At 39.7% G+C, this 60,266-nt stretch overlaps 4 protein-coding genes across 4 annotated transcripts; 3 read left to right on the top strand and 1 right to left on the bottom strand.

Moving 5' to 3' along the window:
* Positions 1–2,732: 2,732 nt before the first annotated feature.
* Positions 2,733–9,414, bottom strand: slc22a13b (solute carrier family 22 member 13b). Its single transcript, XM_018751490.1, has 10 exons — positions 9,026–9,414; positions 7,962–8,065; positions 7,475–7,629; positions 6,991–7,159; positions 6,075–6,195; positions 5,741–5,835; positions 5,287–5,501; positions 4,946–5,054; positions 3,716–3,925; positions 2,733–2,842 (listed from the first exon to the last, which is right to left on the bottom strand). The coding sequence occupies exons 1-10, from the start codon at positions 9,395–9,397 to the stop codon at positions 2,773–2,775; spliced, it is 1,620 nt and encodes a 539-aa protein (XP_018607006.1). The 5' UTR covers positions 9,398–9,414; the 3' UTR covers positions 2,733–2,772.
* Positions 9,415–16,071: 6,657 nt separating this feature from the next.
* cry-dash (cryptochrome DASH) lies at positions 16,072–27,963 on the top strand. The gene is made up of 14 exons (XM_018751478.2): positions 16,072–16,395; positions 16,744–16,916; positions 17,341–17,434; positions 17,526–17,656; positions 18,537–18,685; positions 21,434–21,522; positions 22,028–22,101; positions 23,444–23,533; positions 24,521–24,600; positions 25,254–25,313; positions 25,929–26,086; positions 26,742–26,861; positions 27,381–27,557; positions 27,656–27,963. Exons 1-14 carry the CDS (start codon positions 16,330–16,332, stop codon positions 27,764–27,766), a joined length of 1,572 nt encoding a protein of 523 aa, XP_018606994.1. The 5' UTR covers positions 16,072–16,329; the 3' UTR covers positions 27,767–27,963.
* Positions 27,964–32,614: 4,651 nt separating this feature from the next.
* On the top strand, positions 32,615–36,673 carry myd88 (MYD88 innate immune signal transduction adaptor). The gene is made up of 5 exons (XM_018751488.2): positions 32,615–33,376; positions 33,551–33,670; positions 34,000–34,180; positions 35,708–35,799; positions 36,256–36,673. The coding sequence occupies exons 1-5, from the start codon at positions 33,064–33,066 to the stop codon at positions 36,408–36,410; spliced, it is 861 nt and encodes a 286-aa protein (XP_018607004.1). The 5' UTR covers positions 32,615–33,063; the 3' UTR covers positions 36,411–36,673.
* Positions 36,674–41,019: 4,346 nt separating this feature from the next.
* acaa1 (acetyl-CoA acyltransferase 1) lies at positions 41,020–58,916 on the top strand. The gene is made up of 12 exons (XM_018751492.2): positions 41,020–41,319; positions 42,238–42,331; positions 48,048–48,105; positions 48,416–48,495; positions 49,557–49,599; positions 49,879–49,977; positions 50,538–50,618; positions 50,712–50,902; positions 51,218–51,397; positions 51,796–51,851; positions 58,022–58,167; positions 58,411–58,916. Exons 1-12 carry the CDS (start codon positions 41,161–41,163, stop codon positions 58,484–58,486), a joined length of 1,263 nt encoding a protein of 420 aa, XP_018607008.1. The 5' UTR covers positions 41,020–41,160; the 3' UTR covers positions 58,487–58,916.
* Positions 58,917–60,266: the final 1,350 nt, after the last annotated feature.

Here is a 60,266-nt window from a genome sequence, read left to right as displayed (position 1 = left end):
CAGAGTTCCTGAGCCAAGGAGGTGGTCGAGATCCAAGTCACGGGTCAAAGTTCGGGCGCCTGATCAGAAGTGGAAGGTCGTCCTCAAACGAGGAGGGTCGAGATCCAAAAAGCTGCTCTCAATATTCAAAGAGCAGGAGGTTGTAACTTAAAAAGCAAAGCTCAGAGAAAAAGATTGTGAGGAAAGGTGAGCTCTTTTGTTTGACCTGCTGAAGCATTCCCACGTATCTGTTCTCTTCGTTTCTTTGCATTAGCCTCCAATAGCTGCCGGATCAGTTTCAAGACCCTGGTTATGGCCTACAAAAGCGTAACTGGAACTGCTCCCTGATACTGACAAAAGCTGCTCATCTGCTACACCCCAACTAGGCTACTATGCTCCTCCACCTCTGCCCGCTTGGTGGTCCCACACACTAAAGTTCCAAAAGCACAGAGATTCTTGGTTCTGGTTCCAACGTGGTAAAACAACCTCCCTCTCATGCAGAACTGTTGAATGTCTAAATTTAAGAAGTTTCTTAAAATTCACCCCTTCCAGACTCACTTCTCCCAGCATCTCTTACATTCATGTGATGTGCAAATGTTCATGCTGTATAACTTTGTGATCGTAACTTGAATAACAAAACTTTCACATTTTCACATATGTACTTGTGTAATATAAATGTATTAGGAATGTTATTAGGAGTTGTCGATTATTTGGATAAACCTTTATGCAGCTACTTGTCTGTTCTATGGTTGATATGGTAAAAAGTAACTAACTGCTTTAGAATCACGTCTGCATCCAAGTTTCTTTCTGCTGATGTGATGCATACATTGTATTGTCTGAACTATATGTTCTCCAAAGGAACATATAGTTCAGACAATACAATGTATGCATGTATGCAATGTATGCATCACATCTCACTGTTTGGTGAGATTCAGGTGTGTGCAATGTTATTGAAGCTAGTCTGGTGTCTTCTGTGGTCACCTGGAGTATCATTTCTAAAAGGTTATGACACATACCACACTGATCATGTTAGTTTTTTTTTCGTCCAGGTGGTGCCGAAGCATCTTCTGTTAAGACCATAATATCAGTGTAGCACTTGAACCTTCTGAATTACCAAATAATGTAATATTATTATATGGCATGCTATAGTTAACTAGATGCAGAAAGCTCATTTATAAACCTGCTTATGTTAGCAGTAGTAAATCTTGTTTTTTTGGACATCTTTATGCTTATCTATGTTCTTTCTAATAGAACATATTCCCAAAAGATACATAAATGTCCTAGTAAGCAAAACTGAATAACCTGTATCAAGTGATTTTTCAAGTTTCTTGGTTTCATTGTTTTTAATGTGTTAATGGGATGTGAAATAAATAATATATAACTTACATCTAGATACATTAACTTCTGTAGGCGCATGTAAAGACGATATAAATGTAGCTATTTACGTACAGTATATGTGTCATGACCACATCTGCACCTCCACCAGAAGCACCTGGCTGTATAAAGAGCAGCACTCTACTGCTTCCTAGTTGTTGAATCTTGCTCGAGACAACCATCCTCTTTGTGTTCACCACCTTGTGTTTTGCTCACTGTTCCCCTGCCTTGTTCTAAGACTCCCTCTGTACAGACCCACTGCTTCGTCCTCCACGACCATGTCTCTAGATATGTTTGCTGATCGACCTGACTCTTGCCTGTACCTGCCCATGATACTAGCCTTGTTCCTCGTGTTTGCAAGACAGATCCTGTTCTTGGGTCTGTCATCCTGCATGCTGGCTTGCTGCTGTAACAATATGCTGTCTTAAACATAAAGGACTGCATACCATACTGAAGTTTTGATTTGAAATGCTAAACTTAATATTTTGAATTAATCAAAGGGGTGCTTTGGTGTAATTGTTGTATTACAGACAACAAAAAAACAGTACTTGCCATCCAGAATGATTATAGTTTATTTACTCTAATAAACAATGTAAACTAATATCTTAAATATGCCCAACATACTAGTATACAGACTCTCGACCTTCATCATGGAATGCTACAGTGTTTACATTTAATCTTTTACTTTGTGAAAATGAAAACATTGTACAGAGACTAAATTAGTTGTAAACACACTGAAGACCACCAGGATCAGGAATGAGAACCAATCATTAACACAGCAGAGCCAGCACACCTCCACTGAAGATGTTTCCCAGTGCTGACAAAAGTGAAAGAATTGCATAACAACCTGATAAACAGGGTTTATCTGATTTTGCTTTGCTAGGTATATCTGACCTTGCCACTTGCTGAATGCATTATGATCTCCAAGGTTACAGAATTTTGACAGAACAACCATCATGACAAATTCAAGGGATACAATGTGAGTCACTGAGTGCATTAGTTTTCTCTGTAACATAATGTTTGATATTAAATTTAGTGTTCCCTGGCATATATGATTTAAAAATTCAGAAAAGTTCAAATGTTTTGTGGTATATGAAGAACCCAATTTTTACATTTAGTCACAATGGAAAAATGCATTCTTTAATCATACTCATTAGTTCAAGTAAGAGGTGCATAGTTTGTTGACAAATTTTATAAAACATGTGCATTGAGAAATTGCTTGTTTTTTTACATTCTCTAAAATCTGGTATAGAGCTAAAACTGATTTTAAGCAGAGTGACACACAGTGGAAAAAGAAAAACTCTGACTTTTCAAAATAGTGAAAATAAAACCAAATAAAGCAAGTGACAGCAATGAAGACTTCAGTGGTATAAGGAAAAGGAAAAAAAATGCTGAAATGGCAACCTTTAAAATAAATATTTATAATTTTGTAGTCTTTACTTGCAACTTTTTTGAGAGGTGTTGGTTTCCAGTATTGTTTTCAAATGATCTGCAGTCAAAAACATGAAGAACACCCAGAAGACACATTTAGTATGTTCACTTACAAAATGAATTTGCAAATTTGGTATAATTTTGACAGTTTTTTTCCAGTCTCATGAAATATGGAGTATTTCCCTATTAAAAATTCACATTTTTCTTAGTCTTTTTCAGAGTGCTGGCCCACTACATCCTGACATACTGAATGGCAGCTGTGTTAACCTTTAACTTAAGTTCTCTTTTATTGTCTTAGATATTCTACAGAAGTTATTAAAGTTTTACCAACAGCTCAGGACATGAATGTGCTGCAGTCCTGGTCTTCACCCATAAAAATATTTAGTACAATACTAATCATCCTATTCAAGTTTCAGAGTGTATTCGTAATCTGAAATATGGCAAACATGTACTTAGCCAAGTGTTTAAAAGTAAAAGAAAGTTTTTTTTTTTTTTTTTTTGCATTTTAAAGCAAAATGAAAAAGAACCACTCACTATCATTAACCGCTTGTGTAATGGACTGCTGTCCTATCCGGTGTATACTATGCCTAAGACAGTGTCCTGTGCATCTGGCTTAAACTCCAAACCATCGAGATTTTGGCTTAGCGTTAGCAATTATAAACAGTAACTGAAGGAGAGATTGTTTCACTGTTTGGGTTGCCCGTCTTAAAAAAGTACCAAATTATGCAGCTGAGTATTGTTGCTGAATAAATGCTAGCTGACCTGGAAACCTTTGGGTTTGTGCAGTAAACAAATACACTCCTACTTGAACTACAAGCATAGAAAACTGAACTCCTGCATGTCCTCAGCTGCTGCAGTGACTTCTATGCTACATCTCCAGTGGAATCTACCTTGAATACAGTACATGCTAGGATCAGCGAAGGTGACTCACTCTATGTGTTCCACCAGAGGATCAGTGTGGTCCATCAGTTCTGTGTTTAACGTCTCAGGCAGCAAAAAACACAGAGCCCCTCCTGCCAAGGGGAAAACCCCATATATCACCAGGGGTATGGAGTAGTGATAGACCTCCAGAAGTCTGATCAAAGGTGCCAAAATGCCAGCCACCCTGGCTGCCATGGAGTTCATGCCCACACCATTTTGCCTACACCAAAAAAAATCAAAGAAATCTAAACAAACATAAACCTTAACTAACGCCCCTTTCAAAAAATTTCTTGAATAATTGACATGTTTTAATTGCAATTTTATGCAGAAAATATTAATAATTGCACTGGTTTCTCATGTAATGAATTGCTATGTTATGAATTTTCAGAGATAAGAATATTTTCCAGTGTACTTATTTTAGTTGTATTTTCTTGACTGATCTGTACTGTAAAATTTTTGGAGCAATATACAATTCTGCACCCAGCCATTATTTTGCAGTGAAATATGTTGAAACAGAATATGATTTGTGGAGTGCCTTAATTCAGCTCACTTCCACATTATTTACAGCACACGTCTTGTGCTCTCAACCAAAAACAAGATGACCAGTATTGCACATGTTTATGGGATGAAACAGTCAACCAATACACACACACATTTTCAGAACCACTTGTCCCATACGGGGTCACGGGGAACCAGAGCCTACCCGGCAACACAGGGCGTAAGGCCGGAGGGGGAGGGGACACACCCAGGACGGGACGCCAGTCCGCCGCAAGGCACCCCAAGCGAGACTCGAACCCCAGACCCACCGGAGAGCAGGCCTGTGGTCCAACCCACTGCGCCACCGCACCCCCCTACAGTCAACCAATAGTGAATAGAAATTTGTAGACAACAAAAAACATACTTATATTTTAAATAAATTTAAATGTTTTAATTTTAATGTACACTGAAGTTAATAAAAGATGTAAAATGTGTTGCAAAGTATTTTTTTATTTATTGTAACTATAAGATTTTTACAGGACATACGGTGCGGAGAGTCTGTATTATCCAGTTTATACATTGACTGATGTTTGTAGCTTTTATTGACTGTAACTTAGCGGTGTAAGTGACTTTGGATATCCAAACAAATTACAATCACGTTTCAACTTTTTTTTACAATCACGTTTCCTGTTTTTAAGGTGAGAAGTCTGTATAGCACAACATATTCTCAAGGATTTAGCTGAATATTAAACATTTAACTGACCTGACAACTGTTGGATATAGTTCTGCAGAATATATGTAGGCAGTGGAGAAAGAAGCAGCAAGAGTAAACTTTCCAATTACAGCTAAGATTGTCACCACTACAGGCAATCCTGGAGAAGAAAAGTTGGCAAGAGGTCATGTACTGGCTTCAGACATGGTACTGCATATGATACCAAAATGTTGCTGGTTCAGGTCTCAAAGGGGGTTTAAAGTGAGTTAATGTCATTTATTTCCAAAACATGCACACTTACAAGAAGCTGTGTATATGTATATATGAAGTGGAGAAGAAATACAAACAATGAGCAAAGGATTAGGAAAATAAGAAAGACAACTACATATTACCTTCAGGAACAACCAGAAGAAGAAGACATACGATCCCTCCGAAGATTAGCACCATGCTCTGACATATCTTCCTTCCAAAGTGTTCAATAAGTGGTATGGACCCTAAGCGTGCAGGTATTTCGGCAAGGCCAAAGATAAACTGAGTGAGGTAAATGTCAAGGCCAAAGCTGCCAACATTTAGGCTCACTCCATAGTAAACTAAGCTGGTCACAAACCTGTAGAAGGAACAGTGCTAGAAGTCAAGAGGGGTTTGAACACAATTCACTATATTTATTATCATGAAGTAACGTTTTGACAGAAACATAGATTTATCTGGTGTAATACTTTGAAAGATACAGTATCTCAAAAACACAGTGTCTTTTAAGGACTGGACTTGCTCACCCGTGAGTCCTAGAAGACACTTATTCTGAAGCCATTCGTACTTTACATCTGTAAAGCTACAGGTCAAACTTACCAGACAAAGCTCATGATAAATGCACGTTTCCTCAGGTAAGGTATTCGGATAAGATCCAATAAGTTGCTTGTTTTGGTTGTCACATCAGTCTCTACCTTAAGAGAATTTTTTTTTAGTTGGTAGATGAGTAACATGTTAACATGAGATGTCTGATAATTATGTATTACAGTTAATCACAAGAATGAGGGAAAAATTTATCTTAGACAATATGGGTGAACCACAGGAAAAAAATAAATTCATAAATAACTACTGATTTATAACTCTGGTGTGCATTTATCATGTACATTTTATGTACTACCTGTATGAAGTATATTAAGTTTACATAGATTATTACTTTATCAAGAAGTGATTCTTGGATATCCCTCTTGTTAACTTGTGCTGCCTGTAGGATGAGCTTCCTGGCTTCCTCCTTTTTCCCTTGAGTCAAAAGCCACCGTGCAGATTCAGGAAGAACCCTTTCATGAACATTTTGTAGTTATCCGTGTGTTAATGATGTGTGAATCAGCAGCAGGGATTATGATCAAGGAAAATCCAGTAAATTTGAAATACATTGTCAAAATCCATTCAACAAAAATATTTAAACATCTATTCATTTCAGTCAAGTCAACATTAAAACATATAGCACACTAAACTAGTTATTTCTGCACTACGCTCCTTCCACTTTATTAGAAGTTTGTTTTTATTTTGCTTGTCATTATTTTATTCATTTTTTTTTATTTAGTTATTTAATTATTTTGCTTATTGTTGCTATTGAGGGGGTGCGGTGGCGCAGTGGCGCAGTGGGTTGAGCCACAGTCCTCTTCTCCGGTGGGTCTGGGGTTCAAGTCCCGCTTGGGGTGCCTTGCGATGGACTGGCGTCCCGTCCCGGGTGTGTCCCCTCCCCCTCCGGCCTTATGCCCCGAGTTGCCGGGTTAGGCTCCAGTTCCCCGTGACCCCATATGGGATAAGCGGTTCAGAAGGTGTGTGTGTGTGGGGCTATTGTTTTGCTCATTCAGCATAGCTGCCCCTTTTATTCAAAAGCTTTAAAACTATGGTTGTTCATATATCTGGATAACATTTGATCAGAATGCAAAGACAGCTTTCTTTCTGCACCAGTAGCCTTTCTATTACAAGCCCATTTTCCAAATCACTTTGGTAACAATAGAAAGATCAGTTTATGTACTTCTCACAGACTCATGTGATCACTCAAAACTAGATACAGATGCAATAATTTTTTGAGAAGTTGCAGATAAATAGGCCCAGCGGCTCACCAGAAGTAGACTCCAAGTAGCAGTAGAGGGACATTCAAAACTAGCTGCAGAGTTCTCCACTGCCGCACACCATAGGCAATGCCTGCCAGCAGCATGAGCCCGAAGGCATAGCAGCTATGGGTCACAAAAGTGAAAAGGGAACGCTTGGAAGGGCCGCACCACTCAGTACCTGTGGGTATTACAAGGCTTGTGTTAATGTTCCTGACAATCAGCAGGTCTCGCTCTTTCAACAACTATGTACCACACTTTTCTCTGAAATTAACTTCAATAAAGTCTTGAGCTGTTAGTTATTTGCAGACCTATTTTGCAAAAATAAACTGGCCTATCACATTGAACTTGAGTTAAGAAGCATAATGATTTTCAAAATTTAGAAAATAGTTAACAAAAAAGTTGCCAGTCAGATTTTTCCTGATTTTTTTTTCCAGGTTTTGGTTTCTTTTCTTGTCTTCGATTCTGTGATAATACCAAAATAAGGAAAGTATACCTAGGACAAATGTGTTTATTATAATTCCAGAAACTGCTGTCCCAACCACAAATCGTAGAAACGTGTACACATAGATGTTTGGTGAAAAGGATGCCCCCACTCCAAAAAACAGTTGCAAAATCAGGGAGATCAGGATCACTGTCCGACGTCCAAACCTGAGGGTGAAAACATCAACCATAGCTATATGCATGGATGTCTGCAGTTTTTATGTCACAAAATACTATTACTAGACATCGTATGTAAAAACATTGCCTTTGGATGTATTACTAAAAGTGTTACTTGCAATCAAAAATGTGTGAGAACCTGAAGATCAAATGTATTTGAATCAAGAAACAGCTGAAGCCAAACTGCAACTGGTGACATCTGCTGATATGTACTGAAATACTTAGTTAACTTCAAACATGGTCAAATTTTGACTAATTTTAGGTAGTTATTGATTAATTGATTATATTTACATTATCCATGTCAGTACATGCTTGTGCCATACTTGTCTGCCATTGGACCAAAAACCATGGCTCCAATTAAGAGGCCAGCCATGTAGATGGATTGTGAGACCTCATTTAGGACACTGTTGTCACACACCAGGTTAAACTGAAGAAAAGCAGAGGTCAAGTCAGTCATCTGGTTACTACAAAGGTTCAAGTTCAAGTTCAAGGTTTATTGTCATAAGTACAGGTACCGTGTACAAAGTACTATGAAATTCTTGCTTGAATGTTTCTTCATAGACTATAGACAACACAATAGAAAGTATTACACACAAAAAGCAATAAATAATGCCAGCGAGAATAGCGAGAATAGTTAAAAGTGATGATGCAAGTGATGTGTTTGGAGGGACCAGTGCAAATTCTAGCTGCAAAAGGTGGCACATTAGTGCAAGATGAACACTCTTATAGCATTGGGGTAAAAGCTGTTCCTGAACCTAGCGGTGCGGGTTCGAATACACTTAAGCCGCTTTCCAGAGGGTAGAAAAGAGAAGAGAAAGCAAAGGAAAATGAAGTTCACAGCTGAGCAAAGTACCACTGATCTGAGCCTGAGCCAAAGCAAACAGTGATGCAGCTGCTTCCTATCTAACATTAATATACTGTGCTCAGTTGCAATTTATTGTGAATGGTACTAAAAAAACTTGAATTGTGTATATACAATATAATATAAAGCATATAAAAGCATTTTGTCTGTCAGCCACACCCCCTGAAAGAGAAGGAATTATGGTTTTCAGTTTCTGTGCTATAAATACTGAACACTACCTGAGAGAAGCTAACTACAGACAGCCTGCTGTCAACAAGCATAATTATTGTATCAGTTATGTTAAAAATCTAAATTATAATTGTTACATGGTTGATGTAAATAAAAATAAAGATCCTTTTACTGTCTTTGTTATATATAGGCATTGAGATATGTACAACAAAGGCTGTTTTACTAAATATATTAATTCACACTTCACTGCTGTCCACCCAAAGAAGCTTCAGCTTCCAGATTTCTAACCTGCATCTTCAATTCGTCATCAGTAGATACTTGTTTCTCATGGACTATTCAGAGACAAATGCAGTGTACCTCAGATACCATCGTGTTTCTGCCCGGCAGTTCCTCATATACCCATCCTTCCTTGCACTTGGTGGTCTTGTTGATTCCATAGGTTCTAATGGAGTCCAGATCCCAATCCACTGGCACATACATGAGGCAGTTGTCATATTCCCCATTCCGCCATGGTACAGTAAGGTTCCTTTGCTCCTCCTGAGTCAGGTTAGGCCCCTGGACAAGTATCCAGCTAGTGTTGCAATAATGTGGCACATCAAGCATCATGAACACCTGCCCAAACATCTGGAAGGCAGTGAACATATTCGGAATGCACATAGCTACCAGCAGGCGCTTTTGGTAGGGCCCAAACTCCCCAATGGCATCAATAATCTGCCCAAAGCTACTCATCACACCTGAGTGAAGGAGTTGAATGGAAGCAGCAAGTGAGATAAGGGGCTCCAAGTGGGTTTATATCTAGTCAAGTACTCACAATCAAAGTTCAGATTAATGTTTAAACCGATTAACCTTCCAGTAAACAACCAGTCCCTTGCCTTTTGCACTGATTCCTCCACAGCTTTATTAAGAAATAAACAGCTAACGATGTAAGAAGGTATGGCTACATGTCAGTCTGAGTGAAACAAAAGCCAGGCATTAAAGTACTTGTCTGAATTAAAGATTGTCCAGATTTTTCATATAACATTAGCGTTTAACCGTCCTTGAATTTTCCTCAAATTTCAGCACAACACCAAAGCATAAAAACACGTCTGCAAAAAAGGGCAAATACAACCTTTAGACTTTATCCTTTTTCACCTGTTAGCCTGAAAGCAAATCAGATATTAAGGTTACCAATGAATGCACAACCTGTGGTGATCTACATTTGCAGCAGGTGATAGAAATTTTTGAAATTCTGCTCATAAACACAGAGAATACTTGTTTTATTAGATGGCTCAGGAATGCAATTATTTTGAATGTTTGGTGCCAAACCACTACCAATTCCTATTTGCTATGTCCTGGCCATAGTTCTGAGGTATGAGTTCTGAGTTGAATGTCTTTATGACACTCATACTACATATAAAACAAACTCTAGAACTATAAAAGACACCTGTTTTCATTGTTTTCTTATATTTACCATATACTATAACCTCCACAGATTATACCACATTCTTGAAAGTTGTACTGCTGTTTTTTTTGTATTAGACGTATTCACACAGGTCCACTCTCTCCACGGTGGAATGGATTCGTTCTGACTGGGAGCTTTTTGTTTTGCATTCCACTGCCAGGCAGCTTACTCCATTGTTATTTATTCATTTATATTATAGCGAACCATGTTTAGCACTCTAACCTTGTTCAGCACTCTGCATCAGTCTATATCTTTTTAAATCTTACAGATATATGGGTTTGTCAGTGAAATGTCATTTGCTTTTGGTTTTCATTTATTTTATCCATAACCTTTGAAACTGCTCTGAGTCTGCAATGAGGGTGGAGTGCCATAGAAGAATGAAAAAAAGAACAGATGGCACAGTGAGCAGCGCTGCTATCTCACAGCACATCGGTGGTGTGAGAGGCTGTGGGTTTGATCCCTGTTCTATCTGTGTGGAGTTTGCATGTTCTCCCCGTGTGTGTGTGTGTGGGTTTCCTCTGGGTGCTCTGGTTTCCTCCCACAGTCCAAAGACATGTTCAGGTTCACCCATAGTGTCTGAGTGACAGAGAGTGTGTTCCACTGATGTATGGATAAGTGACCCATTGTAAATAGTGTATCTAGCAGTGTAAGTCACCATGGTGAAAAAGGTGTGTGGGCTGATAACACTACATAGGAGCACAACATTGGAAGTTACTTTGGAGAAAAGCATCTGCTAAATAAATATAAAACCTACTGTATTGTAATGGGGGGGATATGGTGGTGCAGCAGGTTTGGCCAGGGCCTGCTGTGTGGTGGGTCTGGGGTTTGAGCCCTGTGTGGAGTGCCTTGTGGCAGAATGGGGTCCCATGCAGGGTATCTCTTGCACCCTGTGTTGCTGGGGTTAAGCTCCAGTTTGCTGCAACCCCACTCAAGGCAAACAGTTGTGTGTGTTGTAATTATATTTTTGCATCTTATAGAGTTGCTATTAAAATATTGAAGCTTTTTGTAGTTTTCATATTTTGTGCTCCCAGTTTTTGATTAATGTAACTTATATTTTGAGGATGTCTCTCTGGTGGGATGACTTCCTCTTCTACAAATTCCTGTTGTGTTGGTTTCCTATGTACTGTCTAACTTGCACAGGGGTTACATTTAAGCTTGTGACAAGTTTTGAGACATTAGTAGCAGGAATATAATAAACACAAGTTGTTATTGTGGCACAGTGGGCAATTCCAATGTCTTATGGCATCTGTGTTGTGATTTCAGATGTGGATTTGAATCTAGCCTGGTCAGCTCAGTCTAACATACGTTTAGCTCAGTTTGTATGTTCTTGCTGAGTTTGCATGGAATTCCTCCCAAAATTTAGACACTTGTGTTTCAGGTTTACTGCTGACTCAAAATTGTGCGTTTGTATGCATGAGTGTTTGTGATTACCCTGCAATGGACTGGTGTCCCATCTGGGGCATATTCTGCCTAACACCCCATGTTTCTGGGAATATGTTCAAGATCACTTAACTTTGCCAGATTCCTTTGTTCAGTGCACTGTGTCATCGTGTGGGAAGAGTGTTCTATAAAAATTTTCTTAAACTGAATTGAGTTTAGTCCCAGCTCTCCACATGTCCAAAACATTTACATTTAGAAGACACTTTTCTGCAATGCAAGTCAATGACTACTATGTAGTACTTAGCTATCTTTGCCCAAGATGATTTACAGTATTGGATACACTCCACTACAACTCCCTACAATTATTCACCTGTCTGTACAGCAAAGCAATATAACACAAACACACAAATTGTAGGTGATTTAGGTTTCAGCTTTTGTGAGAAGGAATTGGAGAATTTCAAAACTTTCTAAGATGTTTATTGCTCTTGACTTTAACTTCATCTCTAATTGTTTATAAAGGAAGATTCATATGAGCTTCATTGGTTGGTTGCTATTCTTTAGCAATTATGGGGAAAAGAAATTAAATAAACTCACCCACCATTGCTCCCTACCTGACACCCCCCGCCAGCAATACGGGATTGAATTACTTTCGGAGCTTTGATTTCATTTTATTTGAGTAAAATGACTTTTTTATTACAGAGAAATGTTCTGAAATCTGGTGGAGATGGACTGCTAATAGATTTGCATTGGATTAGCATATTCCCATGACTTCTCAAAACATTGCAGAGAAGCGCTAGTCTGCTGTTCCACAACTAGGAGGAGATCCTTCTTGTTTTTCTTGAATCTGAAGGTCAGTTTTTGAGTAGAGTCTTTGAAATACCTTTACTTTAATTATAAATCTGGATGTTTGAGTTGCCAGAGAGTGATGTTTGCCTGATAACACTGCAATAACTTACATGGTGTATCGATTTTTTAAGCTACAAGATAGAAGATACAGTTGCTGCTACTTTAGTAGGCAGTCTTGCTTCTTTAGTTATACCATTTAATAGTTGATATAAACATTTACATTTATTGATTTAGCAAATGCTTTTCTCCAAAGTGACATATATCTCACAGAAAATACAATGTGTGCATTACATTAGCAAATAAATCATGGTATATGTTAAACTCCCTAGGACAGGTGTGCTTCCTTGTTTGTGGGGTCCCGTCAATGGAACAGCGCTGAGTATGTATGTACAGTGCCGTGAAAAAGTACTTGCCCTCTTCCTGATTTTTAAATTTTTTTGCATATTTGTCACAGTTAAATGATTGAGATCAAACAAATTTTAATATTACACAAAGATAACCCGAGTAAATACAAAATGCAATTTTTAAATGATGATCTCATTTATTAAGAGAAAAAAGCTGTCCAAACCTACCTGGCCCCATGTGAAAAAGTAATTCCCCCCCCCCAAACCTTATAACTGGTTGTGCCACCCTTGGCAGCAACAACTGCAATCAAGCGTTTGCGATAACTGGCAACGAGTCTTTCACATCACTGTGGCAGAATTTTGGCCCACTCTTCTTTGCAGAATTGCTTTAATTCAGCCACACTGGAGGGGTTTCGAGCATGAACAGCCTGTTAAAGGTCATGCCACAGCATCTCAATCGGATTTAAGTCCCGACTTTGACTAGGCCACTCCAAAACCTTAATTTTGTTTTTTTTTTTTGCCATTCAGAGGTGGACTTGCTGGTGTGTTTTGGATCATTGTCCTGCTGCATAACCCAAGTGCACTTGAGCTCACGAACTGATGGCCGGACATTCTCCTTCAGGATTTTCTGGTAGAGTGCAGAATTCATGGTTCCATCAATTATGGCAAGTCATCCAGGTCCTGAAGCTGCAAAGCAACCCCAGACCATCACGCTACCACCACCATGTTTGACTGTTGGTATAATGTTCTTTTTATGAAATGCTGTGTTAGTTTTACGCCAGATGTAACGAGACACACACCTTCCAAAAAGTTCAACTTTTGTCTCATCAGTCCACAGAATATTTGCTCAACAGTCTTGGGGATAATCAAGATGTTTTTTTGGCAAATGTGAGACGAGCCTTTGTGCTCTTTTTGGTCAGCAGTGGCTTTCGCCTTGGAACTCTCCCATGGATGCCATTTTTGCCCAGTCTTTCTTATTGTTGAATCATGAACACTGACTTTAACTGAGACCTGCAGTTCTTTAGATGTTGTTCTGGGGTCTTTTATGAGCGCCTGGATGAGTCGTCGTTGCGCTTTTAGAGTAATTTTGGTAGGCCGGCCACTCCTGGCAAGGTTCACCACTGTTCCAAGTTTTCTCCATTTGTGGATAATGGGTCTCACCATGGTGCGCTGGAGTCCCAAAGCTTTGCAAATGGTTTAGGGAGGCTTTCCAGACTGATACATGTCAATTACTTTGTTTCTCATCTGTTCTTGAATTTCTTTAGATCACAGCATGATGTGTTGCTTTTTAAAATGTGCTTCACTTTGTCAGACAGGTTCTGTTTAAGTGGTTTCTTGATTCAACAGGTCTGGCAGTAATCAGGCCTGGGTGTGGGAAGTGAAATTTAACTCAGCTTTCCAAAAAATGTGGTTAATCACAGTTCATTCATAATTTAACAAGGAGGGGATTACTTTTTCCACATGGGGCCAGGTAGGTTTGGACAGCTTTTTTCCCTTAATAAATGAAATCATCATTTAAAAACTGCATTTTGTATTTACTTGGGTTATCTTTGTGTAATATTAAAATTTGTTTGATGATCTCAATCATTTAACTGTGACAAATATGCAAAAAAAAAAAAAAAATCAGGGAGGGGGGAAATACTTTTTCATGACACTGTAAATGCAGTTTATGACAGACTTCAGGTAATCATTGTAATTAATGAAGTCTATAAGGCCCTATTGCTGTGATCTCACCAAAGTGCAGTGTCAAGGTTAGTGTGGTGATGGGTCTTTAAACCGTGGGCACACTGAAAATCCAGGGTAATTGGTTAGAAACCATAGCCACTATTTGGCAGCTAAGAGTTATCTGTCACACTAAGTATTTAAGTATTTACCACTGTTCCAAGCTTTTTCCATTTTGGAAACTGAGTATTGGTCTGTCTGTAATTTGATTGAGGTATAGTCCTAGAAGTGTCTCTGTAACCCTGTCCAGTCTAAGCTTCAACAACTTTTCTCTAGAGGTCTTCAGAAACTTCCTTTGATTGTGGCTTCTATAGATTTGTTTTGCCAAATTCCCTTTTTGTGGGAAGGGTTTGATTAAATTATATCAGACAGGGCTGATCCATATCAAACCTGACTATTCAAACTGTCAAATTACTGCCTTAACTAGGGCCAGCTTTAAACACCTGACTGTACATTTCCTTATCTTCCACACAAAAATGTATAAAATGACAGCAGGTCTGTTTTTTTTTTCATCACAGGCTCATTCATATTGTACTAGAACACAAAGATCTAATCAAAATTTTAATGTCAAGAAGCTACAACATTAGAGAGATCTGGAATACTCTTCACAGTTCACCTACCATAGCTACCTGTCAACACCAGGAAACTGGTTTTGCAGAATTTAAGTTAATAGGCTACAGTCCTTCCTGAGGAAGGTGAAATGTATTAAGCACTTAAAATGCTGCATATCATCTTCAAAGAGTCCATCCCTGGATGAGGAGGACCCAATTCTAAGTGCAAATGGTGCTCTCTAGTGTTGGATGCTGGAAGTTTATCTAGTTATAAGAATTTGAATGTTATTCAAAATTATCCCATGATTGTAGGCTCAATTTAAGTTGGTAACTATTTCACATTTTTAATGTTTTAGCATTTCATCCAGCCAAATCTACTCAATAACATGCAGATGATAAATCCCAATACTTAATTTTTTATCAAAGTGCTGTTCAACAGCTATTGTTTCATTAAGGTTACTACTCAAAAAAGTAAATCACAATGAGTGAACTCTTTTACTGTATTCTGTGTAGGTTGAAGTCAGGTATGCAGGGCTGTGACAATAATGCCATACAAGGTGTTTGTGCTGCTGCTTCTCAGAGTGAGTAGTGCCTGGCAAAACTCTGCCATGAACAGCTCCAGGCCTGGCTGAGAAGGAAGGAGGGTCGGGCATGGGGTCGTCTAGCTACCCCACCCCGTAAAAACCTCGCCAGCTACAGAAACGCCAACAAGGAAACTTCAAGGAATCTCAGCTCAAGGCACCTGGAGAGCCCTTGTTGGCAGCCTGTGCCCCAGGAGGGATGGAAGGCATTGAGCATGGAGTGCCTGGCAAATTAACTTTTTGTAAAGACTTCTTAAATCAAGTACACAATCATTTCTACATTTTGTTGGTACATTATTTAGGTGTGTGCAAGTGCCGTAGTGTTGAGTGGCTCACGGTGATGCCTAGAAGAAGGTGCTGCTCGGTACCTTCATCCATGCGGTGTGTTTGTGTGCCATTTGTGAGCGCCCAAGGGTTTGACACATTGCAAGCAGATACAGATACAATAAATACACGCGGACTCTACACACCCTCGAACCCAAGACGAGCACCTGAGGAGTTGCGCACAGCACCGTCGCGGTAACCCGGCTTGAGTAAAGCCTGTGTACTGCGCCCTCTAGCGGTTCTCTTCATATCCGCAATGCAACGTTGCACAACCGAGACCAGAGTTACGAAAGCGGCGCTACGAGGAATTCCGCTCACGCGCTCGTGAACGTGAGCGAACTGTAGAGTAAAGTAGAGTACAGTATAGAGTGTCAGTCAGTGTGTTCAGTTCCCCGTAGAGCTTCTCTGCTGTAGAAAGTGTTCCTGCGGCTCCTTAGCAGTTGCTACGCACTGGACATTGAAGGAAATTGAAATGTGTTCCGCGCCCCACACCGTCATCTGCCTCCTGCGGAATGACTTACGGCTCCACGACAATGAGGTAAACGGAGGTATCGTTCACTGACGCTGCGTTTCTAAATGTCCTTTTATTGGCAAAGTCTACGCTGTTTTCACCATGTTTCTAAATGTCCTTTGCTTTGGCAAAAGTGTAGGACCTCACTGCCAGCGATTGCTTAGCTTAGGAAACACTGCTAAACTTGTTGTATTCAATTGCTCATTCATGATCATGTACAGTAATGTATAATCTTAACATGATTTAATTTACGATTTGAGAGTGTGTGTGTGTGTGTGTATATATATATATATGCCTGCTTGGTTGCGTTCACTTCGGATTAAAACATGAGACGAGGTTGTTTTGAACGATTTAACGTTTCTTTGCGTACTGTAGGTCTTCCATTGGGCTCAGAAGAATGCACGATACATTGTACCGCTGTATTGCTTTGATCCTCGAAACTACCTGGTAACCTTCTGTTATAACCTGCCCAAAACTGGCCCCTTCCGCCTTCGTTTCCTTCTCGACAGCCTGAAGGACCTGAGGGCCACGTTGCAGAAGAAGGGCAGGTGAGCTGTTCCCATGCAACACTTGCAGTGTTTTCATGTGCTTGTGACTCATGTCATTCTCATGCTGTGATTCATCCTTGAACACTGCTACTTTTCCCACACAGGTTATTTTCTGAACGCTTTTGTGTCCTTGGATGTGCAAGGGAATGATTGTTTCAGAAAATGATTTTAGTTGGTACTTATTATTGTATGCCAGCGTTAACTGAGTGGGATGTGTAACAGATTGCTCTGCTAATGTCTGTGATTGCATACTGGATTTATCTTTGATACATATGAAAAATGCATTGACTGAAACAAAATAAAATGATCAGCTTTGGTGCCATTCACAATCAGCTATAAGTCAGTAGGGCAAAAAATTTCTTGTGTATACTTAATGAAAAAACTGTAGTGTGTATAGTTATTTGTCTGTCTGTCTTTGTTGTAGTAATCTTTTTGTGAGACAGGGAAAGCCCGCAGAAGTGATCAGTGAACTCATCAAGCAGCTGGAGTCAGTCAGCACAGTTATTTTCCATGAGGAGGCAAGTGACTGCAGCCTGCTTGCCTTCTCTTGTCTTCACTTTTTAGCATAGATGAGTCTTACCTTTTGTATCTGCCTATTTGGGGTCAAAGGTGACACACGAAGAGCTGGAGGTGGAGAAGGAGATACGGAACGTGTGCTCCCAGTTAAAGGTCAAAGTACATAGCTGTTGGGGTTCCACACTGTACCACAGAGACGACCTCCCGTTCAGCCACATCTCCAGGTAGGAACAGTGGTTTGGTTGTTGTTTAGGTGAAGAAAAGCACCTGGAAACATACAAGATAGTAGTTCTCTAACTTCTGTGCATGCTGAACCAATTCACCATTCTAAAAATAAAATGAATAATTTGCATAATACCACTAAGTCTGCACACTTTCCTCTAAGTAAAATAAAGGACAACAAAATTAAGAAGTATTGTCATTAACTAAACAAGATGTGAACAGATTTACCTTTTGTAAATTTCAGCAGCTACAGCAAGAATGCTATATTTTGCACATAATTTGGTCAGTGCTACGGTTAAAGCAGAATAGCCATTCCTCATATGGAGGGTTGATTCCTTCTGTGAAATCACTCTGGAGTTGAATTACCTTTTTACGGGGAAAGAAATTGTTTACGCATTCGGGGGGGAGGGGGTTAGGTAACCTAAAACTAATTAAAATACCATAATAAACAATTTTTGGCATCACTTTTGTTGGTGTTTCTATAGCAAGCTGACTTTTTTTTTTTGAGTGGGTGGGTGGGTGCTTGTTTTTTAATGTTATATTTTTTATCATTCAATGTCAATAACTGCATGTCCAAATCAGGGTTGCAGTGGTCCAGAGTCTATACAGGAAGCATAGCACATGAGACAGATTAGACCTTGGGTGGCGATAACTTGAGAGTCATGCCCAAGGTGTAACCCTGCTGTACCATTATTTAGCATTTTATTTGAAAATCTCCTGTGAAATACAGTAGCTGCATAGACAGGTAGTATAATGTGGCTTTGGGTAAAATGATATACACTGAAGTATAAATAATTTAAAAAACAATATTTGAAGCAAGCCTTGAGTATTTATTATGGACATTTCTGATCACGTAGAAAATGCCTTCTCTGCCCATGGTAGGCTACCTGATGTCTACACCCAATTCAGGAAGGCGGTAGAGACGCAAGGTGAAGTCAGGCCAGTCCTCTCTACCCCAGATATGCTGAAGCCTTTCCCAGCAGGATTAGAGGAAGGTTCCATTCCAGCACTGAAGGATTTGGGACAGACAGGTAATGCACCAGCTAGTTAGATCAACTAAATTTATAGATGTATGGATGAGTGACTCAGTGTAAGTAGTGTATCTAGCAGTGTAAGTCACCGGGGTGAATAAGGTATGTGGGCTGATAACACTACATAAATAAATATAAATTTAAAGAGATCTTTCTATGGCTCTTGAGCGTGATGTTACAGTTTTTCTCAATTACTTAAATGCAGATCTTAAAACGTCATTTTCAAAAATACTAATACAACCCACAAAACACTTAATCACATCAGTAAAATAACACATTTCACCTATAAGGTGCCTTAACATACTCAGAGCATTTCATACCATTCTCAAAAGCACATAAATAATTGATCCACTCCAGCATTGTATAATAAAACTATTACAGTGTAATCCGTGTTGAAGCGATAGGATGAAAAATTTCTAAATTTCTTTCAGTATGACATTTTCAACTGTTAGTCATTTTAAATAATCCATAAATTAAGTTCTTTCTATAATCAGTGATTCCAAACAAACACTTTTGTATACACGCAGTATGCATTTAGAGGCATTCCCCGAATTACAAACGAGTTCCATGCCCTCAGTATGTCTTTAAGTTGGATTTTGACGTAAACTAGAACAGTTAGATATGGTGGGTATCTAACTTCAGCTTATCAAATAGTCTTGCTATATCATATATCGTGTTCCTTTCCATCCATAAAAAAAATTAAAGAAACACTTTGGATACACTAAAACATATTTAATATAACAATATAGCAGTAATAATACTAATACGATGTGATGATGATAATGAATGTAACTACAGTATTTATAACAGAGGGAGCTATAGAAAGAGATGATATAAATGTTACTACTGTCATGATGAACAGAGGACACGGAGGAGACTGGACCCAAGTGCAGGATCGTTTATTCAGAATCAAAAGACTAGATGTGTTTTTGGGGACGGGCGAATAGTTGGTCAATCAGCGAAATGAACAGAGGCAAGGATCCAAAATCGAGGTCAAGGGACAAGGCGGGCAGTTGTTATCTAAGAGACGTGGAACGAGACTGGCGAACGATGATGGACAGGACTTCGAGAGCAGAACGAGGTGGTTTTGAGACCTGGGGGGGGGGGGTGGTTTGGAGTGAGATTCCGCAACTGGGATGAAGTGTCTTTTGTAGCCAAGTGCTATGTCAGAGGGAGATTGTGTGTGTGTGTGTGTGTGTGTGTGTGTGTGTGTGTGTGTGCGCGCGCGCGCGCGCACATCATTAAAGGAACTTTAATGTTCGCTTTTCCAATGTTTGCTGGTGTTTCACCTTTCACTTTATTATTTCCACTTTAGTTTCAGTTGTGATTGTTTTCCTTGTCTTGAATGCATCACATTTATACTTTGTTGCCATGGTTAAGGGGGTAAAAACGAAACAATTAAAACCAAATACAGTAACATGAGACACTGTTAACGGGAAAAGAAGTCTGTCCTACCTCGGGCTCACGCGGCGCCCATGAGCCGACAAACCGCTGTAGACGCACAATGTTTTGATGCAAATTAACACCTGTTTATTATTACGAACCATTGTATATAGTAACTCATATTTTTAATATAATAGGCTTAATTATGAGGGTTTCATTTGATTGTTACTTAAGGCTGACAAAATAAATCAACTTCCGGTCAGTAAGGGGGTGGTTCGTAAGTCGGACGTTTGTAACTTGGGGACTGCCTGTACAGTACATTCATTCATTCAGGAGACACTTTTCTTCAATGCACATTCATCTCAGAGAAAATACAGTGTATGACATCAACAGGAGAGAATACGCCACATAAATAGTCACTGTAAATGTTTTGATGACTTCTATGTATTTTACTTTATTGTTTGTTCAAAAATTAAAATCAAATCAAAAGTGAAGCAAAAAATATTTTTGGATTGTAATTGGAAATACGAAAACAAATTGATCGAAAACATTGATAGAAGTTTATGTATATGAAGTATTTCGCTCAACATAGGTTTTTCTGTAGATTAGATTATGCCCCTGTCTGTCAGGCCACATGTTCTTATCAGCATCAAATCAAATGCTATCTTTTTCAAGGCAGTTTAGGAAAAACCATTTTGCATGGATAATCTACCTTCTGCAGTTCTCATACTGTATTATCACTGAAAATCATTAAATGTTGTGCCCTAGACCATTTCCCCTACCTCTGTCCCACAATTATACAAACTCCAGTTCTCCTGAAGGATGGATGTTACCGTTGCCTTTGTTCAAGCTTGAATTTACTGACACTAATTACCCTCTTCATAAATGGCTCATGATCCACTGATTTAGAGTTGAAGTATTTTGCAGCAAATGATTTATGCCAGTGAGGTGAAACTGCAAGCACACAATTAGCCCAATATTCTATTTAGCTGAAAACAATTTATAATTTTTTTGTGTGTTCAGTGGTTGGCAGTGTACTTCAAAGATAGGACAATAGTTATAGTTACTGATTTTTTTAAACATTTAGTGTCCAAACAATGAGAACACATGCAGTGTTTTGTGGAATAAACTAACTGTTATGGAGTTTGTATGTTTGTGTTAAAACAATTGCGTAAAACTGCAAGTCTCGATAGTTCCACAAGCCTTCTTAATTTCACCTAGCATCAAAGGTATGACAGAACGACACACAGAATTAACACACAGTACACAAACCAAAGGTAACTAGAATTTTCTTTGTCATGAAGATTTGCGGCACATAGAGAGACTTCCTTGGCTTCCATAGCTCTTCCTTCTCTCGTGTGACAGATGTGCTGGAAGATCCCCGGTCAGCCTTCCCTTACCATGGTGGAGAAAGCCAGGCCCTTGCCAGACTCCAGCATTACTTCTGGGACACGGTGGGTTTTAGACTGCCTGTAAAGGCAATAAGTGGTGGTTTGACACCCCCCGCCCCCCCCCACTCAGAACTGGTGAATTTCTCTCTACATGTAAGAAGGGTCTTAAAACTCACCTCTTTCGGACTCACTTCTTCCCGATCTCAGGTTCATGTTGTACATGTAAACGTTTATGTTTAACAAGTTTGTGATTAGAAATTGCTAAATAATGTATAAACCTTTATGCAGCTACACGTGTGATGTATTCTGGTTCATATGATGGAATGTGGCAAATTAACTGTACTTTCATGTCTTTGCATCCAAGTCGCTCCTTCTCTTGAATTTTTCTCTGAGATGTACGTAGCTTTGGAAAAAAGTGTCTGCTAAATGAATAATTGTATATGTAAAGTGTAAGTTGTATTCGCTGTAGTTGATCATTGCACCTAGTTCTAAAAAGTAAATGTAGTGTGTCGTGTACTGGGAAAAGCAGGAAAAAAGTAATGATGGTGTTTTATGGCTTGTGGTGCAGGATGCTGTGGCACGCTATAAGGAAACACGCAATGGTTTAATTGGAGTGAATTACTCAACCAAATTTGCACCATGGTGAGTTACTCTTTCAAAAGTTACTTTAATTCTGTTTTTTTTTTTTTTTTAAGTTTTTTGTCTTATATTATTGTGTTATTTTTATTTTTAATTAAGCTGCTCTGCCAAAATTTAAGTTGATATTGGTAGTTATTTCTACAAGGGAAGCATTAGAAATATATTTGGTAACACATTTTAGATTTAAGTGCAATCTGAATTGAAGGTGCCATAAATTTAGACTACTTTTATAACTACAACCTGTAACATTTTTCAATTTATTTTTGTATAAAGCACTCAACAGTGATGCAGAGTGTTCAAGAACTGAGTACTAATGTTTTTTCCTGCTTGGAACACCATTTCTTTGCAAGTTCAGTAAATGATTGTAGGGAATTTAATGTGGTGATGTCATTCCAGTAAGTCACATAAATACAACTTAAAAATCATTGTCCACTGCGTTGGAGAAAAGTATAGTGTTTTTTTTTTTTTCTTTTTTTTTTTTTCCTTGGCCAAGGAAAAGCAGGTTTCATTTTAACGCAGAACAAAGGCTTTTCTAGTTTATCTATTTACCCATAACATGATGGCGCAACGAATAGCACCGCCATCTCCCAGCAGCTGGGTGGTGTAAAAGAACGTGTGTTCGATCCCAACTCAGGCTGTGTGGCATTTGTATGGCTTTCCTCCCAAAAATGTTTTGCAGGATAATAGATGCTAAATTTCTGTTGGTTAGTGAGTGCTGATCCCAAGCCCAGGTAAGTGATGAGGGATGACATCAGGAAGGGAATCTGGTTGTAAAATCTTTGCTTCAAGCACACCTCCAAATGCTGCGGCTCTTGGAATTAAAAGTCAAACCTGAGTCCTCCTGGAAAATGTGCTGTAAAATTGAATAATATTAGTTTATCTTTTTAACATGATTTTTGTAGAAATAATATTCTGGATTGTACTCCAGTGTTCATAGAAATTTAGTTGAAATGTTAATTTTTCATTTGTAGTTAGGTGAGGAATTTTATATAAAAAAAAAATGTATTCAACTGGGGGGTGCGGTGGCGCAGTGGGTTGGACCAGGTCCTGCTCTCCAGTGGGTCTGGGGTTCGAATCCTGTTTGGGGTTCCTTGCGACGGACTGGCGTCCCGTCCTGGGTGTGTCCCCTCCCTCTCTGGCCTTACGCCCTGAGTTGCCGGGTTAGGCTCTGGTTCCCCATGACCCTGTATGGGACAAGCGGTTCAGAAAGTGTGTGTGTGTGTGTGTGTGTGTGTGTGTGTGTGTGTGTGTGTATTCAACTGAAAAAATGGGAAACATAAATTTAAGTTATATCAAATCTCTTTCCTTTTGATGAACTGATCCATTTAAGGTTGGTTTTTTGCAGGCTGGCAAACGGGTGTATATCACCTCGGTTCATTCATGACCAGATTAAGAAGTACGAAAGGGAAAGAGGAGCCAATCAGAGCACATACTGGTGAGTGCAAAATCAGGAAAAAGGGGAGTTTATTCTGAATGATCAAATAACATAATTCTGAAATCATTATCAATATTACACCAACGCAGTAAGCATATCCCTATATGACTCTAAAATCCAGCGTGCTGTGTGTTAATTCTGTTTGTCATTCTGAAGACACACCTATACTTGATAAAGCAGATGTCTTTTCTTCCTCGAACAATTATGAAAAACCAGTCAGCAAATGACAGACAGATATAAGGGTGGAGGAAAATTTTCCAAATGCTTGTGGGGTGAAATGACAAAATGAATCCTTTTCAATACAGATTTGTTTTCTGCATTTCAGAATTTCATTCTAAGATCTGTTTGTGCATTTTTTATGTATTTCTTTGTACCTTATGTACTGTATTCAGCAGCGGTGGCTGAAAATGCACCACATTTTATTCCTCCTTTCCATAATTTCTAAATGGTAACCCCACACACACACACACACACACACACACACACACACACACACATTTTCTGAACCGCTTGTCCCATATGGGGTCGTAGGGAACCGGAGCCGAACCCGGCAACTCAGGGCCTAAGGCTGGAGGGGGAGGGGAAAAGAAACTCAAATTTCTCAGACTCCTGGAGATTCAAACAAAACTGAAAGCCTTAACATAAAGCTCAAGTAGTCTCACTAACACCCAAAGTTCTGACGTTTGTTTACTTTTAAAATTTAAGACCGAAGAAGTCTTGCTGATACTACCTGGCGCATTATTCCACAGTCTAGGTGCTCTGCAGCTAAAGGCACTGGTTCCCACTGAAATATTTTTAGTTGCAGGTTCTTAATTGCTAAACCTTTACACAGCTGCTCGTGTGATGTACATTGGTTTATATGGTGGAATGCAACAAATTAACTGTGTTTTAGAGTCATGTGTCTGTATCCAGGTTCTTTTCTGCTGACATAATGCACTCCTTGTATAGTATACTGCACAAGAATTTTCATCAGCTCCATTTTTGCAGGGTCATATTTGAACTTCTTTGGAGGGATTTTTTCAGATTTGTTGCAATGAAGCATGGAAACAAGATTTTTTCTTTAAACGGTAAGAGCTGAAATCATTGTCATTTAAGGTTTTCCATTCTGCAAAGAGCCACTAATTAAGACCTGTGCACATGTTTTATTTCTTCCTTTGCTGTGTGTGCCCTTGTTATTTCACTTCCAGAAATATTCAGGGTCATGGCACTTATGGGGCCTTGGAAACCCCATTTTACAAATTGGAACCACATGTTATGAGCAAAAGTAATTAGTAAGACTCAAGTTATAAATTTGCAGAGATACAAACATTTCTCCATTTATTTTTAATTGAATTTTATGTTTCTGAATTTTCTTTTGTAAAACCTCACTTCAATCTCAGCTGGCTGTTAGTTGTGGGCATTGACAGTTATTAATGAAGAATAAATGAACATAAAAAGAAATTATCATTTTAGTTTATTACATATGTTGGTTTTTGTCATTGTCATGGACAGAAATACTTTTTTTTATAAATATTTTTAGGAGACATTTTGAGAACCCCCCCTCAAAATAAGAAGTAATGTTTATTTGACCCCCTTACAACAGGCTGATTTTGTGGAACAACCTAACCCCTATGCTTGAATTGTACAAAAATTCCATTAGATCTCAACAATGTTTCTGTTATTTTAGCTCTGTTTATATATGTAATACTTTCATATTGCTTAAATTGAAATAAAAATGTAGGTCTTCAAGATAAAGCTTTACCTTGGAAGAAGGACATCAGCCTCTTTAATGCATGGAAAGGTATGCAATTTCATGTAGTATGAAGTATAAAATAAACATCAGCTATTAACCTGATAATCCCTTAATATATTTTTGGAGTTTCAAAACAACTGCTGATGAAAGTAAGGTAATGTATTCTAGTATGTCAGTAAATATTAAATGAAATACTAAATAGAAATATTCTGACGTAACAATATTACTCATCTCGTTGTTGAATTTTCTTTAAGGTAGGGAGAGACATTTTTGGGTGTTTCTGGAGAAATTTCCTAACTAGCAAAGAGGCAGAACAATACAGAAATGTATGATTTAAGGTTTGGCACGTGCACACGTAGCAAAAGTATCCAATAAGGATGTGACAAGGGGTGAGGCAAAGAAGAAAAGCCATTTCCCATTTGAGGAATTTAGGCAGGGCATTTTTAGCCAAAAACATCTTTTGTGCAGTGACAAATGCATGGTCAAAATTAGCTAAAGGGCCAGATAAAAATTACTCACTGGCTAGACTTGGCCCCTGGGACACCTGTTGAAGAGCCCTGGTATACAGAATATGTACTGTATGTGTTCTTATCTGATATATGTTGATATATCATGGATATATGTGAAAAGAGTGATTGATGTGTCTGTGTACTGATTCTTCAGAGGGCAGAACAGGGGTGCCATTTGTCGATGCCAATATGAGAGAACTTGCACAGACTGGATTTATGTCTAACCGTGGCCGACAGAATGTGGCTAGCTTCTTCACCAAAGACCTGGGCCTGGACTGGAGAATGGGTGCAGAGTGGTTTGAATACCTCTTGGTAAGAATGCCCCAGTTTTGTTGTTTGCTGATGATTCATCTACAGGACATTGCTAAAAATATACTAGAGCACCTGGCTACCTAATCAAAGCTGACTTTTCATTTCAGGATGAAGAAATTCTGGTCATATTGTGTGTGTATAGTAGACAGATTTAAGTGTTGAGTGAAGAATAGTCATGAGAAGTGTGTAACATGATCAACATACTTTTCTCAGTGGTAAACATAGCTTAGTTGAATACCTCAAAATTTGAGCTTCTGAGATTTTGTACCCATATGATCTCACACCTGACACAAGCACGTGTGATGTAAATGTTTTATGTTTAATAATTCTGTGTTTAGAATGGTAGCATTATGAATAAATTGTATCATACGGTGGAATGTGGCAGTTAACTGTACTTTAGAATCATGTGTCTGTATCCAAGTCTCTTCTTCTCTTGATGTAATGCACTCGTATTTTACTCTCAGGTGTACATCACTTTGGAGAAAAGCGTCTGCTAAAAGAATAAATGTAAATGCGTCTGTCTGAAGTTCTGTGTTTCTAGTTTTATTAAATATTTGCAGTTTAAAGTACTGTCTTTCTGGTGACTTCTATATTCTAATGCCGACTTCGCTCCGGTTTGTACATATGTCATAACTTGTCTGCTTACTCTTTTCAGGTGGACTACGATGTGTGCAGTAACTATGGTAACTGGCTCTACAGTGCAGGCATAGGAAATGACCCTAGAGAGAACAGAAAATTTAATGTGATCAAACAAGGACTCGACTATGACAATAATGTAAGCAAAAGTAAAGGTGGAGGGAAATGAAAAAGTCAGTGGAAGCCCTTTTTATAAAAAATAGAACAGGTGTTGATTCTCACCAGCATTCTTCCATATTGGGTTAAATACTCACGCTTTCAAATAATTGTATAGATTGCTCTTTCCTACAATGACGTAAGTGTAGGCCACATATGAAACAGGTGGTTATACGACCTGTACTTGGCTTCATTTAGTGTCTGTGAAATTTCTAAATCATTTAAATTTGTATTTTAAATTTTAAGAAATAACTTAAGTAACTATGGACACGGTTGGTAGCATAATGGTTAGATCTGCTATCTTTGGACCAAAAAGTCTCCACTTGTAGTACCCTTGAGCAACGTACTTATCCTAGATTGCTCCAGTAAAATTACCTAGCTGTATAAACCAGTAAACTATTGTAAGTTGCTTTGGAGAAAAGCATCTGGTAAATGTATCTCTCTTTAGTTATGTTAGACCTGTCACACTGTAAAGGTCAGGTGGGTATTTTTCTGCTTTCAGGGGGATTATGTGAGGCAATGGGTTCCAGAATTACAGGGGATAAGTGGCTGTAAGGTCCACACGCCCTGGACACTGAGCAAAGATGTCTTGTCCAAAGGTCAGGTGACCCTTGACAAGACCTATCCATTTCCAGTTGTCATGGCTTCTGAGTGGAGCCATCATGCCAACCAAAATATGGTGAGTCAAGCTTTGGTTAGCCTGAGAAGACACTGTTCCACAAACTTGTACATTCTCTCATTGTACTAATACCCTTACTTATTTTGTCATACTTCCAGGATGTTTCAGGACCTGGTCCAAGAGGAAGGAGAGGCCTTTCACATACTCCAAAACATTATGGCAACAGGGGGATAGACTTCTATTTTTCAAGAAACAAAAATCTGAAATGAGAGACAGGACACTTTTCATATTGAAAATGTTGTTTTTGAAAGCATATAATGTGGCACAGAGTCTTCCATTTAAAGGGGTCTTTGTAGAAAAAGCAAATTGTTTACTTAAATACATTGCCTTAAATTGCTTAGTTGGCTGCAAGCATGCAGCATTTTTCTCTGTTAATATTTCATCTCTGAGGGAAAAATATCAACAAACTTAATTTAAAAAAAAAAAAAAAAAAAAAAAATATTCAAGCCGTTAGTTTTGTTTCTTATCGTTAAGTACTATTGGAAAAGATGTTCACATAACTTCTTTTTTGTGACTTTTGTTTACTCCAGTAACTGATTTTCCTTTTGGGTGGATGTTAAGTGCTCATTCTATTTTGATAAGTCTGCAGTGTTTACAAACGCATTCACTTTCTATAAGGTTCACTACAAATATTCAATACAATTTATTTTTATAGAGCGCTCCTCTTACACAGTAACCCAGCTTTATAACTCAACACATGCGGTTTTGTTTCATTATTCTGTTATATTTCAAAAATGTGATTTTGATTCTAATTATTTTTGATTCTGACACTTTAGAATGTTGGCGAACCATTGCATTCAATGTGTGAGGAGGATAATATTATTCAGTAAAACATAAAGACCATGTACAAACTGAAACTTAATGACCTTACTGGAGCTTGTTAAAAAAAATTTCAGGAGAAAGTATTAGACCAAATACCTGGCCAGTTATATAATGCATATAAGCATCCAATAACTTCCATTTCCACGTGTTTCTGAAAAAAGGCACATCCTGCACATACTTCCGCTGCCAGTTCCTCTCTATTGGGCTGTTCGATTCCAAAAATGTTACATTCCAAATGTTGGTAAACGATGGAGTCAATTCCAAAAGCATAAAAATGAGGGGGAAAAGCGGTATTGTAAAACAATTCAGTATGGTGTGAATGACAATGGAAAATACTTGCTCAGTTGGGACAAATGTTAGCATTATGGACCGGCTCCATCATCGTGTTCAGCCTGGCTTGGCAAAACATTCTCTATGTTATGTCTTAATTAAACTGACACCAGCACTAACGCACACACACGCTGTCTGAAGTTTTAATGTTTTAAACTCTCCAAATTACTTGATATGGATCACAGCTTTACATAAATCTGTTTAAGATAAGCATTAATGGTAATGGTAAACTACAAATTTATATAGCAACGTAACTTAGAGGGATGGCTAAATTTGTTGGATAAAGGGCTAAACCTGTACATGAATTTTCTCTGTCAACTTATTTGGATGAGTAGCCTTTAGACGTTTTATCGTTGGTGATGTTCTATTATACGTAAGCTATTTTTTTAAAACAAATTCTACAATTTACTTTGTTTTTCACCTTGTCTAAAGTACTGCCAAACTATTAATATATGTTGTGTGGAGGGTGGCATTTCTAAACGACAGCCGAATCTCGATTAAAGTTCCTCTTTTAATTCTCTCTTCTCACGTCGACTGTGTCAGCGGGAGCAAGCCAGATGCAACTTCTGTTGGACACACGCAGAATCAATTTCACGGTGAGGGATCGACTGCAAAGCTTTGGCGTTAACTCCCGATTCCTTGCTGCCTAAAATCAGAGAAACGACTCTTTTTGGGACCGATTCCCAGCCCTACCCACACCGCCTGTATTACCAGCTTTCCCCCCATATTTGGCATTGCATTCAGCTGCTATACTGAGGTGCTATGCTCCGTAGTTCCCCACCACTGCCATTAGCAGAACAATTACCTTTCTGTCCTCGTCCATCTGGCTAGTCATTTTGGGGGCTCCCATTTCTATATATATATATATATATATATATATATATATATATATCACAAACTTCTCTGCAGTGCTACATGGATCTCTCAGTAGAATCAGTGCATCTACTGGGGAGCTCCAATTTACAACCTTGCACCACATAGAGTGTTCATCAGATTGACAGCCTCAACCTGCCTGTTTCATCAGCTACCTGCTGCCAACCACATCTTTCGACATCTGGACTGTCCCAGCACCTATGTCTAGATCTTGTTTCTTGATTTCGGCTCTGCCTTTAACGCTGTTGTTCCTGAGTTGCTTCTCAGCAAGCTAACCCAGCTAACTGTACCCCCAGTACCTGTCAATGGATTACCACCTTCCAGACAGGAAGGAAGTAGTATGTGAAGCTGGGCTCCCACCTGTCCGATCCAATTTCTACCAGCACAGGTACACCCTAAGGCTGTGTTTGCTCATCTCTCCTGTTTTCACTTCACACAAATGATTACACCTCCACAAATAAATCCACCAAGAGTCTACAGTTTCCAGAGAACAATAATAGGCCTGATCTCCAAAAATGATGAGACATGCTATCGTGGTGAGATGGGCTCTTTTGTATTGTGGTGTGCTCATCGCAACCTTGAGCTCAATGCTGTCAAGACAGATGCTGGTTGACTCCCACAGACAACTTCCTGCTAGCCCCACTTTGGAAATCAATGGCCATGCTGTATCTGTAATTAAGTCATTTAAATTCCTGGAGACCAGATCATCAGCAAAACCCAGCTGAGACTGTCCTTTCTAGACTAGCTTGGGAAGCTCAATATCTCACCATGCATCCTGATTAACACATCACTGAGAGTATTTAGACCACCTCCATCACTATTTGGCTCCACCCTCTCCAAGGCCGCTCCGCTGAGAAGATCATTAGCTGGCCACTACCATCAGTAAATTACCTGTTTATCCTCAGAAGAAGAGAGCTGGCAAGATTGCTGGGGATCCCACCTATTTCAGCAGTCATCTCTTTACCAAACTGCTATCTCAGAGGTGGTACAAGTGGGGAAGCATGGTGGCACAGCTGTCTCACAGTGCCTGGGTGGTGTGAGAGGACATGGGTTCGATCCCTGATCAGTCTGTGTGGAGTTTGCATGTTCTTCCTTTTTCTGCGTGGGTTTCCTCCCACAGTCAAAGACGTGCTGTTTGGGTTCACCCATAGTGTGTGAGTGACAGAGAGAGTATGGGTGTTCCACTGATGTATGGATGACTGACCCATTGTAAGTAGTGTATCTAGCAGTGTAAGTTACATTGGTGAATAAGGTGTGTGGGCTGATAACACTACATAGAGGTCATTGGAAATTGCTTTGGAGAAGCACCTGCTACATATGTAAATGTAATGTAAATCCATCGCCACACGGACTTCACATCATCTTTGTAGCTTCTTTCCTGAAGATATCAATTCCAAATCACTTCTGGTCATGTCCTAAATCTTGTCTGTAATACTTTACTACATTAATTAACTTTTGCACACTGTAGTATCTCCATACTGCTTCAGTTGCACTACTGTATATTATTTGCACAATTGTAATCTGAAAATTATTTGCAAATGGCGACTCACATAAGTTGTTAGTGTCTTTTCTGTCACCATTTGTATATTGCCATTTTGTGTTTCGTGTTTGGTGCTAAACCCTAACCAATTCCAGTATGATATATACTGTATAGCCTACTGGCAATAAAGAGTTCTAAGTTCTGGTGGTTGAAAGGTTTTTCAGCATGCATAAACCAGGGGGCTCCAGGAGGGGTTGTGAAACACTCATGCGAGGTTGCCAACCAAGGGGGGGAGAAGTAGGATAAGGGTTGCCTGGCAGGGCAGTTGAGGCAGATATTCCTATACTATTCCTTTATCTGTGCAGAGAGTATGCTTTTACACTACAAATAAACTTTTCTAGAACCTCGTATCCAGATGCTGTTCCTGGTAGCACTATAAGGGGGCTTCACAATAGACTATGTCAAACTGTTAAATACCCCCAAAACCATTTCATCCTGGAATGTCATCAGCTGTTAATCCTCCAACATTGTTAGCGCTGTTTTGACTTACATTTACATTTTTTCATTTAGCAGATGCTTTTCTCCAAAGCTTTTATAAGCATATTCCTGTTGCAAAAGCACAAGCTAAGTATTAACAGGAAAAAAAATTAATAATAACCATCAGGTTTCTGAAATGTTAAAATATTTAAATGTGAGAAAGAAGTAGGAGAACTTGTCCAGTTTCAATACTCTTTCTGCAAGAATCTGTTTGTCACAGTCCCTCGGAAATAATGACAGAGCTGTTCGCTTTCTATTTGAGAATGATGTTGCCACCTTACCTTATTTCACTACTTACTAGAATACCTTTGTAAACAATATCCCACAGAAAGAAGTTTGGCTGTTGCCTCACAAATACTTTTTAACAAACAAGGTTAAGGAAATCAATTTTACGATTATACACAAATTCTTTTGTACCTTGCACCCAGAGACTGTGCCACACCTTTTCTGGCACTGTTATTACATTAAAAAGTCATGGAGAAATGTCTCTAAGTTGATTATTGGTAAACTGTTCAGGGACTTTACTTTGCTTTATGAATATGTATTGTTTGGATTCTTTCTTACATTTTGATAGAAACGAGAAACAGGGTAAGTAGCCTATAGATACACGGGTCCAGATTTAAAAATGAAAAAAAAATTCCCTGTTGTTCTTAAAGAATCTAAACGGTACTTAAAAGCTGTTAAACAGTGTAGTAATAAGTCCATTAAGACGGTAAATGACTGTAATATTTTAACGTTTTTATGTCACTGCAGTGACTTGCACTTATTTCTTTTAATTACTGATTTCTTCAAGTAAGTATGTGTGTATTTTTCTTTACTAATTTTACTAATCTGTATACGTTGTACACGCGCCCCTGGCTTAGTTTGGTTCTTCTTGCATTTTGAGTTCTTGAATTGTTCTTTTAATAAAAAAGGAGAAGAAAAACGTCCACTTTCACACGGACCGCAACGAAGGCCGACGATTCCTTCCTGTGACGCACTTCCTGCGTTTCTTTCAGTCGAATAAGGAAACTGTTGAAAAAAGAGGAAACGCTCCAGCCATTAGCGCGCGCTCCCTCGGTTACGCTTGGTGGATAAGAGCGAATCAGTTCACAAGTTTAGTTGCTGTTGTTCTTTCTGTCGGAACACACACACTTCCTCCAGCGAGTTAGTATCTTCGTCGCAGGATTGTGTTGAGTTCACCGTCTTTGCGGTGAGTTTTGCGCGAAAACGCGTTAGTGAGTCAGTCAGTCAGTCAGTCAGTGAGTGAGTGAGTAGACGACACGTCACGGCGGACGTCTCTTGGTTTGGAGACTTCATATGTAATATAATAATTTATAAATTATACTGCTGAAATCGCAAAGATTGAGAAAATTTCAAGTAAAGCAGCTCCGAGACTCTGCCTTCCAGTTGCACAGGAGGCGAAATTGTGAGGAGCAGGACGGGTCCAGTTTACGTTCGCGCGTCGTCGTCGTCGTCATCATCATGTCCGCTGCGAGCGAGAAGCCCATCGACTTCGATCGCGTTCCTTTAGTCGCGCTGAACGTGACGGTGAGAAAAAATCTCGCGCTTTACCTAAACCCACGCAATGCCGTGGCCGCGGACTGGCAATCTCTGGCCGAGATGATGGGCTTCAGCTACCTGGAGATTCAAAACTACGAACGACAGGAGAACCCCACGGAGAAGATACTAGAAGCCTGGAAAGGCCGATGCCCTGATGCCACTGTGGGGAAGTTACTGTCTATGCTGAGAAAGGTGGAGAGACATGATGTGCTTCTGGATCTGAAGATAACCATTGGTACGTGAAAGCTTCCTATATGTTATTCAGTCATTTGTGAACATCTCTGTGCGTTGACTACAAGTTGCATGCAAATGGAGAAAGTTGTTTATTTCAGTGAAGGTTACCTTCGTTTCCTCTTGTCAGACTATGTGTTGCTCTCTGAATTAGAAGAATGTCATGTTGTTGCTCTAGAGGAGAACTGCAGGAGGTACCTGAGAGAGCTGGAAGCCCCTGTGCAGGTGCCGGTGGTGGACAGCTGTCAGCCCCGAACAGAAGAGAGAAAGGGCATCACCATGGGGGATGATCCGCTTGGTCTGTATTGGAACCTGTCTTACACTGTTTCTGGATTTGAGCAGGAATGGATGCAGGAGAACGCTCCCTGCCTGAAATCAACACTATGTTGTTAGAGCTTATGGACAAATATAAATCAGCAAAATGGCTTAAACCCAGTAAGTCCTCAGAAGCAGGCATGTAGGATGGGATCCTAGATGAACTTCTGTAGTTCAGACCCCAGAAGTGCCTTCCTGCACTACCAGTCAGATTGTACTTAAGTTTTCCTGACCACTAGTCAATGTTAATCATTTTCTGTGTTGCGTAGAAATTTTCATTGTGATGACATGGATTGTTGCAATTCGTTGCAGGCAACATGCCGGAGCTGTTTGATGCCTTCATTTGCTACTGCCAGAGTGACATAGAGTTCGTCCACGAAATGATAAAGCAGCTTGAACAATCTGACAGGCCACTGAAACTATGCGTGTTTGACCGAGATGTCCTCCCAGGCACCTCTGTGTGCACCATTGCTAGTGAGCTCATTGAGAAGAGGTGAGCTATTCTGCTTTTTTTTTTTTTTTTTTTTTTTTTTTTTTCCCCCCCCCCCTTCTTCCACCCAGCAGAAGAGCCCTTCAGTTGAAGTCAGTTGGCATTGCCCCTGTTTTGACTGCTGCTTTGTGTTAGGAGTCCAAAGGTGCTCTCTAGTTTCTCTCAAAGTGCTGATCTGAAATGGATTCCTCAGTGTTCGTGAAGTGGACCGTTTAATGAAAGTATTTGCAATTATTTATGTGTAGCATGTGAATATTTCAATTTGCATTAGTCAGTGCATTGCCTATATGAAGATACTATTGTTTCATTCATTTCATGGTCAGTACTTTATGTGCATCCAAGCAGTACTTTAGACGGTTCCTGGGTTACGAACGTCCGACTTGCTACAACCCATAGTTACCAACCACCTCCCGTAAAGCCTATTATACTAAAAATTGACGCTACATACAATGATTCGTAATAACAAACGGGCGCTACTTTGTGACACGGGTCAAAACTTTGCACGTCTACAGCGATTCATTAGCTCGTGGGCGGGGCGTGTGAGCGCGAGGTAGGACACTGACTTCCTTCTTTTCAGTTGGACCATACTGGTGTTGACTCGTGTTACTGTTTTTGGCTTAAATTTTTTTTTACCCTCATAATCATGGCACCAAAGTGTAAATGGTAACTGTGATGCAAGTGATGGTGATGCATCAAAGTAAAGGAGAATGGTCATGATTGAAACTAAAGAGGAAATAATCGGAAAAAGGTGAAACGCCAACGAACATCGGAGAAGCAAAGATTCGTTTCTTTGTTTTTTATACTTACATTCTCTTGCTCTCTTTCCTCCTTTCTGTTATAAATACTGTAGTAACATTTATTATTGCATTATCATTACATTTATTATTACTGTATTGTTATATTAAAGATGTTTTAGTGTATCCGGGGGTGTTTCTTTCTATGCTTTTATGCATAGAAAGGTATATGAGATACGAAGAGAAGCATTTTGATAAACTGATGTTAGATACCCACCATACCTAACTGTTCCGATTTATATCAAAATCTGACTGAAAGACAGAGTGAGGAATGGAACTTGTTTTGAAATCCAGGGACAGCCTGTACATAATATGGAGAAATATGGAGATGAAGTCATAACTTATTCATGAGTTCAAATCCTACATTTAGCTTCGGCTAATTTTAGTTTTAATTTGTTTGCATTACCTTACCTCTGCTGCAAAACATTTCATTATTTATGTGCAAGTGAGGTATCTGCACTTTTGTGTGGAAGATGTCAAACACCTAAAGGAACTATATAGAATAATGTACTACTGACAATGATAACTATTGTTTAATTAAAGGTGATTTATTTGTCAAAGTAGGTGACTGGACAGGTAATAAAGTAACAAAAAAGGCTTTATTGACATGTTGCTGAGGGATGATTGAAATGTTTGTGAAAAATTGCTCTGGGAAAATAATCCAATCTGTATGTTGTTTGAAGAAGTGGAAGGTACAGCTATCCTTTTCAGTGATCCATATTTGTTTTCTGCTCAGGTGTAAGAGAATGGTGGTGGTGATTTCAGATGACTACCTGGAAAGTGATGACTGTGACTTCCAAACCAAATTTGCGCTGAGCCTCTGTCCAGGTAAAGTACAGTTAGTAGTTCAGTGCTTCTGGTTGTGAAAGCTAGGTAGCTCAGGAAAAAAGTTAGAAGCCAGTAGTGTTTATTTTCTGTGTAATTTTAAGGAGAAATGTTAAATACACATTTGTTTTCTCTGTGTACATCACTTTGGAGAAAAGTGTTTGCTAAATGTAAGTGTAATAAATGTTATGCAAATGCAGTGTATTGACATATGGACCATGTGTGTCTGTTTACTTTAGACTGATTGATTCAATATATTTTACACTATATAATTATTTGTTTTGAGCCAGTTTTGTAAAATATGTAAAATGTTCAGTAGACACATCTTGCATGTTAACTTTAATGTTTGTAAAAAATTGTGAAGTACATTTCACTCTGTCAGTGTGTGAGAAGAGCGCTCTATAAAAATAAATTGAAATGACTGTAGGACAATTTACATGTTGTCATTTCCCTTACCAGGAGCACGGACCAAACGGTTGATTCCAGTTGTGTATAAGCCAATGAAAAAGCCATTCCCAAGCATTCTGCGTTTCCTGACTATCTGTGATTACACCAAGCCATTTGCCCAGGGCTGGTTCTGGAAACGTCTGGCTGCCGCCCTCTCTCAGCCATGACTACTGTTACACCAACCCAGTAGAGGCAAAAGAAGGTGAACTGGTATGACTCCAGATCCTTCAAGGATAAAAGGGGGAAAAAAAATGTCACCATCCATGGATGTGGTGGCATTTCATATTCTCTCCACTCATGAACTTCCCAGCATCCTTTGCAACCAAATGAGAGAATTCCTTCCATATCATGCAGAGACAGTTCTTAACTACATGTTAAGGGATATTCTTTCTTTTGTTTCTGGTAGAAACAATACTTATATATTTGGTACATTTACATATTTATTAATTTTGTCCTTGATCTAGGTAAAATGGTACATTTTCAGTCATTAACTTATCTTAAATGATTTGTTTTTCACAGCAAGGATAACTGTACAATCAGTACAACATATGTATGACTATTTATGAGTAACAATATATTTATCTGATGCTTTTCTCCAAAGAAATTTACAATAAGGTTATAATTATTACAGTTGCAAGCATTTATCCAGTGGGGTACCTTTTATTGGAGCAATTTTCTAGGGTAAGTACCTTGCTCAAGGGCACTATGGGCACTGGTGGGGATTGAACCTGTAGCCTGTGGATCCAAAGAGAGCAACTCTAGCTACTGCGCTATCGGCTGTTTATACATTTGTGAACAAAACATGGTGCATCATTGGAATAGTTTCACTATTGTTTTAAAGACCTGCCTTTTAAGTAAGTGCTCATTTATACAGCTGGGCAGTTTCAGTGGGAAAATTCAGGGTTAGTACCTTGCTCCAGTTTACTATAGGAGTATTTGTAACATATTTGTATAAGTGAGATTTTAACCACCAGCCTTCAGATCCAAAGGCAGCAGCGCTAACCACTAGTAGCTACCTCCCCTAAGATATCCTCTAACAACATAATAAACTAGTAAAGCAAATCCTTTTCAATTGGCAATACATATGAAAACTAGCTCTGTTCAATTACTTATATACAAAAAAACATTAAAAACAAAGTCTACGTGGTTTGCTTCAGGGAGGAATTGATTGTAATAACAGTAATTGATGATGCCTGGATTTTTAAAAATATTTACTTAGCAAAATCTGAAGCTGATTTAAGTAAATGGTACTTTCTTGCTTAATTTTTAAGTTACTGTCTCTTGTTTACAAATCACAAAAGAATGTACATATGCACTCTTGACTGTTGATTGAGGTTTTTCCTGTTTCAGCTTTTCAGAAGTGAGATGCAAGTTGCCCCAGTATTTGGTTTGGGGAAATTTTAGTTGTAACCTGTTGTGTGTTCTGTGTGCCTTATTTCACTGTTAAAATGTTTTTTTTTTCTACTTTAATAATTTTCTTGTACAAACTATAAAATTCAGAAGCTTCAGATCCTTGTCATTTTGCTTTGTCTCAATCATTACATTTCCAACTATAAGTACAGTAAGATTTCATTAGGGTTTCCCAACTTTTTTTAAACCAGTTTGACTTTAATAAAGGAAGGCAAATAGCCCTATTCTTTTTCTTGTTAGCACAGAGGGCAGTTTTCCATTGTTCAAACAGATGTATTAATTTATGGTTTTCAGATATTTAAAAAAAAAAAAAATACAAATTGCAATAACATGTAAGTTAAGGTGATGTGTTTCCCGCCTGCTTGTGTGTCCAGTATTGTGGCTCGTGTAAGGTCTCCGACAACACGGCGTGCACTTCAATGCTGCATGTTGCCAGTAATGATATTCGCTACCAACACCTTGAAGTGAGGTAAATATAACCAAAGAGAGACTACTATAAAACCACTGCATTTAACTAGGAGCACTAGTACCATCCATTCAGTTTCAATAACCACTTGTCCTCTGTAGGGTCACAATGATCCAGAGCTTATCCCACAAGCTTTGGATGTAAGGCTAAGAGGGGATACACCATCGACAGAATGCCAGTCTATCACTGGGTTCAGATGGGGGCAAAGAAGAACACACAGAGAGTGTTCATCACAAGTGTTTATTGGAACATTAGCACAAATAGAAGGAAATAATGCTTTTGCTCTGAGGACCCCTTTTCCTCAGGGACCTGCACCTCAAACCAGCCTTCCCAGCCTACTTGGCACCTGTCAGGCTTCCTTCTTTTTTTTTCACTTGCCAACATACTTAATTCATGTTCTACCCACAATTAAAACTATTTACAATAAACCCATTTTCCCCCTCAAATGTAACGCTCCCCAGTAACACGGGTTGTTACAATATTTACATTTGTTCATTTAGCAAACCCTTCTCAAAGTGACTTCCAATAAATTACATAGTTACCAGCCCATACCTTATTCAGCAGCATTACTTACACTGCTGGATACACTACTTACAATGGGTCACTCATCCATAAATCAGTGGAACACACACACAGTATAGGTGAACCTGAACAGCATGTCTTTAGACTGTGGGAAGAAACCAGAGCACCCAGAGGAAACCCACACAGACTGAGCAGAAATTGAATCCATATCCTCTTACACCACCCAGGCATTGTGAGACAGCAGCACTACTTGCTGTGCTATCAGGCCACCTCTATATCAATACTTTTAAGAAGAGTAAACTACCGCTAAACTAAAGCATCAATGACATTCAATTAAACTCCCATGTTTATTATGTAGCCTGGTGGGACTATGAAATAGAAAGGGATTTTTAAAGCCTGGTATATTACTCAAAATCATTGGTAGTCCCCGATTTACGATGGCTTGACTTACATTTTTTTTTCAACTTTATGATGGTGAACTGGCGATAGACATTCAGTAGAAACCATACATCTGAATTTTTGTGTTGTCCCAGGCAAGCGATATGCGGTGTGACGCTCTCTTGTGATGCTGGGTAGTGACAGTGATCGCATCTCCCAATCTGCCACGTGGCCGTTATACAGATACCCCCGTATCTACGTTGTTTTGTGCATCCATAATGTCACAGAAATACCCATCTGTGTCTCCTGCTACTGGTGGGAAGAAGAAGAGGAGGAATTACTATTGAGGAGAAACAAGATAATTGCCCAGTATAAAGGCGACAAGCCCCTAATGGCCATCGCACGTATGCTAGGCTATGATGTTCGCTAGGTTAGGTGTATTAAATGCATTTTCGACTTGCGATATTTTCGACTTATGATGGGTTTCGCAGAACGTAACCCCGTCGTAAATCGAGGACCACCTGTAACTGAAGAGAATGGGAATAGTCCTCGATTTCTGTTGAACACGGTCACAAACGTGACTTGAGCAACCGATAATAAGCACAGGACAGGTAGCAGATTTTTTTTTCCCAAGTCAACTGACGCGGTAGTATTTAAATTAAAGTTACTTAAACAGCGGGCACACAACGTATTACGTTTCAGAGCCAGATCCTCCTAATGGATGTTCCTGATTTTTTAAAGAAGGGAAAAAAACGACATAATAGAAAGAGCGGCATTGTTTATCTAACTTTCGAACCAGTTAAGCGACAGTGTTAAACAGAAAATGAGGATCATTCCACACACACACACACACACACATTTTCAGAACCGCTTGTCCCATACGGGGTCACGGGGAACCGGAGCCTACCCGGGAACACAGGGGCGTAAGGCCAGAGGGGGAGGGAACACACCCAGGACGGGACGCCAGTCCGTCGCAAGGCACCCCAAGCGGGACTTGAACCCTAGACCTACCGGACAGCAGGACTGTGGTCCAACCCACTGCGCCACCGCACCCCCTAGGATCATTCCAATTTTTCATCAATTAATTTCAAGTAATATTCAGATCTCACTTTATTAAAAACAAGTAGCGCTAAAAAAAGTGAGAGCCGTCCTGCAAAATGATCATGTAAAGTTACATGACATGTTCGGTAGGTTGGTAATGTAACTCTAACTGTAACGACCCACGTTACTGTGTGTGTTCAAGTGGGAAGATACCTCACCACAAAAATAACGAAGTCCTCAGAATATTATACAAATTCTGCACAGACAGAGGGAGCCCGACTCGCGACTGAACCTCCACCGGAACTTCCGAGACTCTACTGATGCTGTAGTGCCAGACTCTGCTACCTTCGTCCACCTCCAGCCACTTGGACCCCATACAAACACCCAAGAAAGGTTTTGCAGACTCAGAGCACCCAGGAGGAGGAAACCCACAGTGACTCGCTCAGAATATAATATGAGCACTCGCTACCCGAACTGGTTCAGCCAGCTGTGCGATCACCTCACTCTACTACACAGACTAGTAGCTCAGTCAGTGTTGCCTGTGTTGTACTGCTAAGTTTCAGAGTCAGACGTCTCCATCCAGCCACTAGGTCACCTGTCAGCTGTCTGTAAACACACGACACACACACAGCGACAGCTGCAGGGCACAATGTATGTTGATGTCGGCGCTGGCACACTTCGTTTGAACTGAACCCAGACTGTCGTTCCGCATGTTGTCACTGTTGAGAAAACCACTTTATTAAATGGAGTAGTTACCTACCTCCCTATTACGATAGCGCTGATTTAGGCAGCAAAAGTGCCGCAACCAGTAACACCTGCGTTGCGCGAGAGGAAAGTGGGTTCGATCCCCGGTACCGGAAATGGATGGATGTCTTCATGTGCACGTTTAAAAAGTAAACGCGATTTGCAGGTGCATGATTTTGACTCTCTGTCCTTTCTATCTGTTTTGCCTCGGGCTGCTTCTACTTGCGAAGTGAAGTCAGGTCATAGTTCAGCGCACGGAGCGGCGGCGCAGTAACAGGTGGCGCGTCTGCAACTAACAGATTGAGTTTTGCAGCATTGAGTCTAAGAGTGTGCAACTAAGTGTGAAGTGAGTAAAAATGCACAGAGTGCAGGCTGTGTTTAGACACATCTCTCCAGAAAAGGCTCCGGCGGTGCGAAAGGAATACGGAGCTTCGGCGGCGGTCGCTCAGAACGACATAGTGGTCGTTCACGGCTTGAGGACAGCGATCGGGAAAGCGAAAAGGGGCTCATTCAAGGTAAACGCGGTGTCTCTCTCTCTCTCCGTTCAGGCAGCTGGTAGCATGCATGGTGCTGGTTAGAGGCACTACTTTGGTCCCCAACAAGGTTGCAGATTCGAATCCCCCCTCCAGCTGTAGTACTAATGATAAATTTAACCAGCTGTATTGCGTAAGTGTACATATACACACATTTTGATTTTCTGACCCGCTTGTCCCACACGGGGTCGCGGGGAACCGGAGCCAACCCGGCAACACAGGGCGCAAGGCTGGAGGGGGAGGGGACACACCCAGGACGGGACGCCAGTCCGTCGCAAGGCACCCCAAGCGGGACTCGAACCCCAGACCCACCGGAGAGGAGGACTGTGGTCCAACCCACTGCGCCACCGCCGCCGGTGTACATACCTTAACATATTATTATTAGTCGCTTTGGATAAAAGTGTCAGCTGAAGTAGTAAACACTGAACACACACAAAAAAAAAAACACTCTTTCCACACCCAGTTTTGTACACAGAAAAGAAACGCCTGTAACTAAGAAGAATTTGTCTCTAATCCCATTACTTTTCCAAGGTTACTGAACAACCTAAGAACAGATGTTTAATAAATGTCCTGTTTTTACATTAATTTCATGTCAAAGAAGAGCAACAGTAATGTCTGTAGTACAGTCTATATATGGCTGCAGTGCATGCTGGGATTGCGGTAGGTGACATGAGTCGACACACAATAGATGACATTTTGACCAACTACAACTAAATCATGATGGTAGAACACAATAGGTCTGTTTTGCAGGTCTTTCTGGGTGATGCTGAACACTGACATCAGCCTGTTAACACAGTTTGACATTAGCAAATTACCAGAGGACTACATGACTGAAAACGAAAGATTGACTACCTAAACAATTCAGGTTAAATGTGTGCTTGGTGTGTTGTGCTCTGGCAGGACACCACTCCAGATGAGCTGCTGTCTGCAGTTATGACAGCTGTGTTGCAGGATGTGGGACTTCCACCTGACAGGCTGGGGGACATTTGTGTCGGTGAGGAACAAACCATGAAGCCTTTGAGTATTTAGGGTATTAGCTCAACTTACATTGTGTACCAGTAAGCATCCATTAGAAAAGCTTCAAAAAACAGAATACACTCTGCCCTCATGTAATTAGTTACTATACAATAAAAAAAAAACCCTATAAACAGCTTGTGGGAATATAGAGCTCTTTTTCTTACAACAGTACCATCATTCAGTCGAGCAGCATACTTGCCTGCTACTCAGTCGTTCTGCTTCTCCAAAAAACGTATATAACAGCACAAAGTTCTTTACTCAAAAGTCTAGTTGGCATTAACTGACAGGAAAACCTATTCAGAAAAGAGGCAATAAATGGAGAAGTGGGTAGGGGCTCAGTGTCATGTGTTGGGGAATTCTGTTAATGCTTAACACCACTCAGCAAATAAAAGTAATAAAGTTTTATTCAGCAGATCAATGAACAGCAGGTCAGTACTCAAACTAACGCTGGGGTGGCAGGGCTCTCCAAACAAAAACAATACACTCTTTAAATATAATTCAAGTGGGGGTCAGCTACTAACAACTTCTCATTGCTCAGATCATATGTTTATGAACCGTGAATTTAGTTATTAAAACAAAGCTAACGATTGGCAAAACATGGTGCTTGGGATGAGGACATGGCGTATTTCTGAGGACAGAAGGAAGACAAAACCTCAAAACATGAGCATTTTGTTCAGGACAGGAACATAGAGTCAAAGACTCTCAACCTCTCAACTCAGCCTCTCCAAAACAGAGATTCTTTACCTCCCAGCTGGCCTATCCTCCTGTCACGACCTCTTGAGCAAACTGGACAACTCATTTCGCCTAGCTCCTTCGCTAAGAGTCTGGGAGTAACGATCGATGCGAGTCTGTCATTGTCTCAACATATCGAAGCCACAACCCGGTCCTGCAGATACATCCTGCATAATATTCGTAGGATCCATCCCTACCTCGCTACTGACTCCGCCCAACTACTTGTCCAGGCCATGGTGACTTCCCGTCTGGACTGCTGCAACTCTCTTCTGTGTGGCCTTCCTGCTAATGCCATCAAATCTCTGCAGCTTCTACAGAATGCTGCTGTACAAGTTGTGTTTGATTTGCCGAAGCACTCCCATGTATCTCCTCTACTCATTTCTCTGCACTGGTTTCCTATAGCTGCCCGAATTAAATTCAAAACCCTGGTTATTGTGTACAAATGCATCAATAGAACTGCTCCCAACTGTTTACAAGACATAATCAACTGGTACACCCCAGCCCTCCCCCTTCACTCATATACTTCTGCTCGCTGGGTGGTCCCGCGTACGAAAGGCAAAGCTCGGAGGTTCTCGGTTCTGGGTCCGTTGTGGTGGAATGAGCTTCTCCTGTCACTCAGAACTGCGGAAACTCTGTCTATTTTCAAGAAGGGTCTGAAAACCCACCTTTTCCAGAGCCACTTCACCCAAGATCTCTCAAGCTCATTTATGGTGCAACTGTTCACGCATCGTAACTCCAGAAGCATCCCCAGATACAGCCTTTATTCAGCCATTACTCTGGCATTGTACTTGCTCATTTGTGTATCTTATAATATTTATTAAAAAAAAAATTAGCGGGAGGGTATCGGGATTTGTCTATCCTGTGTCTTATGCAACTACTAGATGAACCTCAGTGCAGCAAGTGGTAAGGAACAAACTAGGTTTGCTTGAGACTTTCATGTCTGCAGCTATGTCTCCTCTTAATGTAATGCATAAATTGTACTTTTGCTGAGATATACGTCGCTTTGGACAAAAGCGTCTGCTAAATGATTAAATGTAAATGTAAGACAAGATGGAGCCAGAACCTCAGGCAGCAGGGAGGACACAGCGGCCCTGTGTTTATGACCTCCGTAGTCCGTAACAGGCAGCATAAATCATTCTGTCACACGTGGAGCTGTGCAAGACAAGTTTCATTCAGGGTATTTTTTCTTATAATAAATATAAGTGATATACATTTTTTTATAACTAATAATGAGTGTGTTAATAAACTTGTTCTAAAAGTTGGAGATTATCGAGAAGATTGGTGGTCTTCGTAGCTCGGATTGTTGATTGGGGTGTTCAGCAGTTCGCCAAGCTTGGCATTTAGATTGCAGACGTTTCATCACCAGTCAAGGTGACATCATCAGTGCACAAATTGTGTGGAGTGTGTTGGACTTCTTTCTTTATACATAGTTTGAGCGTGGGAATTGTCTGGAGGTTTGACGTGATTGGCCGGTTTGTGGTGACCTTCGGCCTGGGCAATTGTTCTGGTTTCTGATTGGTCGGTTGTCTTGACCTAAATCGGTTTTTAAAAGCCGGTTTAAAACCGGTTTGATACTAGCTTGATCCTAATTGGTCCTTGCGTCGCATCGGTTCATAGATGGGATCCAGATCGACGTGTTTATTTATAGAGTTGCTTGAAGAGTACCAGGCCTCAAGGAACTCTGTGTCTGCCTGGGATAGGATTTCTGTATTTTCAACATCAAACACGTGCCCTTCTTGATCTTGGTGCATGGATATCTGTGACAATTGATCATGTCTCTTGATGGCCAGCTTGTGCTCATGAAGTCGAGTTGATAATTTTCTGCCGGTTTGGCCGACATAGTACTTGTCGCAGTTTGTGCAGTTGATTTTGTAAATAACCTTCATTCTATCTTCATTCTTAAGTTTTTCTTTTGGTCTTGAAATAATCCTTTGTAACGTGGCCGTTGGCTTGTGTGCTACTGTGATTCCATGCGGCCGGAGTAACCTGGCTGTCAATTCCGATATGTTTCTTATGTAAGGAAGGATTATTCTTTTGTTTTGGTTGTTCGTTAGAGCTCCTTCGTTGTTCTTGTTGCAATAAGCATCTTCTGATAAAGTTTCGTGGATATCCATTGCGGGTGAACAGCCTGAACAGGTAATTTTCTTCTTTGATTCTGAGAGCGTCGGTGCTGCAGTGTGTTCTTGCTCTTTGAAACAGAGTTCGGACGCAACTCTTCTTGTGACAACTTGGGTGGTTGCTATGGAAGTTAAGCACTTGGTTGATGTGTGTTTGTTTGCGGTAGACTGATGTTTCCAACGTTCCTTCAATTGTCCGTTTGACCATTACGTCAAGAAAAGCCAGGCTATTGTTGTTTTCCTTTTCCATGGTGAATTTCATGTCTTCGAAGGTGTTATTGATTGTGTTGTAGGCTTCTTCTATTGCAGGTTGTTTCAAAACTGCAAAGGTGTCGTCAACATATCGTACCCAAAGCTTTGGTTTGATCCGTGGTAAGGCAATTTTCTCCAGTTTTTTGCATAACGGCTTCTGCAATGAATCCAGATATAGGTGATCCCATCGGGGTTCCTTTCAGTTGTTCATAGATTTGTCCATTGAATTTGAAGTTTGTATGCAGGCATAAACATACAAGTTCGTATACGCTCGTGTGTCGTAGGTTTTGAATTGATCCTGCTTGTCCCAGGAGGTCTTTCAATGTTTCTTTGGCTAGATCCAAGTTGATGGATGTAAAAAGTGCTGTCACATCAAAGGAAAGTCCTTTAAAATTAATTCTAAAAGTTACCAGATGCTGAAAAATGTTGCACAGGTTTATGTGATGAATCAGTTACGGATTTGAAGGCTATTTTTTTCCTCAGCTGCAGATGTGGCACACAGGATTTAATGTCAAGTACTTTTTAACATGTTCTTCGAAAGCTCCGCTCCACTACTCATATGCCCCCAGATGCACAGGAAGAACACTTCAATGTGTAAAGCCAAACACAACACTCTGAGAGGGGGTTATGCAAGTGAAGTATTTTTTTCTACTTGTATATATATTATTTTTACATATTTTATATTTCTTGATATAGTCTGTCATTTAGAAGCACTGTAGTTAAATTTAATGTAGAATTATTTTTTTTAAGCAGAATTCATTTTAATTTTATAGTGCCAGCTGAGAGTATAGCTGACTAGTCAGCTGACCACTATAGTGGCTAGAGCTGTTGCCTTTGGTCCCAAGGGTTGCAGGTTTGAATCCCACTTCTAGCTGTAGTACTCTTAAGCAAGGTACTTACCCTGTATTGCTCCAGTAAAATTACCCAGCTCTATAAATGAGTAAATAATGTTAAGTAGATTAACATTGTAAGTTCCTTTGGAGAAAAGTGTCAATTAAGTGTTGCTTCAAGTTAATAAAAGGGCATCCTATCTACAGTTAACCCTGCCTCACAGCCTATGCTTCCAGTGTACATTTAGTAGATGCTTTTTTCCAAAGCAACATACATCTCAGCAAAATTAAAATTTGTGCATTACATTAAGAGAACGAGACATAGCTGCAGACATGTGATTCTTATGTAAACCTAGTTTGTTTCTTTCCACTTGGACTGCTGTTCATTGCTTGAGTAGGTGCATAAAACACAGGATAGATGAATCCTGATATTTCCTTCCAAAATTTTTATTTATTATTTTTTTTTTTTTAAGAATAAGGTACACAAACAATCACATACAATGCCGGAGTAGCGGCTGTGTAAAGGCCTATCTGGGGAAGATCATGAAGTTACAGTTCATGAACATTTACACCGCACATGAGCTGGAGAGATCTTGAGCGAAATGGGTCCGGAAAAGGTGAGTTTTCAGACCCTTCTTGAATGTAGACAGAGTTTCTGCAGTTCTGAGTGAGAGGGGGAGGTCATTCCACCACAACAGAGCCAGAACCGAGATCCTCCGTGCTTTGCCTTTCGTGCATGGGACCACCAATTGAGCAGCAATGTAGAGGAATATTGACTCCTGTGTTGTATGAGCTGTTAATGATAATAGAATAAGCCAATAAAAGTCTTCACTATGGCTTTATCTGCTAATTTTTACAGAAGCTCACTTCTGAATAAGTTGTCTATAATGTTAAGGTTCTGTTGATTGTGACAAAGTGGTTGGACTTTGAAACAATTTAAGTTAACAACAGACTTTTTCTCAGTTGTGTTTGTAACATTAGATACAAGTGTACTGTATGTATTTCATACTTCCTTTCTCTCACAATGACAGTCCTGTTTCTAGCAAAGCTGTCAGTCACTATAATTAGTCATTACCATGCCATGTGGTTGTTCTCTTAATAACTGAGCGGTTCTTTTGCTATCCATGTCAGTACACTTTTCACCGTCTCACTCTGCCCTTTCTTGTGTAAGTACACTTACTTATTTGTGTCCCTAAGTTATGCAAATGAATACCTTATCTGCTTATTTATTTCTGACTTCAGTATTTGTATGTGTGTGTACGCATGTTGTATATTGTGTATTATCCTGTAGCATGAAAACATTCATTTGTACTGCTACACAGCATCTCTACCTTCATAGTGTCTTTGTACTTTGTGCAGAGTAAAAGACTTAGGCAATGATCTTGAGAGTTTTATTTTCTTAATATCATAACTGTATAAAATTGTCACCTAAAAATGTTGTAAGTGCATTAGAAAAAGCTGTCATACATAAAGTACCTTTTATTTTGTTGTTTTAATTAATTTTAAAGGACTTTTTTTTTTTTTTTTGCATTGGAACCAGTTATTTTCCATAACATAACCAGTCTTTTCCAAAAGAAATAATGGATAATCAATCCCCTCAAAATAGAAATTTCTAACCCCGATAATTTTGTGGAACAAAATAACCATGTTCTTTGAGTATTGGGTGTGCATTGCAACAACATAAAATCGGCAAATGATTTAGGTCTGTTATGCTTTGTGTGCAGCAGAGTTTTATTGGTTGCTATTTGCTCTGTCCCTGTAGGTAATGTTCTACAGCCTGGGGCAGGGGCTGTCATGGCCAGAGTAGCTCACTTTCTCAGGTAAATAATTATTCTCTTTGATAAGTTACAGGAATCATGACACTTTACATTTATTCACTTAGTAGACACTTTTTTTCTAAAGCAACTTACAATGTTAAGGTAACAATTATTTACCCCTTTATACAGCTGAGTAATTTTACTAGAGCAATTTAGGGCAAGTATTTTTCTCAAGGGTTCTACAGCCTGAAGTAAGAATTGAACGGGCAACTTTCGAACCCAAAGGCAGCAGCACTAACCACTACACTACCAGCTGTCCCCTGTGTAGCTGTTGTTGCATGAGATTTATCTTCACCTCTTGTTTCCTTTTCAGTGGCTTCCCAGAGTCCATACCTGTCTACACAGTAAATAGAATGTGTTCTTCTGGCCTACAGGCTCTCTTTAACATAGCGGGTAAGGGTTACATCACATTTTGTTCCTCAGCCTTTGAAGTTAAATATCAGGTTTAATGTCTCTGAGGATAATCCATTTAAATGTTACAGTTTGTAGGTTTTTTGATTATAATATTTATACTTTCAAATACACCCTTCACCAGTTGTATAGATACTCAGTATATGGACATTACCGCACACTTAAAGAATTTGCACCATTTAATGATACTTTGTCTCCAGTCATGCAAACTTTGTGGGCTGTAAGTGCGTTAAATCCATTGTGAAACATCTCTAACTGTACAAACCATATGGTCACCTACTCAAAAGGTTGTATGTAAAAATATGAAGAAATCTGAAAATACTGCCTATAGTTGAAATCCATAAAAAAAGAGAATTGTTAATAATTTAAGTGTCAAATTATAAGCACTGGAGTATAATGAGTATGGTGACAGACAAAAAATGTGATAACTGTAAGCTGCCAGGAGAAGTGGGCAAAAATCCCTCAAGACGGATGTCACAATATAATGACTATCTACCATAGGAGACTCCAAGTTATTTTTTCTTCCAGATGTGCCACAAGCTACTATTCACATCGATGATTTGAATCCCACAATTCACATATTTTTGCAAACATGAGATGAGATATTTTCATTAACAACTTTTGTTAAATAAAGACTGATTATATACAATTATGACGGGGTGCGGTGGCGCAGTGGGTTGGACCGCAGTCCTGCTCTCCGGTGGGTCTGGGGTTCGAGTCCCGCTTGGGGTGCCTTGCGACGGACTGGCAATCCCGTCCTGGGTGTGTCCCCTCTCCCTCCGGCCTTGCGCCCTGTGTTGCCGGGTAGGCTCCGGTTCCCCGTGACCCCGTATGGGACAAGCGGTTCTGAAAATGTGTGTGTGTATATACAATTATGTTATTGCTTGAGTATTTGGAATGTTTGTATTTAAATTGGGGTTTAGATAAAGATTTTATTTACAGATTTATTTTCATGTTTTATTCAAGAATAATGACCATCTCTGTTGGGCTCACATAGTTTTAAGCAGTACTGAACATGGTAACAAGTGACATTTCCTGTTCAGGTGGCATCAGGAATGGATCGTATGACTTGGGTCTTGCATGTGGGTGAGTTACAGCCTTCTCAAATGTCACAGAAATAGTGAGGGTTTCTTCGCCCAGTATTTGAACATGTTTCTGGTAGTGTAAATAAAAAGTGTTGTGAACGGGTTTAAGTGGATTTAGGCAGTTCTAAAGTAGTTCTGTTTTTTTTCATAATACTTTGGTATGGAGTCTACAGTGAGTTTGGTCTGGAGAACATGAGAAGATGATAACGGTAATATTCCATGGCGTTAATGCTGTTTGACGAACTGCTAATGGTAATCTGTACACGTCACTCTCCCTTAGAGTGGAAAGCATGACTTTTCGATCTGCGGGAAACCCTGGTGACATCAGCTCCAAGCTAATGGATAACGTCAAGGCCCAAGACTGTTTAATTCCAATGGGGTAAGGATGTGTTTACTTAACTTTAGGTTCCACCAAACTGGTTCCAATATATATTGTGAGGGGTTTACGAAAAAGGATGTTTTTTTTTATTTACAAAGTGACATACATTTCAGAGAACAGTACAAAAAGTATATCACATCAACAGAAAGAGAGGTTTGGATGCAGACACATGATTCTAGAGTACAGTCAGTTTGTCACAGTACCGGTATACTGTACATTACAGAAGGAGCTGCATAAAGGTTTATCCATATTCATCAATTCATTATAAAAAGTTATTGAACAAAGTGATTATTAAATTCTTAAAATTAAGTCTAAACAATTACTTAAAACTGAAAATTATTAGACATAAACACAGTAATAGAATACTAACAATATTTAGATCTATTTTACAGTTTGTTGAAAAATAAATGCTTCATTTCATACAGTAAAGATTTTAGTCAACCAGGTACTAAGTTTCCATGGTGATGGTTTTGAAATGGATGTCTTGGGAAGAATGTTATTACTTTACTCCACAGCAGATATCTCTGCCTGTTATTAGCTACCTGTTTTTCCTTTTGCAGTATCACCTCAGAAAATGTGGTTGAGAGATATGGTATTTCACGAGAGAAGCAAGATGTCTTTGCTGTGAGCTCTCAACAGAAGTAAGATTAGAAAGTAAATCATTCATGTATTTGTTTTTAACTGCTTCTCTGTCTGTGCAAGGATGCTCCTCTAATACCCTGCCTGTGTTAAAGAGCAGCGAGGGCTCAGCAGCGAGGTGTGTTTGATCAAGAGATCACTCCAGTTACAACTAAGTTTTTTGACGCGGATGGAACAGAGCATGCTGTCACCATCACCAATGATGATGGGATTCGACCTGACACTAAACTGGAGGTGCTGGCCAAACTCCAACCAGCCTTCAAACAAAATGGGAGCACTACAGCAGGCCAGTTTGCTTGTTTTTTTTATGTGTGTTTGTACATTACTTTGTGTACTTTGTTACTGGTAGTTTGATCAGACCAAAAGCCATACAGGAAAGTGTTGTGATATCTATAAATAATGTATTTTAATTTTTGTCTTACATGTATGACACTAAGTTTTTTAGTAAACTAATTTCGAGATATGCATAGTGTATGTGTGAGTGAGTGTTGCCTTGCACCTACTTCGGTACACAGTTGTATACACAGGTGTTCTGAGGGATTTACACAGTATCCTCACGGTCAGTACAAGTCTTGTCAGACAAATGTAGTTTTATCAACAGGCAATTCTAGCCAGGTTAGCGATGGGGCTGCTGCTGTGCTGGTGGGTCGGCGAGCTACAGTAGAGCTGCTTAAGCTACCCGTGCTGGGAATTCTGAGAGCGAGTGCAGTGGTGGGTGTGCCCCCAGATGTCATGGGCATTGGTCCAGCATATGCCATCCCAGCAGCACTGCAAAGTGCTGGTAAGTCTGTATTTTTCTATTGAATTTTAGTGCTGAGTACTTTTATAATAGGGTAGCAGTGGTGCAGCAGGCTTGGTGGGTTAGGTTCTGGTTCGCCGTGACCCTGCTCAGGACTAGCGGTTTCAGACAGTGTGTGTGTACTTTTATAATTTGCCACAAAATAAAGGAATTTTGCAAGGGAAGTCAGTTTACTAATATGGTACCACTATATTTTCCATGGTAGCAGGATAGGAAATTATAGCTGCAATACAAAAGTGTAAAACCTTTGGAGTGCACTGATCTTCTTAAATGGATTATTTTAAAATAGAGTATAATGCCATTCATATTGATAAGAAAACCAGTAATACTGTGAACGTGCTCTGTTTTAAGGTAAAAAAGTCTTTGCATTTCCATCTCAGGACTCTCTGTGGCTGACATTGATGTGTTTGAAATCAATGAGGCCTTTGCAAGCCAGGTAAGTTCTCTATAGTCAGCAGTAAAAGGTGCAGTGGTTATAAAAAGTATTCAATTTGTATTTTCACATTTTTCCCTGTGCCATGTAAGTAAAATAAGTAATGTAACTAAAGACACTGAGTTCTGAGACTTTTCTCAATTGCTGGAAGGAATTCAGGAGTTTGTTCCACTAGACTGGGAATTGGTGGGCTGTCAGCTTTATGTATGAGACCACCAAGTAGCTACAGATGAAGGAGCTCAGCTTTAGTTGGTATCTGGATGATAATCCTTTCACCGTCTAGTTGGCTGTAACCAGAGTTTTGAATTTTATACAGGCTGCTACAGACAGCTGAGGGTGATGAGGAGGTGAGACACGTAGGAATACTTTGGCAGGTCAAGCAACAGCATTCTGTACCCCTTGTAGAGGCTTGACAGCAGAAGCTAGAAGATCAGACAGGAGAGAGTTGCAGTAGTTCAAGTGTGGTATTACCATACCCTGGAAAAGCAGTTGGGTAGAGGGGTGTGTGAGGTACTGTTTTTTTTGTTTTGTGAGCAGCACAGGGTCAAAACAGCATACAGACAGACAGTACACAGAGAAAGAGCAAATTTGTGCACATACATCATGTATGAGTGAGAGCTCAGAGTCAAAAGGTTATAGTTGATCACAGGTATGATCCAGTAGGGTGTCCACACACACACACACACACACACACACACACACACACACACACACACACACACACACACACACACACACACACACACACACACACACACACTTTCCGAACCGCTTGTCCCATACGGGGTCGCGGGGAACCGGAGCCTACCCGGCAACACAGGGTGTAAGGCCGGAGGGGAAGGGGACACACCCAGGACGGGGCGCCAGTCTGTCGCAAGGCACCCCAAGCGAGACTCGAACCCCAGACCCACCGGAGAGCAGGACCCGGTCCAACCTGCTGCACCACTGCGCCACTGCACCCCCCTGTAGGGTGTCCAGATATTCCAGAATTCATTGGAGTTGTCATGCAAATTAAATGTCAGTTTTTCAAATGGGAGAAATTGAAACACTTCCGTCATCCACATGTTTACTGAGGGAACTTCAGGTGTAGACCGCAACATTAAAATACATTTCTTTGTCAAATATGTAAGAGTAGATAGTCTACCATAACATTATCAAGAAAGGAGTTTGGGTTGTGATTTTACAGGAGAATACTTGGGGAGAAATCAAATTTTTTGTTCAAGCTTTCTTGGATCATTGTGTGTTCCCCAGTCCAGTAAACGTTTGTCACCACCACATTCCTGGAATGAATATATCAAAGTGGCTGGAGAAGCTTTGCACTTAAAGCACAGCTGAGATGTTGCTGGGAACACTCTGTGAAAACACACTGGAATGAGACAGATTCTCTGAATGAACTTGAAGTTTTGTTCGTGGATGCTGAGGGAGGTGCTGACAAGGAGGACTTAAACACGTGTAAATGACAATTCATGGTCGCAAAAAGGCACAACAAGGTTCTGTTCCCAAGTCTCCTTCAGTGCATCGAAAGAGCCAGTACCAGAGCTTGATAAAATGGTATATAATGCAGAAATCATGCCCCTGGAGTTTTTTGCTGTAATGAGCTGTTTCTCACCTTTTGTTAATTCTATCCATAATTTATTCTCCTTTCTGGGGCAACAGTAAAGTGAAGAGTTGTAGATATTTATAGAAGTTTGTATTCGGTAGGTTGAAATTATTTCTTTAAAGACTGAATCTCACCACTACTCACACTTAAGGTTGGGAATAACAAAGGCACCTAAGGATCTAAAAGCAGAGTTTGCCAGTTTAAAGGAGAAGCCCTATCTAGAATTAAGAGGGGTATTCAAGTGTATGGCCAGAGATTAATTTTATAATCTGAGAGTCTACCGTAATGGGATATTACCTTTAGCACTGCTGGGAATTATTTTTCTGGGTGACTCAGCTATAACAGTAGATCATCAGCATATAGACAAATCCTCTTCATGTGCCCTAATATTTGATTTTTCTTGATTGTTCCCCATAGCTTCTGGCGAAGTTTAAATCATATTTGTAAACAGTAAGGGGGAGAGGGTGCAGCCTTCCTGGCACCCTCTTCTAACAGAGAAACTGTCTGACAGAAAGCCATTTCTCTTAACTTGCACCAAAGGATTTGAATATTAGAGCTTGATTAGGTAACAACTTCACAAACCTATTTTAACTTTATCCAAAACAGCAAATAAGAAACTCCATTCTCCTTTGCCTTTTCAGCATCAATAGAGACCATTAGAGCCGGTTCTTGTTTTACAGCAATTAAGTTTATAACATTAAAGGCACAACATATATTATCAGAGCCGAACCTGGCTTTAACAAATCCAGTTTGATTAGATTTAACAGGAGGGCAGTCTTCAGCATACGTGCCAAACTTTTGACTGATGTTGTTGATGTAGATATGTGAGTTGTCCAGTGAGATGGAGAGCTCTCTAGAGATGGAAGGACCAGCAGCAAGATGTAGGATTTTAGTCTTGGAGAGGTTTAATTGTGGTGGTAACTTGATATTCCAGTGTCCAGGAAGCTACAGGACAGGTACATGATAAACTTAGAAAAAGTTTTTTTTTTTTTTTAAAAAGCATTGTCAAATAAAAGAGCCTTTATAGTGTGCCTTGTTAAAACAGTATATAGTGCAATACAGTGTATACCTTACAGTGGCAGTGTCTGTATGCTGTCCACAAAAGGCCTGTTCTTAATCAGCCAAATTTGTTACTCTGCCCAAATTTTTAAAAATAAGCTGTGCCTCAAAAATGACTGTGTAGCTGTATATCCAGTCTCCTACATGAGCTCAGGTTCCTTTCGTACTGATGTGTCCCAAAACCGATTTGTCATTTCCATTGTAATCCATGTAGATTTGTATCTTTTCTCTGCTGTTGCCAGACAGGCATGGCACCTGACCTCCATACCTCTTTTTGAGCCCACATGAGAGCTCCATGTAGTGTTTTTGGTTTGGAGGTGTCTGGTGACATTATGGCTCTCTATATCTTTTGGGGTCTCAAACCCTTCCACTATAGCAAGGTTATAATCTGCAGAGGGGAAAAATACTACCACTCCTGTGAAACGCTGCCGCCTGCAGTGCTTACAAACATGCTGTGGGGTGCTCCTCTGCTTCAGGTACTGGATGACTTGTCAAAATGGAAGGAAATAGATATGAAAAAATCTATGAGGAAAGTCTGCTGTAGTCTGCAAGGGGTCCTATGAATGTCCTGTAGGACAGTGACCCAAAGCATGCAGAAAAACCTACACTGTGGTACCCTGAAAAAAAATCCTTTAATTCCATTGAGAATCTGTAGAATAATTTGAAAATTGCTCATTACTAATAGACCCCATCCCATGTCATGGAGGTCAAATAATTTTGCAAAGGGGGGGGGGGGCATTCTCCAGATATGCAAAGCTGCTAGAGATCCAGATATACTAATAGTAAAGAGACAGCCCATAGCATAGTGGCTAGAGCTGTTGCCTTTGGATCTAGACATCACAGGTTTGAATCCCACCTCTAGCTGTAGTACCCTTGAGCAAGGAACTTACCCTAAATTACTCCAGTACAATTACCCAGCTACATAAGTGGGTAAGTATTTGTAACTTAATATTCTAAGAATCTCTGCAAAAAACTTCAACTAGATGACTAAATATAAATCAAGAATGTTACTAAGGTTTGTATGTAGTCTTGTTTGATTCTTCTTGAAACTAAGTTATAACAAGAGAGACCCTAACCCTAAGGATAAAAGCATCTCTAAATTAAGAATTGTAAATTAAGTTCTAACTGCACTTGAAAGCATTTCCAGCAATTACAGTGCTGTAAAAAAAGTATTTGCCCCCTCCCTGATTTTTTTTTTTATTTTTGCATATTTGTCACAGTTAAATGATTGAAATCAAACAAATTTTAATATTACACAAAGATAACCCGAGTAAATACAAAATGCAGTTTTTAAATGATGATTTCATTTATTAAGGGAAAAAAACTGTCCAAACCTACCTGGCCCCATGTGAAAAAGTAATCTCCCCCCCCCCCCCCCCCCCTTGTTGAATTATGAATGAACTGTGATTAACCATATTTTTTCGAAAGCTGAGTTAAATTTCACTTCCCACACCCAGGCGTGATTACTGCCAGACCTGTTGAATCAAGAAATCACTTAAATAGAACCTGTCTGAAAAAGTGAAGCACATCTCAAAAAGCAACACATCATGCTGTGATCTAAAGAAATTCAAGAACAGATGAGAAACAAAGTAATTGACATGTATCAGTCTGGAAAGGGTTACGAAGCCATTTCTAAGGCTTTGGGACTCCAGCGAACCATGGTGAGAGCTATTATCCACAAATGGAGAAAACTTGGAACAGTAGTGAACCTTGCCAGGAGTGGCCGGCCTACCAAAATTATTCCAAGAGCGCAACGACGACTCATCCAGGAGCTCATAAAAGAACCCAGAACAACATCTAAAGAACTGCAGGCCTCACTTGCCTCAGTTAAGGTCAGTGTTCATGATTCAACAATAAGAAGAGACTGGGCAAAATTGGCATCCATGGGAGAGTTCCAAGGCGAAAGGCACTGCTGACCAAAAAGAACACAAAGGCTCGTCTCAAATTTGCCAAAAAACATCTTGATTATCCCCAGGACACACACACTTTCAGAACCACTTGTTCCATACAGGGTCACAGAGCCTACCCGGTAACACAGGGCATAAGGCCGGAAGGGGAAGGGACACACCCAGGACAGGACGCCAGTCCCCCACAAGGCACCCCAGGCAGGACTCAAACCCCAGACCCACTAGAGAGCAGGACTGTGGTCTAACCCACTGCGCCACTGCATCCCATCCCCAAGACTTTGGGCAAATATTCTGTGGACTGATGAGACAAAAGTTGAACTTTTTGGAAGGTGTGCGTCTCGTTACATCTGGCGTAAAACTAACGCAGCATTTCATAAAAAGAACATTATACCAACAGTCAAACGTGGTGGTAGTGTGACGGCCTGGGGCTGCTTTGCAGCTTCAGGACCTGGACGACTTGCCATAATTGATGGAACCATGAATTCTGCGCTCTACCAGAAAATCCTGAAGGAGAATGTCCGGCCATCAGTTCGTGACCTCAAGCTCAAGCGCACTTGGGTTATGCAGCAGGACAATGATCCAAAACACACCAGCAAGTCCACCTCTGAATGGCGAAAACAAAAAACAAAATTAAGGTTTTGGAGTGGCCTAGTCAAAGTCGGGACTTAAATCCGATTGAGATGCTGTGGCATGACCTTTAACAGGCTGTTCATGCTCGAAACCCCTCCAATGTGGCTGAATTAAAACAATTCTGCAAAGAAGAGTGGGCCAAAATTCCTCCACAGTGATGTGAAAGACTCGTTGCCAGTTATCGCAAACGCTTGATTGCAGTTGTTGCTGCCAAGGGTGGCACAACCAGTTATAAGGTTTGGGGGGGGGGGGGGAATTACTTTTTCACATGGGGCCAGGTAGGTTTGGACAGCTTTTTTCTCTTAATAAATGAGATCATCATTTAAAAATTGCATTTTGTATTTACTCGGGTTATCTTTGTGTAATATTAAAATTTATTTGATGATCTCAATCATTTAACTGTGACAAATATGCAAAAAAATTTAAAAATCAGGAAGGGGGAAATACTTTTTCATGGCACTGTAGTAAAACAGTTGAAGTGATATTTTTTCCCCCATTCCATTTTCAATAATCGCTTGAACTATTCAGGGGTGGTGGTCTGGTTCTAGTGTGAGGCAGGGTATTCCCTGGTGGGGTGCTAGTTAATTTCAGGGTGCTACCACACATTCACGCACTGCAGGCAATTTCTGTATTCACCAGTTCAGCTGAAATGCAGTTTTTTTGGACTTTGGAAGGAAATTTATCAAAATTTAGTAATCTTTGTTGCTTAATATACTATATGTACTATTTTCTCCCAGTGCCTGTGCTGTTCAAGCATGGGTTTTAATCTGACTGACTCTATGTGAAGTTTCCTATGAATACTTTGGTTTCTTCTCACATTCCAAAGACAATCTAAAGTACTTCGCTTGCTGTCAGGTCAATACTGAATGAAACCAGTTCTGATATTTTATTGTTATATCATTTCATTTTCCCACCAATTTTATAAGATTTGTCCTTGTCACTATTTGGTGAAACTTATTACCTCACAACATTTTTAGGCTGTTTACTGTGTGGAGAAACTGAGCATTCCTCCAGAGAAAGTGAACCCAAATGGTGGAGCCATTGCCCTTGGGCACCCGCTAGGCTGCACCGGAGCCCGCCAGGTGGTCACCCTGTTGAATGAGCTGAAGCGCAGGGGCAGGCAGTAAGTAAGGCTGTCGTGGCCAGTCCAGCCATTAGTAGGTTATTATACTGTTGTCAGTCTAGTACCCTGTGTGATGCTCTTCCCAGTTCAGGAATTTCATGCAGCATATTTTTATAGTATTTTTAGTATTGTCACGTTCAAGGCTTCAAATAAAGATCTGCCAAAAAATGAGAAAGAAATAGCTAAACAGAACCATGTTTTGTATGGTCTTTCTGGTGGACTAAAAAGTATTTTCTTTTTCAGAGCATATGGCGTGGTATCAATGTGCATCGGAACAGGAATGGGTGCAGCTGCAGTGTTTGAGTATCTAGGCAACTAGTCCAGCTATGGAAAAAACATTGGAAGCTCTTAACATAATCTTTTAAGCGGGAAGCTGTCCCGCTTTAATTTTTACCTACATGACTAGATGTTTGATCATTAGTAAAGATTATGTGCTATCAATAATTAAGTTCTCACTGTTTTTCTTGCGCCATTTAAATGATGTAAGTGATCTGTTAAAATCCCTAAGTTTAATAAGGAATTATGCATTTTTTTAAATTTTGCTCAATACAGCATAATTGACACAAAGTATCTGGTGTCTTCTGACCCTTCTCAAATGTTGTAATGAGTTTTATTACTAATTACAAGTGAAGGTGATCAACTTAAGTTATCTCTGTACAAGTATAGTCGTTTACATATATTGCCATAAATGGAAAATACAGCTGGGTGGCACGGTGGTGCAGCAAGTAGAGATGCTGCCACTAAGCACCTGGGTGGTGTGAGAGAACATGTTTGATTCCCTACTCAGTCTGTGTGGAGTTTGTATATTCTCCCCATGTCTACATGCTCCACTTTCCTCCCACTGTCCAAAGACATACAGTTCAAGTAAACTGATGATGCTAAATTGGCCATAGTCTCTGTGTGTCTCTGTCCTGCAATGGGCTGGCATCCCGTCCAGGATATACAAAAAAAAAACATGGTATGAATGGTATTCACTGAAATACCATTGCATTCTACAGAACTTTCTAACCAACGGAGTACAGATATACTAATTCCTAACATTCTGCAGTTAATTAGTTTCATAAAATTAGTTCTGTTGTGAGGTGTTCTAATTACCATAATTTCTTATTGAGGAAAAAAATAGTTGTGTCCAAATGAAAAATGTTACTGTTGACAGTGTTAATATTTTGTAATAAAAATTATTTCTAGCTTGTCATTTAATGTTACATTTTCATTCATTCTTTGTCAGTCACTGCTTGTTCAATGGATTGATTATTCACTTCATACATCTAGCGAAGTGTCTAGGACCTATCGGACAGTCTAATATCCAATACTGAAAACCACATATAGGACCTTTGGTTCAAGAGTGAGCCGGGCAAACATTTGGAAAGAAAAAAAGTACATGGTGCAGCGACCCAAATGCTGCCAGTGACCTGACTGCTGCCAGCAAGGCAACCACAGCAAGCGTAACAAGCACAGTATTTCAACCATACTTTGAAAAATGATGGACTTTTTGCTAAATGTCATTTCTGAGCATACCTTCAGAGGCTGCTCATATGTGTTGTTTAGTAATATCTATAGTTGAGCTCACTGATGTTGAGAACTTCATTTGCTTTAAATGCGTAGCTGATATTAGAGTTGGGTAAAATTTGTGCTTTAGAGGACTGTGTTAAGAATCCATTATTTTTTTTATCTTTCAGTGTTGCTGCACTACAACTGTTAATACATAATTTATGATAAATCCTTCAACACTGTTAAATAATTCTTTTATTTGCATTTTTTTTGTTTTTCTGCGGAGCTAAGCTACAACTAAAAATTAAAATTAAAAATTAACATTTGTAAAATAACTGTAAAATAAGGGTTTGGTTTGCCATCTTTTTTCTTTGTGAACCCAAACTATAACCAAAGATTAAATCTTTTCTTTCATTTCTTCTGTTTCCAAGTTTTTTCAACACAGCTTTTGATAATAGATCACTTATGTCAAGTCCTTCTGTACTTCCTCTTAAATAAGGCTTTGGTTTCCGATCTTGTTTTTTCAGGATCATTCCAACACATCAACAGAAGGAGAGATTGGATGCAGACACGTGATTCTTTAGTACAGTCCATTTGTCACATAACAC

The sequence above is a fragment of the Scleropages formosus genome, chromosome 7 (assembly GCF_900964775.1).
Source record: "Scleropages formosus chromosome 7, fSclFor1.1, whole genome shotgun sequence".
In the NCBI taxonomy this organism is placed as follows: domain Eukaryota; kingdom Metazoa; phylum Chordata; class Actinopteri; order Osteoglossiformes; family Osteoglossidae; genus Scleropages; species Scleropages formosus.
The sequence above is the reverse complement of the archived record's forward strand: the minus strand, read 5'-3'. Positions and strand labels throughout refer to the sequence as shown.

Excerpts from the sequence above, each read along its gene's own strand:
- cry-dash (XM_018751478.2), top strand. The coding sequence starts at position 16,330 with ATGTGTTCCGCGCCCCACACCGTCATCTGCCTCCTGCGGAATGACTTA. Across the intron at positions 26,087-26,741 it reads AGTGGTTTGAATACCTCTTG|GTGGACTACGATGTGTGCAG; the intron begins GTAAGAATGCCC and ends TACTCTTTTCAG. Across the intron at positions 27,558-27,655 it reads ATCATGCCAACCAAAATATG|GATGTTTCAGGACCTGGTCC; the intron begins GTGAGTCAAGCT and ends TCATACTTCCAG.
- acaa1 (XM_018751492.2), top strand. The coding sequence starts at position 41,161 with ATGCACAGAGTGCAGGCTGTGTTTAGACACATCTCTCCAGAAAAGGCT. Across the intron at positions 51,398-51,795 it reads AGCAGCACTGCAAAGTGCTG|GACTCTCTGTGGCTGACATT; the intron begins GTAAGTCTGTAT and ends TTTCCATCTCAG. Across the intron at positions 58,168-58,410 it reads CTGAAGCGCAGGGGCAGGCA|AGCATATGGCGTGGTATCAA; the intron begins GTAAGTAAGGCT and ends TTTCTTTTTCAG.
- slc22a13b (XM_018751490.1), bottom strand. The coding sequence starts at position 9,397 with ATGAGTAGCTTTGGGCAGATTATTGATGCCATTGGGGAGTTTGGGCCC. Across the intron at positions 7,160-7,474 it reads AATAAACACATTTGTCCTAG|GTACTGAGTGGTGCGGCCCT; the intron begins GTATACTTTCCT and ends TAATACCCACAG. Across the intron at positions 5,836-6,074 it reads AAGAATCACTTCTTGATAAA|GTAGAGACTGATGTGACAAC; the intron begins GTAATAATCTAT and ends AATTCTCTTAAG.
- myd88 (XM_018751488.2), top strand. The coding sequence starts at position 33,064 with ATGTCCGCTGCGAGCGAGAAGCCCATCGACTTCGATCGCGTTCCTTTA. Across the intron at positions 34,181-35,707 it reads AGTGAGCTCATTGAGAAGAG|GTGTAAGAGAATGGTGGTGG; the intron begins GTGAGCTATTCT and ends TTTTCTGCTCAG. Across the intron at positions 35,800-36,255 it reads TGCGCTGAGCCTCTGTCCAG|GAGCACGGACCAAACGGTTG; the intron begins GTAAAGTACAGT and ends TTCCCTTACCAG.